The sequence below is a fragment of the Hevea brasiliensis genome, unplaced genomic scaffold (genome assembly GCF_030052815.1).
Source record: "Hevea brasiliensis isolate MT/VB/25A 57/8 unplaced genomic scaffold, ASM3005281v1 Scaf431, whole genome shotgun sequence".
NCBI lineage: Eukaryota > Viridiplantae > Streptophyta > Magnoliopsida > Malpighiales > Euphorbiaceae > Hevea > Hevea brasiliensis.
The window spans coordinates 2,881-74,969 of NW_026614953.1; the positions used below are offsets into that span (position 1 = coordinate 2,881).

A 72,089-nucleotide genomic window follows, 5' to 3' on the forward strand; every position below is an offset into this window, starting at 1 on the left:
CGCAAAATCCAGTAGAAAGAGGGAAAAAAAATACACCCTAATGAACAGTAATTGTATGTCGCTATAGATCATTGTTTGGTCATCTTACCCTAATGAACAGTAGTAGTATGTCGCTATAGATCATTGTTTGGTCATCTTTGTGGATGATACATGTGAAGGGCAAAAAAGAAAATTTTCTTTTTTCTTAACATGAAATAGCTTACACTTGCTCTAATGTTGATACAGGCATGGCCTACCAATCCATTATTAATATCATAATCTCTCTGTAGAGCCATTTTAGAATAGAAAACGCAATTTGGTGACCCCACTCCACCTTTGCTCTGATAATGAGTTTTAGGGATGTTATTTAGTGCTCGAGTATGCCTTTTTAAAGATGGCCCATGTTTTCAGAGATGAGCCTATCTTATTAACTTTCATCAGCTTCTTTGAATTTTGAACAAGCAGCTTGCTTTTCCTCTTTGGAGAAATTTAGCCACTGGTAATTATCGCTCTTGTCTGCAACCTTTAATAAGTTAGCTGAGCAATTTTATCTGAAGTAATTCATATAATTTGTGGTTTCCACTTTTGGTGTTGGCAATATTGATATACTTTTACAAGCACTAACCATCTGACACCATCAATATCTGCTGTATACTGTATGGTGATGCCAAAATACACCTTGTTCCAGAAACTTGAGAAAAAAAAAAAGAAAAAGGGAAATCTAGCCAATATACTTGTTTGCCTTATTTTTGTGATATTAGAATACATAGGCTTGGTCTCCTTTTGAAGAGGATCTCTACATGCGGATGTTTTGCTCTGATGGTTTATGGCTGTTTATTAATGGAGAAGGGACCATTCAATCATCAGTAGTGCTGAGTTATTCATGGCTGCTAATTGGGCAAATATTCCCTAAACTACCAAGACAGGCTTGAATTTTTAGTCAAGGAATTTGGCATGTTTACTTTGTGGTTGGTGAAACTGTTGAGAATGTTATCCCACATTGAAGAAAAAATATAAGATTGAAAGGGTGACTATAAGTGGTTAGATTGCAATATTAAATGATTTATATAAATAAAAAAACTAAAATGTAAACATAAACATTATAATTTGATATGATCTGTGCAAAAGGTTGAGACTTTTAACCAGGAATTGCACCTACCTCCTCCAATCTCATTGCAACACACGCAAAAAAGAAAACAAAAGAAAAGAAAATGGCCCCAGTGAGAGAGAGAGAGAGAGAGAGAGAGATCACTAAACCAATAGTTTTGAAATGCAAGAGTTCTGTAGGAGAATATGTAAAATCTCTGTTCTTCAAGTCAATAGCAATCGACATTTTATGTGCTTATATTTGTGCAAATTATCCAACATGAACACCATGATGTCTCTTGGGTTCTTGGGTTTATCTGAAGAAGAAAGAATTTCTTAAAATTTTTCATTAGAAATAAAAAAATTCCTCATTGCTGATGTGCTCTCAGCTACTTTTCCCGTGATGTTTTCAAGCTACGAGAAATGCTTCTCAGCTCATCCTTTCTTCTTCTTCATTTTGTCTGAAGTGAATATTGCTCATATTTGATACTGATATGGGTGATAGGATTATGATACTGTTAATTTTGCGATCCACTTTCATTTCTGGTTGTAAGACTGATTAACTTCTTAGGCACAGTACAATTTTCCCCAGAATATATATATATATATATATATATATATATATATATATATATATATATTGTCATGAGCTGGTAATGACCAATGAATAGTCCATTGGGAAGCTGTTTTGAGTAGAGCAGTATTTATTGAGAAGTAACAATATTGTAATTTGATCCAGTTTACCAATCAGATCTAAGTTCTCGAGCCTATGTTTTTTACGGTGATTATCCTGCTTCGTGTATTGCAAGACAAAGGAAGCAATGCGGTTTTTGTTACCTGTAAGGTATGTTCAGAGACCTCAAATCATTATGGATTCCTTCAAAATAAATTATAAAAAGAAAAAGAATTCAATTGAATTTTTATATAATTATATTTATTTTTTTGTTTAAATTAAAAAAAAAATTATATTATTTTAATATAAAAATTAATTTAAAAAAACCATTAAATTGAATTTTCACAAGATTTTAATTTCTAAATATGGGTATGTGCACGCAGAGGAAGACATCACGGTGCTTACGGTGTCGAGTATGAAGTTGCTGAGTCGTAATGAAGATTATTATGCTTAGCAAATCGTGTTTGTGTTGGTGGTGATACTCATCATCTGCAGTTACTACAGTCAAGTAATGGAGTCCCTTTAGCAGCGTGCGTTGGGGCTGGGGCTTGTGGGTGTCACAGGATTTTGATATGTCAGCTAAGTTTGGATCTGAAGAAGCCCGTCAAGCGTATGGACTGTAATTGACTTCTTAAATGAAATAAGGCTATGTTTGGAATCCAACAAATAAAGAACTCAATTTCATTTTCAAATGAAAGGATTGGATGGAGTCCATTGGAACATGGATTGGGCTTGTGTAGCTGAGCATGAGAATGGTATTGTAATTTTCCCAAGTTTAGCCCAGTCAGTGTAGTCCCTTTGGAATAGTGATGATGTGGTGCTCTAAAATTACTTTTATAACCTTTTGTAACATTAATTTCATTTTTAAAGCATGGAGCTTTGGATAATTAAGTCCTTGTAATGTACATTTATTTTAATAATATTTGTTATTAATATTCTTTTTAAATTTCTGATTTAAAAATAATAAAAAAATCTAAAATTTTCTAAATTTATAGATTGCAATATAATGCGCAGATATTATGAATAATTTATATAAACTAAAGGAGAATCATCAGCAAATCTCGAGCACATGATGCGAATGAATACCTTTATCATTGAAAATATCACATGATGTAATTAATCTCTTGTTTAATGGTGGTGCCTTCCACTGACACCTCATCTTTCATAATCTCCTCAGTTGATTAGTTTTCTTAGGCACCAATGATACGCATATGGATGGATGAAAGAATAAAATCCATCGCAGTAATTAATTGATTAATCGTCCTCTTAACTTAATCAACTAATTAATATGAATAAATTATGTGATCACTTGTGTGGTTGTACACTATCCACCAAAACTGATCAGCTTTATCTAGAATACCGTAGCAGTTTGTTGCACCTGCCTAATTTTTGTTCTTCAATCTAGGGCACAATGGCCTAACTCCAGCCATGCTTACTCCAGCACAGATAAAGATCCTTTTTCTTTTTTTTTTAATTTTCTTTTTCTAATACACTTTAAATAGTTATATAACTTTTAATCTCTTTTTAAAGATCAAAAGTTATAGTTAGCTCAAATTAAAATTTAAAAGTAAAAAAGAAACCACACAAATAAGATGTAAAATGGTAATTAATGCAGTCGACAGGTTATCATAGAGAAGAATGGCAGTGCAAATACCCACGGGGAAAAGGGAATCCCAGGACAAATAGTCTCGAAAGCCAAAACTTGATTAGGTGAGTGGCTGGGTGCACAATACATAACCACTACAAATAATATAATTGTTATATTCAGTAGTCTACACTCAAACCTTCCCAAGGCTGGTTTCCATCTTTGTTTTGGCTCAAAATCGTGAAAGGCTGATCTGATTTTAGTTTTAAAGAATTTCGATTAGAAATGATTTCGGTTCAAAACATTTTAGCATGGTTTCAGTTGCTTTATATAGTATTAAACTATAATAAATTTTTAGATATTATTTATAAATTAAATAATTTAATTTTTAATTAAAAAATAAATAAAAAGACTCGAATATAAACCCAATACAAATTTTAGGAAAAAAAAAAAAAACAGTTTTCAAACATAGCAGGTTCAATTCAAAACGATAAACTTAAATCGATTAACTTCATGCTCAGTTCAAGAGGGTAGATCCTTGATCAGCTTCCCTAATTCTGATTTAGGATCAGTTCAATGCTCTAAACCATTGACAAGGGCTAATTTCAAATTTAATCCGGATCAATCTCTGTCTGGTTTAAAAGCTGAACTGACCCTTGGCCGGTTCTATTTATTTTACACAGTTGATTCAATAAGCAAGACGGCAGGAACTACCAAAAAAACACAAAAAAGCAAGACGACAGGGAAAAGGCATAATGAAAATCTTATAAAATTGGCTTAAATCACAAGAACTAGTAACAAGATCAAAAAAGGAATCATTCCATATCTCCAGAATATCTTTCTTTTCATACTGTTCGATATGTGTCTGCCTCTTTTCTTCTTCTTTTCCTGATTGCTGGATAGCCTGGACTGGTGCATACAACGCAGAAGATGCATCATTTGGGTCCAATAAAATACTCATTTTTACTGTGGAAGCTCGAGGTCGTACGGCTATGGTCTCAATTATTAAATTCACAAATTTTTTTTTTCAATTGATTGGCAATTACATTAGGGTTGGACTATGAGTTGTGAAATATTTCCAGTCTTAAGTGCAAATTGAATGCCAAAATCAATGACAAGTAGGCGAATATGATTGATGAAATTTTTACAATCTTAAGTGCAACTTCAGATATTTGCAATAATAATAATTTCGATGATGCTGATGAAAAAGGGGAAAGAAGAGTTGGGTTACCATCATGCATTTATGTCGTGTTGATGTCGACAAGTGTACACGTTTATTCTCACCCGGAGGTATTCTAAGTCAAAAATTTCCCTCTAGCAAAGAAAAAAACAAAGTCAAACCAATAATGTAGCCCTTCTGAATACATGCTTGACACGTCACGGCCAACCATAATTTGCTCTCAAATTGATGCAATAATGGAAAAAAAATGAGACCAAAATAAAATAAAATAAAATAAAAATAAATGATTGTTTATGGAGAATTGACCACCAAATGTGAAAGCAAATAGTGGATTTAACTTTTGTACGAAGCTACAGTGCTCACAACCAAGCTTTTAATAAATGGCTGGTTAGGTCATCTTGTTCAATTATAAAAAAAATTAAAATGAAAATTGAGGGAATCTTGGCATCTCTGGGCCATAGAAGATCACATACCCTAACAAACGTATCTGCTTCTTTAATCTCCACCTTACCCCTTCAAGCTTGCAACTATGTTTCCTTTACACCAAGGCAATGAGCTGTGCTTCCAGATTTCTTCTAATGCTCCCCACAAAATCCCACAAGATATAATTCTCCCTCACCCTGTACTCTATGGCAGTCCTGATTTAACAGATGACTTGGGAAAAAGTAGGCGGCGAAAATCCATTTCTATGGACAATGATGAGACTGCTAGGGATAACGGTAATAATAAGAAGAAGTTATTGCACAGGGATATTGAACGCCAAAGGAGGCAGGAAATGGCCACCCTTTATGCATCCCTTCGATCTTTACTCCCTCTTGAATATATCAAGGTCAGAACTTGCCTATTCTTAATTGTTTCCACTATATTAATTGATTATACTTGTAAAATATTTCATGGGTTACGTTTCATTTTTACAATTTTGTTCACAAATGGGTTTACTTTATATGGCTCCTGCCTCTTAATTTCTCAAAGAAAACTGCTTTTCCCCTCCCTTTTCTGTGTGCGTTTGTGTGAGTTTTGGGGTTAAAGATTATTACAATTCTATTGAGAATTATGACGCCACAACTCACAAGGGTTCAGGGAAAGCGTTCAATATCTGATCACATGAACGAGGCTGTGAATTATATAAAGCACCTGCAGAAGAGGATCAAAGAACTAGATGCCAAGAGGAATGAGTTAAAGCAGAAGACTAATTTTAGAGATATTCCCCTACAAAGTAGCGGAAGTTCAAGCAACTGTTCCCCAAGTACGGGAGTCATAATCCGGCCTAATTTGGGTGGCATTGAGATTGTGTTCAGCAGTGGCTTTAGGGAGCAAGATTTGACACTATCAGGAGCACTGCAACTACTCCTTGAATCTGAGCTTTCTGTAGTTAACTGTGTTTCCACCAAAGTGAATGAAAGGGTATTTCACACCGTCCAGGCTGAGGTATATATAATCACTTATTCTCAATTGCTAGGTTTAGGGTTTTAAGCATACATGTTTTGAAGTTGCTATCAAATTGTAATTAATCAAGTTTAGGAGCAGCTTAACTTCACTTGTGATGTTTACTTCACAGGTGAAAGATTCAGCTTGCTTAAATATGTCCGAGCTGCAGCAGAAATTAAACCCGCTTGTCCCTTGATCTTAGTGATGTTCTTTATTCAAATAACTAAGTTGGTGATTTGAGGACCCCATTTCTGCACTGTACATTTCTAACTTTTGATCCGAACACTTGACTTGGTAGTAATTGCTTGATTAGATGATTTTCCTTATAATAAGATGAATGCGAGGATGCTCTACCCTTATGTTTTTGAGAAATGTGTCTTTTTGTTAGTATAGTTATATGATAAAATATTTGAGGTCAGTTAGTTCAGAAATTTTCTTTAAGCCTTATGTGCGGCATAACGTGCATAAGCTTATAGAAGGCGATCTCCCTCTTTTCATTTGTAATTTGGATGATTTAGCTTTTTAAAGGATTTTAGATACTGCCTATATTAATCATTCATTGCTGAATTATTATTTGAGGGAAATTTTTTTTCGCAAAACTCTTTTTTTTTTTCCTTTGGTTTGTGTGTGTGTTGGGGGATGCCGTGGTGTGTTTCCAGACGTGTGTTGGTGTAAAAGGCTTGAGTGTGTGATCGGTCTATCAAGGTACTCTTATAATTTACCTATCGAAAAAAGAGAAAATTATCAGATTATGTCCTCCTACTGTGTAGATTTATTCCCCTCTCTCATATGCATATCCTTGGTTAAGAAACAACTTACAGTATTTTTAGCTGAACTGTATCTGGGCTGATCAATTATTTAAGAGAATATGCTATAGTGTAATTTACATTATGGTTTAGTTAAAACAACAGCTAGAGATAATTAAATTAGACATGTGATAGCTCAAGGATTATATATTTTTGAAAACTTTATATAGAAAGGAAAAACCACTACTATTTCCAAATCTTTTAGAAGTCTCAGTCCTGAGCTTCTTTATATGGAATTATGATCTGTGCCTTCAATTCCTCCTGTTTTTGGGTCATGATATATATTTTCGTTCCTATCAACTTCGACATCTCCTTCATGTGCACATATTTTTGATTTATTGTTAGGTAAATGATGTTGAACTTGCATCTTGACTTTTTTTTTTTATACTTAATTTTGCTGCTCTTTATAGCATTCAAGTACATATATGGTGGTTTGGCATATGCAAGAGAATGATCTCTCAAATGGAAATACATAATTTTTGTGGGTTAGTTTCCTAAAAAATTTGGTGCGCCACCAGCCGGCAGAATGAGGTATATTGTCCAAGATAATTCGTTGTACCGAACCCAATTCATATATATATATATATATATGCCCAACTCCCAAAGATCCCTATCCATTATCCAGTAGGATTTGATGCCATCTTGTGAACATATACACCTGTTAAAATATCTGTGTATTTTATGTTTACAATATTCTCTATACCTTTAAAGACATTGGCACTGATGAGATGATGGTTTCACGTGCTTGCTGCATGCAAACCCCAGCCGTACAATCTGCATTATTGAGATATCTTCGTCTTTGTTATGCTCCACATGCACAGAGATAACGAGCATTTTCTGTTCCTCATCTTAGAAATTATTCTAATACCTTTAGGATGACATTTTTGGAATAATTAAGCTGGTTGCTACATTTTCTCTGTCGTGTGGTTGTTTATTAGTCATTACAAGGTGTGAGCAGAGAAAAGATCTCATCTCTCGTAAGATATGGAGCCTTAGTGCATAGAGAACACCCCTCTTTTCTATTTCTCTCTCTTGATATATATTGACATAGAAACTGTACTTTAGAAGATGCCTCATGACGTTGTTCTTCTGCTGGGAGTATGGACACATACGAGATTAGCATATAAGTCCTTAAACTGGATAGAAGAATATACTTCTACTCATAATTCATCATTTTACATTTTGGGATATAAGCTTTAGGTGCAGCTACATTTCGTAATGCCTGGTAAAACCTTTAAGCTTGAAGGTAAAATTAAGTATTGTTTTTTTTTTTTTTTTTCCTTAATAATATTCTCTAATTTACATACGCCTATATTAACCATTTGGTATATCTGTTATGTGCAATTCACAGTTAATTTCCATAAGTTAGAAAGAAATAGAACTGGAAGGTAAGCATTCCAATTTTAGATGATGACAAATCTGGTATATGGAAGTTCTTGAAACTCATCTTTTCACTACTGTTGAAGCACAGAATTCACTCGATAGTTTTACGAAACACCTGGGATCTCTTCTGTTTCTGTTATCGATGTTAATGAAGATATATGTGGCATCACACTACTCAATCATTTTCTGGCGCTGGATTTTTTCAGGCAGAGATTATAATTTGCTTTTGAGATTTTTTTTTTTTTTTTATCTAAGTTTGAGAAGTTGTTATAGGCAAGGACGAATCTTCATATGATATATCTAAATAAATTTATTTTTATCACATAAATTAATTTACAGGAAAAATAAAGAAAAGATATTATTTGTATGTAATATCGCTAAAATAAAATTCAAACAAAAAATTCATTATGCGAAATTTCATTTTATTTTCTTATGTGACAACTGGAAAGGTGTTGTCCTTTCCCTTTCCCATTCTGTCTTGCAGTGAGTGCCAGTTGTTAGAATATGACTTATATGAATTTACTAATTTAATTGTGGTATCAAAATTAATTGAGTATGTAATTATGAACGTATTTTTATATTTTCAATGACAGAGAAGAGGGAACGTACGCTCATCTTTCTTCGTTGACCGATCGCATGAATATGAATAAACAACCAACAAATTAACCTATTTCACGAAAATAAATTATTAAAATAATTAAACTATTCTACGATGTCTCATATAAATTCTGGGTTTTACAAAATATAATCTATAATTTCATAAAAATAAAATAAAATTTTCTCGTTTAAATATGGGAGCTTACACATTGCATGTCACATCTACTCACGTGTTGGCTTTAGAACTAGAAGGAACCAAAAGTAAAGGGTCATAGTCGACTATGGCCTTAACGAAACTGTTATTATTTGTTATTAACAATTTTTATTATTTAAAAAAATTATAATCTAATTAATTATTTTTTTATTTTATTTTTAAAAATTATAATTATAAAAAATATTTAAAATATATAATAATTTAAATGTAAAATAAACAATTATTTAAATATAAAATTTAAGTATAAATATTATTTAATTAATAAAATAAAATTTAAAAATTAAATTATTTCAAATAAAAAATAAATTAACAAAATTAATAGAGTTAATTAATCTGTTAAGAATCAAACTTTAAAGATTAAATTATTAGAAATTAAAAAAAGTATCAACTGATTAAACTGTGTGTTTATTTTTTATGTTACAAGTTGTGGAGAGCCGGGTTCAGCTGCAAGCTCAACTCAGGGAATTGGATTAACCTAAGAAAACTGACTTGGCGTCTCTTGTTGAAAGCCATACGGTATCCCTCCCCTCTGCTCATATATTATCATTTCTGTTAAAGATTCTAAGAACTACTATCTTCGCATATATATATATTATTCTTTCAGTTGAGAAATGTCCTGTAATTCATATGAATTAGAAATATTATCTTTTGCTTTTCAAATATTGTTGTTGATAGAATCCAAAATTAGCCATTTTCAAAAATTATTCCAGGTCTAGCCCAACTACTATGCTTGTGTTTCATGCCAGAGTCCCTCCAGATGGCTGGTGAGTTTGGCTTCAGTTAATGGTACTGGGCCTTTTTCTGTTTGGCTTAAACATAAGCAAAACTCAATCTTACTGATATAATTTAATGTGAAATGAGAATTTGTTAATTGATTAGCTGAAGTAATAAGTGCAATTTCCTGCAAGGCAAAAATTTCTTGTTGTCCTTCTAAATCTGCTTGTAGTTGAAGTCTTGAAGAAACCAAAATGTTCCTTCTTTGGTGTTATCTGACGCTTTTTTGTTGAATGGTATTTTTACACCTTTTTTGAGCTTGCTGCACAAATATGTTTGATGGGTACCTCTAATTTCTGTAGTTTTTGGTCTTTGCATGCATTAACAACGCCCGCGATTTCTCTATCTGTGCAAATCATCATTCTCTATTTTTTTTTTTAATGGAAGTTGTTTTTCTTGCTTGTACAGTATTGCTCTGTAGGTGTTTGTGTTTTTGCTTGAATGAGATTCATTTAAATTTATAAACAATTTTAGTATAATTCCAAATTCGTGGACGTTTTGCCATCCAAGTGGAAATTCGTGAGTCCAAATCCTAAACAGGAGCCTTTGTTTCTTTGCATTTTATCCAACCTAATTTTTGGCTTCTCTTAATTATCAGATATCAATAGCATCAAGAATGTTTGTTTGCACAAGACTATACGGAGGGGTTGATACCCTTTGTTTAAAGAATAGGAAAAGGAGAAAAGGAAGGGTTGGTAGTTGTATTTTTCTTTTCTTTTCTTCAGCAAATTTTTCACATGTCTTATTATAATTAGATAATTATATTCAAATTATTATTATTATTATTATTATTATTATTATTATTATTATTATTATTATTATTTTGTGTACTCACACTGTGGGTAAGATAAAATTGTATTTAAATATTATAAAATATATAAATTAAGAAACGTGATAAAATTTTTAAAAAATTTAGGACTATACATAATAAATTAAATTGAATAAGTTTAAGAGTATAAATATAGATTTGATAATTACATTTATATAAATCACTTAGCAGTCTGCACACGTAGCTTATCATATGGCCTCATTTTTGCAATTAATTAAATAAATAGAATAGAAACCCACCAAATCCCATATAGCCACAATCAAATTAAATGGAATAATTAGGCCAAAACTTATTAAAAGTTGAGAATTGATAATCTTTGTTACGGTTGAAGCGACTGATGTATTTAAATTATTAATATATATATATATAAATTTCATTAATTAATATACATATATTATATTAATCAGCAAAATAAATTTTTTAATTGCATCAATCACTACTGAAAGCTGATGTTAGAATCTTCATCTGACGTTTTCCTTTTTTTTTTTTTTTTATATGTTGCGTTCACAAACTGCAATAAATGGTGCTGGTCCAACATCTTTGGTCCATAAATAATATTATATATGTTCCTTTATCTGTTGAATATCTTCACATGATATTGTTGATACATGCCACTTCTAATGCTAATACCTAATTAATTATTGGTGCATTCATATTTATTTTCGGACTGCTGGTTTCCACTTCCTCTCTATAATTATATACTTACACATTAGTTTATATGCGTAAGTTTAGAAATTAAAAAATAAATTAGAACTGAGCTTGCCCTCATCAACTTGCAATAATTAAAATACAACTTGAGAGATCATGTGCTACATGCTAACTATGACTAGTTTGTTAGTTCAACGATATCGTTGTCGACTGAAGACATTGATGATCATTTTTCAAAATCCAATTACGTGTGAGGTAAAGTCTCTTTTTCTTCCACATTCAATTCTCTTAATTGGTCATGCGGGATCCACATCAGTTGTGGATATTGTGTGTAGACAGTTTATAATAATATACCTTGATAAAATTGTCATAATTTTATTAAGGGTGTGTCATATCACTGAATTCTCAATGTGTATTTATAATTTTGAGTAAAAAAAATCAAAGAGCTTGAGAGGATGAGGTCGATGTGTGCGTGGGCTTAACTCTCAACACATGAGTCGCGTACACATGGTCCACCACAAGAAAGGCTGATCTTTCGAAATCTCACATCGATTATGGATAACATGTGCAGGTGATTTATATGAGTTAAAATTGACATAATTTTAAAAAGTGTATTCTGTCTCTAAATCGTTTGTGTGTGTATGCCTTTGGGTAAAAAAAAATTCCCCCAATTATGATGGTACAGAGAAGCTAGGCTTAATCAAAGCAAGGAAATTGATTTGGCTTGCCTTCTAGGTGTTGGACGCTTGGAAATTATGGTTGGAGAGATGGTGACATTTTAGCAGGAATTGCTGAATTCCCTGTACTCTGTTTCCAAAAACGTGATTCTGGCCTATTCCCCTCCTCCTATCCCTCTCCCCCCCCCCCCCGCCCCTTTTTTTTTTTTTTAATTCTCAATTAGATAAAAAAAAAAAGTAAATTTATGATCGATTCTATATTAAATTTCACAAATAAAATTAATTTAACACAATGTGAGACGTGCATAATAGAGAAGGAGTGATAACACCATTCAATGATAAAATATTATATTTTAATCTTTAATATTGTAGAAAAATAATTGATAAATTAGATAAATTTGTCATAAATTTAAAATATGAGACACTGTTTAAATTTAAAATTTAAAAATTTTACGCTGTTTAAATATTACAATCTGAAATTTATAAAAGCTATAATTTCATCATTCACTTTATGCTTTTTATATCTCAATTTGTTCTCCTTATTTCATCTATCTTTATGCTTTTCCTATAATAAAAAATTTTAATTAAATTTAAAATAAAAGACTGTAAATTTATTTTTTTTAATCTTGTCTTAAAATTAAAATAATTAAATTTAAAATAAAAGACTGTAAATTTATTTTTTTTAATCTTGTCTTAAAATTAAAAATAATAAATATGAATTAATAAGCTCATATTTTTTTAGTTTTATTTTTATTTAGAAATTTTAATTATCAAAATTTATATTTAATTAATAAAATTTTCTATTTACTAATTATTAAAACACTTTTTAAATCAAGTAAAAAAAATTAGTTAATTAATTTCAATTAAAAACCTCATAACATTATAAACTGTTTCAAAGATTCGTAAATAATAAAACCTCCTTTTTAATATTTTATTTGAGAGCAGGTAGAGTAAAGTAAGATAGTCCTTCGGAATCCCACATTGCTTGTGGACAGCGTGCGTGTGGTTTATATGGGAATAATGATCTTGTTAAAATTGTCATGGTTTTAACAAGCGTCCATTTTCGTCACTAATCCATATGTGTGTGTCTATCTCTCAACCAAAAAATGGTGTGATCTTGAGTGAAAATAAAAAGTGAGATAGAGTATTTTGGTGTGGCTTGATTAAAGTTCACGAGTAGGTCGGGCATGCCCAGGAAGTAGTCTTTCGAGATCTCACATCGATTGTGGATAGCGTGCGTATGTTACTTATATGAGAACAAAAAACTTATTAAAATTATCATAGTTTTAACAAGAGTCCATTTCCGTAAACCGTATAAGATTTTTTTTTTTAAAAAAAAGTTTTTTTGAAAAAACTTTTATCTAAAAATGAAGGCTTAATTGTCAAATGTAAATTAGGTGGTGAGTGTGGATCCGATAAGCCTCGGGAGCTCCTTTTAAAATGATGAAAAATCATATCAATTCTTATCCATCTTAGACGGTCAGACAATGGAATCTTGGCCTTGTTGGCCTCCATCCTTTATCTCAAACCCTAACAAACGCATCCATTCTTTGTCCCAACCCAATTTACTCTCTTGTATGGGGGCAGAAAAAGAAACGACCAAATAATTGCATACACCTCTTCAGTGCCGCCATGTTTCCCTCACACCAAAACAACGAACTGTCCTTCGAGATTTCTTCTACTCCGTACCAGGAAAACACAATTCCACAAGATCTGATCCTCATTCTGCAGGGTCATTCTACAGTGGATGGCATTGACCCAAGCAAGAAGAATAAAAATGGAAAAGACCAGCAGCGAAACCCATGTTTTAGTCACAAGAAAGATGAGAACTCTGCTGAAAGTAGTACCAAGAGGACCATGCATAGAGAGATTGAGAGACGAAGAAGGCAAGATATGGCCACCCTTTACACTTCTCTTAGAAATCTGCTACCTCTTGAATATATCAAGGTGATGAATTGTTGTCTTCGTTTTAATTTCTTTATATATGCTTGATAATTGTTCAATTATGTCCAAGAATTTCTCTCTCTCCCCCTCTCAGCAAAGATTTTGTGGGTTTCATTAGGGTATTCATTTTCCCTTTATGGAGTTGCAGGGAAAGCGTGCAATATCAGATCACATCCACCAAACAGTGAAATATATAAAAGACCTGCAAAAGAAGATTAAAGAACTTAGTGTCCACCGAGATGAGATGAAAAACCTATCCAGTTTGAGGGTTCTTGGCCATGAGGCTGAGGTTGAGAGGTTAAATAGCTTTGCACCAACTTCTGTAGTGGTACGCTCATCTTTTGTTGGGGTTGAGGTCGTGATCAATAGTGGCTTTGGGAAGCAAGTTTTGCATATTTCAAGAGTACTGCAATTGCTACTTGAAGAAGGGCTATCTGTCGTTAGTTGTATTTCCACCAAAGTAAATCAAAGAGTTATCCATACCATTCAATCTGAGGTGCCATCCATAACCAAATTAATGATCACTAGCAACGTTTAGGGTCAATGTTATGTCTATTTATTTATTCTATAGTTCTTGTCTAAGTGCAACATTCCTTTGTTTTCGCAGGTGAGCTACATGACATGCATTGATATATCTGAGCTGCAAAATAAACTAATTGAAGCAATTCCTTCAACAAGTACTGAAAATTCCAATTAATAAACAATATATCCATACATGTTCATTAGGAATTAAATCCTCCAGCACAAAGGGCATCATCTGATTAATTTTCATTTCATGAAAGCTTGAGGTTGGTTCTGTTCATTTTTGTATGAATATAAAAATATTGCACCCAATCTGTTTGTGAGATACTGATTAGCTGGACTGCGACAATATTTAGTATAACATCTTCAGACAGAAGATATAGAAATAGTGCCATCTATTGCACGACCGCAGGAGATGGTGATCCTTAAGGGCATGGTTTCCATGTTCCCACACCTGCTTCTGATATATGGATTAATTAATCGAGTATAAACTCATCCAACTTTGCATTTTCTTAGATAGATGAGAAACTAACCATCAATGCACGAATATATATGAACCAAAATAATCATTTGTTGTTTACATGATTGCATAATTTAACTATCAGCTACATCAATTCATCGATCGTTGTAGAAATGGCAAGGAAGACTGTAGGATAAAATTCTGTAGAAGCCACTGCAGGTTAATTAATGCTGCCCAATAGGCTGTCCCATCACCCATGGATTATCTTCATTATGCAGAAATAATTTTCCTGAAGTAATAGTGCATACATTGTCAAGTTCAATTTCAAAATATTGAATCAACCATTTGAATTAGTTTTTTTTTCTTCTCTTGGGGTGCATTGATTTTCAATTAATTTAATTTAAGGCTATAGCATATGAACTTTACCATTTTATGATGCCTTTAATAAGTTCGTTCATTTGCTGTTAGAAATAAATTACAAGGCATTATTTCATCATATTGGCAGGCAGTATTAAAATATTGTAAGGATTCATGATGTAGATCGAGAATGCACGTATAATCATTTAGAAATCACTGATGGAGTTTTGTTTTTATTCTGCAGTAAATTTTGTTTCCATGAAAGCCCTTCTTTGGTTAATTAGCCACTAATGATTAGTTTGTCTCTTGGTAATAAGCTTCACCATAATTTGAGCACATATGGTTGATATTTTTTTTTTGCTTTTCTTCTAGTGAAGAGTTCAAAAATGAATGTGATTATTGTAGGCGTGGGCTTCTATATAGCATTCTTCGACTACATACATGTATTGATTATTGGCGAAAGCTATTCTCATGTAGAGAAGGTATATGTAAACTTATAAAGAGTGTCTCTAATTAATACATGAGACTCTCAAAGAGACGCATATAATTAGACAAATCTTTAATTTATATAATAAATATATATCTAAATTTTAAGTCACTGATGTTTTTGTTAACCTCTGAAAATTAGTCTAAATGCAAAGTAAATCTGTAAACAGAAAGAAATAATGTCGGTAGCCTATTGACTAACCACTCCCATACTCAAGTTAGTGATGCGCATTGAAAGTAGGTAGATTGAACAAGGGAAATTTCTATAAAAAATTTGGCAGAGTAAGCATACCTGATTAATGATTGTTTCTCATATTTATATATCATAGGGCTAAATAGCCATTGAAACTATCTGCATGAATTGTATGAATCTTGAATATTGGGTTAATATTGCAATTTTTTTTTTCTGAAGATCTGACCTTATTATTAACTAGCACCGTTGATGCTCTGCTCACTGGAAGAGTATTGTCTCGGCTTTTCTTTCTTAGCCAATCCAGGTCTTATTAGAGCACCCACTGCTCGGTCTGGCTACCTAAACATTCTTCTACTCAATCTGACTATTACACCATTAGACTGAGCACTGATATTTTGACTGCCATGTTGGATATTTTATCCTGTCACGTTGGATGCTTCACTCGGTTTTGAACTAATAATATCAGTCACAATAAATTTTTGTTTATATAGATAAGAGATGAAGAGCAATCAATATATAGGTTCATCATCTCATCACATACCAATAATTATTTAGAAATATGCATTCGTGAGTTTTCTTATCTTTCTTAATATGGAATTCTTTTTAATAGTAGGATTGCAATACAATATATGTAAATTCCTCAAGTTTTATTATAATGAAATTAAGCTATTTTTATTAATATTTGCAATTAAGAATCATATGCACATTGAAATATTCTATTATTCTTTACATGATATTCTTTTTATATGTGAACATTTTTGTATGTGTTTTATATAAATAAATAAATAAAGACATTTTATTTAAAAGAAAATGGATGTTCATCTTGTGTTTGAGAGAATATATACCACCGACCAACTCATTTTTGCATATGGTCAAATTCTAATTGATATGATATTTGAGAGTTATCTTCTTAAATATGCATTTCTTTTATTTATGTTAAAAAGATACCAAGTTTTGTATAAAAATAATTTTAATCACAATAAGGTTTTGATCTAAATACTCTAATATCGTAAGTTTAATTGATTTCGCTTTGATTCGATTTAAGTCAATTAAATAGTTGATTTTTTTTAAAATATTAGTTTGAATTTAATAGAAATAATTTAGTCTGATTTAAAATGAGGAAAATAATTTTAATCCAAGTCAAATCCATGAAACTCTAATTCAGTTTCAATCTTATTTTGAGCCTGAAACGAACCAGAAAGGCACAAAAAAAAGAAAAGAAAGAAGAGATAGAATTCTGAAAGAAAGAAAAAGATAGAGAACTAATTCCTCAGGTTTGGGTGAGATTATATGCAGAAAAAGATCGAGAACTAATTCCTCAGGTTTGGGTGAGATTATATGCATTTACAACTCGAGACCTTCATGATTTAGGTAATAGTCCAAGGAGAAAATTAAAGTTGGGAGATAAAAGAAGCATATCAATAGAGAGTGAGACATTAAATAATAGTCCTTTGCATTTTATTAAAGACTTGAAGACCAATGAGTTGATAATCACATAATAGGTATACCAAACTTTGAGCAGAAATTTCATTATGTTTGCTTCTCCCAAAAAAACATAAGAACTTGGCCAAGAGGAATGTAGCTCTTGAGCCCACCATTTTCACTTCATTGGCTATTTAATAAAGGATGGAAAGATGGGTGTGAGATTGGTACCTATATAATTATTTCCTAACCACTACTTGTAATAAAGTAAAGATACGAAACAGCTAACCTAATCCTTATCTTTAATTATATTTCTTCTATGTAACTGTTCATATTCTCCGACTACCCCTAAAATTTAACAAGGCATATTAATCTCCAAATCTTCTTGTTGATACTATAAACGGATCTCCACCCATATATATTGGTGTCATTTAATTATTTTTTGGTGAATTAATTAACTTGGATCCCATGGTGTGCCGCACTTACATATAATTATAATTTATGCATGGATCTAATATGGGACAATTTTATTATACAAAATAATGTTATAACATTGTTACTGATCTGAATTTTCAAGGGGGAAGGACCCATATCTTCTTTATTCCTTAATTAGAAAAGGTAAAAGTACTTGAAAAAAACATTAAAAGAGACCACAAAACTGTAGAATTATTTTTGAAAAATAACTTATCATCAGTCATTTTCATTTTTAAATTTTAATGCATTTTCACAACATCCATTATTTTATATGAATTTTATTTCGAAGGTATTAAAAAATTATTTTTAAATTATGAGAATTGAATTTTAAATTTCAATTAAAAATAAATGAAGAAAAATGATATGATTGAGCTAAAAAAATGCAAAACCGACATGGCGGTCCACCAAATGTGAAAATGATTGAGTTGCAATTTCTTCAGTGGTAAAGTGAGAGTGTCTCACACACACCGCTTCAGGCCACGTTTTTCTCGTCTTGACTACAAAGAATCAATGATTTCAGTATTTTAAAGTAGTTTTTTTTTTGGTCCATATTTAATTTATTATATATTTAATATATAAGATAAATAAAAAATTTCATCTATTAAATATATATATCTATATTTATATTTTGAATTAAATTTATATATTATACAGGAATTCATATACTCAAGGCATATATATTATTTTTTATTAGTTGAATGTTCATAAATCTTAGTGTAAATAACAAATTTTCTTAATATATACTTTATTTTATGATGAATTTAAATTTGAAATATATATATATTATGTTTAAATTAAATTCAAATTTTATAGATTGAATTTTTATTGCTAAATTCATTTATATAAATAAATAATTGAATATAATTTATATATTATTTATAATAAAATTTTTAAATTTTTATCTATTATATTTAGAGAACAAAAATTTAAATATTTTGTAAAATTATTAAAATTTTAAAATATAAATTATTAATAAAAATATATTTTACATAAATTATTAATTTAAATTCATAAATTATTAATTTAAATAAATAAAATTAAATATGTAATAATTAAATTTAAAATGAATTTAAATAATTTATAATAAATTTTAACGAAGTTTAAGATAAATTAAAATATTAAAAATATTAATTAAATTTAAATTTACATGATTTTCACATTTACTCTCATTGCTATAAAGAAAGATATTGCATTGCAGAGAATCTTTTGATATTTTTAGGCCAATTAGAGTACATAGAGACCACCGTCAACAACCGTATATCCAATTCTTTTAAGAGTGCTGCTAAATAGCTCAATTTGAGCTGGCTCAAATGGTATTAATGTATGTAGTTTTACTATTATACCCTTAAAAGAAAGAGAGGAAACAATTTAAAAATGGCTTCAAAGCTTGGAGCTGGTAAGATAGCTCATTTCATGGCTCATGCAAAGGAAAGCGTGCATGCAACAAGCTATTATTGCTTGCAGCCATGCACACCATTCAATAACTGATGATTCGATAAGTGTGTCTATTAATGCATACACATATGAGCTAACACATGCAGCAGTGATGAGCATTCCTTGTTTTTGCCTTCCTTAAAATATTTTCATTCTTTGTTTTTGCCTTCCTTAAAATATTTTCATTCTTTGTTTTTTCTTTTAAAGTTGATTCATTCTCTCAGTTTTTTCAATTTTTTTATGGCGGGGTTAAGTCAGGGAAGGTCATATCGTAGGCAATTGTTTGATGAGATATTTGATTTTAGTGAAGATGATAGTTTGTTCACTGAAGATGTGGAGGAAGATGAATCAGCTGGTGATCAAGATATGAACGAAGGAGGCATTAGAGCAGTAGCAAACACTAATGCTATTGAAGAAGGTCCTCTAACAGGGATGTTATTTCCTTGTATCAGCACTATGTTCAACTTCTATAAAGAACATGCTAGATTGAAAGGTTTTAGTGTTTTCAAAAGATCAGCAGTTAATGTACGGGGTGGATCTCGCAAATATCAAACAATTAGTTGCGATAAAGGAAGGAAAGCAATTGGTGCGAAATCATCAAAAAGGATAAATTGTCCTGCAAAGATTAATGCAATCCTAAGAGAAAATGGAATGTGGCGATTTCAAAAGTTATTTCAAGTCACAATCACGAATTGGAACCTTCTATGTCTAGATTGATGGTTGCTCAGTGTCACCGAATATGGATATGAAGAGGAGATTGGAGGCAAACGATATAGCCGCATAAGACCCGCAAAAAGCATTAGGTTGCTTGAAGTTCAAGCAGGTGGACCAGAAAATTTAAGCTGTTTGTCAAAGGATTGTCGAAACTTCATTGAGCGAAAGAGGAGGCTACGACTTGGTGATGGTGATGCTGAGGCTATACGTAAGTTGTTTGTGAGAATGCAACGAAACGATCCTGAGTTTTTCTATTCATTTGATCTTGATGATGATTCCAGGCTTTCAAATGTTCTATGGGTTCATCCTCGTAGTCGAGCTGCTTACGAGGAATTCAATGATGTTGTTAGTTTTGACACTACTTACCTTGTTAATCGATACAAGTTGCCATTTGCCACCATTGTTGGAGTAAATCATCATGGGCAATCTATTTTATTAGGATGCGCCTTGATCTCACATGAAGATGTAAACACTTTTAAGTGGTTGTTCATGACGTGGCTTGAAGCAATGGAAGATGTTCATCCTAATTCTATTCTTACAGATCAATGCGAGAGCATGAGGAAAGCCATTAGGGAGGTAATGCCTAATACTAGACACAGATTTTGCTTGTGGCATATATTATGCAAGGTACCTGAGAAGTTTAAGGGTGTTACTGATTATGATAGTGCATGCCTTGAGTTTAAAGCTGTAATATATGATAGCTTAACCATCGAGATGTTTGAGAGAAATTGGAATGAGTTTGTGGTGAAGCATGGGTTGGAAAGAAATGAATGGCTTTCCAAACTATATGTTGATAGGGAGTATTGGGTTCCAATTTATCTCAATCACACATTTTAATGGAATGGTTTCGACTCAAAGGAGTGAGAGCATGCATGCCTATTTTGATGGGTATGTTAACTCAATGAGCACACTAAAGCAATTTGTGGAGCAGTATGAGATTGCTATGTGTGACAAGAATGAAAAGGAGTTCTATGCTGATTTCAAATCAAAAAACACAGTTGTAAATTGCATATCTGTTTTTAAATGGGAACAACAGTTTCAAAAGGCATTTACTAATTCAATATTCAAGCTCGTTCAAGAGGAGATTTAACGAATGTGGTATTGCCATGTCATTCAGCCAACTGAAAAGGGAAGGCGTGAAGCAGATAATGAGCCAGGAATTGAGAGACATAAAATTATGGAGAAATCCATAATCAACAACTGGTTTCATAGGGAGTTTGTTTATGATGTAGAGTAAAGGGAAAATGGCCAATATTTCAGCTGCAATTGCAAGAAATTCGAATCAAAAGGAATACTGTGCTGCCATTTCATGAGGTTGATGTCACTCAAAGACATAAAGTTCATCAACGAACGATATTTGTTTAGGCGATGGAGAAAAGATGTTAACCGTGTCCATAGTAAAAAGTTTTTTCACAGAGGGTACCCACATATGACAGAGTAGTTTGAGAAATACAGGGAGATGGAGAGGTTATTTCAAAAAGCATCCGATTTGGCTTACGATGACAATAAGATCAAATTTGTGAAACAACGGTTGGCTAAATTGAAGCGAATTTATTGAGCTAGAATGATGGAATGATTGCTCCTATCAGAAATGCATAGGCTACTATTGACACTAACATGAAAACGAAGAAAATGAAAGAGTTATTCTTAATCCACATGTGACTCGCAGTCGTGGACAGCCACGGATAAACAGGCATAGATCAGTAAGGGAGATCACTCAATGAGCAAATTCTGGTAGGAATAGAAACAGTGGAAGGGGCAGGCGTAGAGGTCGACCAAGAAACAATATTAACTCGAATATTGCCGAAAGCGGTATATATATATTTTTTAAATCAAGACTAATGTTATTTATTTCATTTTTTTAGATATTTCATGTAACTTGTGTCCTTTTACATGTAAAGGTTGGGCATAATAGCCAAACACCGTGCAGCCAAACACAAGGAAATGTTGCGATGTCAGAATTAATCCGATTGTCAGTGGAACTATACCAAGCCATCATAGTATTAGGCATTAAGGAACCCATTATACTACTAAGCGTTACAATGGAACTGGTTAAGAAATTAGAATAGTATCATCAATGTAATAGCAATTTTTTTAAATTTTATTACAACTTATCTTATGAAATAGTCAGAGTTGCGTTTATAACTTATCAAAATTAGTTAGCTAATTTTAGTCTGCTTCTGCTCCTTATGTAAGCAAGACGTAGCATATTATATAATTTATTATAACTCGTGTAAGATCATTTTTCTTGTTAAGTTGAGATTACATTTCTGGATTATAATCATAGCCATGGTCGGACAAAGGCTAAATGGCACAAATGTTGTGGCACAAATAGCACAAATGCTTATAAAATGACATAACTATCCTTATTAAAATTTTGAATGGAAGAGATGTCAAGAGATAGAGTATAATTTGAATTTTCATTATCTCTCTTCTATTTAACAACTACTTGAGTAAATAGGATGAAAGTTCCCATGCTTTCCTTGAGCTACCCACCATAATTAATATTATGTGAGTTCCAATTAATATTTTAATAATTAAGTGTTTATTATTTATGATAACACATAATAATAATTAAATATTATTTCTCATTAATTTAAAATAAAATATTTATATTATATATAAGATTTTGAAAAAATTTTATCATCTTAAGTTAACTTTTAAGATATAATTAGATTTAATTTATTTTCTTAAATATGATATCAGATTGAATTACTTATAAATGTGTTTGTCTATAAATTTTATCTTCAGATATTCATATTCTAAATATGTTCTCCTTGAGACTTTTAGAGTGAATTAAACTCAATTTATTTTTTTAATTTTAAATTTTTAAGAACCTCTTTTAACAAAATTTCTGAATTAAAAATGATATAGGGAGATTTATTTCAATAGAGAAGACTAGTAAAGACATGCACCCCATCTACATATAAAAATGTAATGTAATCATTCAAGTCATGTTCACTTTTTCTTTGTTTGAAATAATTTTCTTGGTTTCTTTCCTCGGCACATGCGATGACTTTGGCTCTAATAGCTGTGTCTCTTGCTTCGGAAACCATGCTGTATGGACAAATTACCGCACATGCACGCCCCCTAATTAATTTATTTTCTTTCCATTTCTTTATTTTTTAATCTAAGAAAGGAAAATAAATCCAAAAAGACAAATTGACTAAGAGGACACACTATAAAGCCATTAAAAAAAAGGACAGTGCTAAATGGCACAAATGTTGTGGCACAAATAGCACAAATGCTTATAAAATGACATAACTATCCTTATTAAAATTTTGAATGGAAGAGATGTCAAGAGATAGAGTATAATTTGAATTTTCATTATCTCTCTTCTATCTAACAACTACTTGAGTAAATAGGATGAGAGTTCCCATGCTTTCCTTGAGCTACCCACCATAATTAATATTATGTGAGTTCCAATTACCTTTTTGAAAAAGTTTAAAGAAGTATACTATTGTTTTATTGAACAAACCCTTATTTGTATCTATCTTCATCTTCTTTCTAAGAAACTCTTTATTGTAAAGCATTGTATCTATCTTTATCACCTTAGTAGATGGGACGGTAAAACAATAAATAAGCCTCAAGCTACAAAATGTCGAGAGGGGGGTGCTAGAGATCAAGCTGGAGTGCTTTCCTCTTACTCAATAGTTAATGCATATACACCAATTCTGTCAATTAGAAGATGCATAATTGGAACAAATGTTTAGCCTGCTGTTATTTATATATAACATCCTATGTATTCTTATAAGGACTTAATTTTCACAAATGAGGAAAAGCATTCCATCAGAATTTTAATATATTGCAGATATGCAATAACTTGAGTTTGAAAAGCAAAGGCTTGGTAACATGCGCAATTCATATACAATAGCAGTCCCCAAGCCAATGAAAATAGTACTGCAAAAAAAAAAATCCAGCTTCCAAACTTGGTAAGGATAAAAATTATGGCAAAACATTCGACACACATAGAGGATAGCATAGCATATTGTCTCATGAAACATAAACTTAGCATACTATATACATAAGACAACACCAAAAAGGACCCTATCCAAACTGTAGCTACGCTCAAATTTCTTGTAATTTCGGTTTGAAACTCAATCCTATAGTCATCACCATCACAAAGTGAATTCCACCTCATCATCCTTTCCCAATTGGTTTTCCCGCACAAATGCACGCCATCCTTTTTCAAACCTTGCTTTCTTGAAGACTCCTCTTGACTAAACCGAGTCACATCGAACTTGAAATTGTTTACGCACACCAGGTACTTGTATGTGAACCAACCTCCCATTCAAGCCAAGAAACGTCTTCGCAAATTCAATTAGAATATTCTAGTAAATAACACAAGATACATTTTATACATGTCAATAACTATTTGAAAAATAATTTACATAATCAATAAAGTTTTCAACATAATTCAGAATGGCTAGTTTACCACTTTGTATTTCCAATCACGGTGTTCATCATGCGGATACAAAGTTTGACTGAGTAGGAAGGGGTTCGCATCGATTATCATTGTGCTCTATAAAAACATGAAATTTAATAATAATAAAGAGAAAAACAAAGCAAGTTCTTATTATTTTATTGGTTGCATGAAAGAAATAAAAAAAAAACTCATAATGCGAAAGTCAAGACATTCACCTATTACATCATCATCATCCAAGATATTTGAATTACTTCCTAAATGGTGGAAATCCATAATCAATCTCAACTCCTTTTTATCGAACATTAACATCTCAACTCATTTGGTAATCGATGATGTAAAATATGATACGTAACTTCTGCTTCAACTTGTAGTATTTGATAAGTTCATCAACACCATCTCAGAAATATAAATTCCCATCTTTCTCATCCACTACAACCGCAACCTGCCATGAGTGACCTTCCAAACCTTTGACAAAAAGTGTTATGGTATCAAAATTTAAATCGCCACAGATGAGTAACATGATTTGGAATCCTCAGATATGTCGAAAAAATGGATGAGAAACAAATATCATATCAAAGATCAGAAATTATCACTTATTTCTATTTTATATTGACTAAAGAAAAAAATTAGATAAAAGGATATAAAGAGCTTACGATCCTCGCTAGTGTTGCGCTCAACAATGAAATAGAACCTATCCTTTTCTCCCATGGTGCTCTTAAGAGAGGATTCTTTCTTTCGCTTAAAAATGAACGAGGACGTCGACCGCTTATTAATGTTTGAAAGGAAAGATCTCACCATTTTCGATTCTCTCTCAATCTCTACGTTAGGTAGATCTTTGAACGCTTATTATTGTTTGAAGGGAACTTAATGGCAGTCAACAAACCCTCTCAACACTCATCCGATATTAATTGCCCATTTAATAAACGGAAATGTAGTGGGAATAGTGATATTAAAAGGAAAAAATATGACACAGGAGGGTTCGAACCCTTGACCATGCCGGGAAGCATGCACTGCCAATCGGGCTATTAGCCCTCATCCAATAATTTCTTCAATGGAAATGACTTTATCTTGTTAAGGTGTGTTTTAAAGGGAAAAAGAATCTGACCTCGAGGGTTCGAACCCTTAACCATGCTGGGAAGCATGCGCCAGTCGGGCTATTAGCCCTCATCCGATAATCTTTTGTATGAAAATATATATATACACACAAGAGTTATTAAAAATAAACACATATATTGATTTATATATTTCTATATCTCTCTCTCCACATGTTTATCTCTCTCTCCTTTATTTATCTTTATATATGTGATAATCTTAATATCTCTGCTATAACTCTTTTTATTTCTATCATTCTCTAAATATCTTTGACTATCTCACTCTATATTTATCTTGTTAAGGTGTGTTCTAAAAAAAAAAAGAATCTGACCTGGAGGGTTCGAACCCTTAACCATGCTGGGAAGCATGCGCTATGCACGGGCTATTAGCCCTCATCCGATAATTTTTTGTATGAAAAATATATATACACACACAAGAGTTATTAAAAAATAAACACATATATTGATTTATATATTTCTATATCTCTCTCCACATGTTTATCTCTCTCTCCTTTATTTATCTTTATATATGTGATAATCTTAATATCTCTGCCTATAACTCTTTTTATTTCTATCATTCTCTAAATATCTTTGACTATCTCACTCTATATTTATCTTGTTAAGGTGTGTTTTAAAGGAAAAAAGAATCGACATCGGGAGGGTTCAACCCTTAACCATGCAGGAAGCATGCGCTGCCACGGGCTATTAGCCCTCATCCGATAATCTTTTGTATGAAAAATATATATACACACACAAGAGTTATTAAAAAATAAACACATATATTGATTTATATATTTCTATATCTCTCTCTCCACATGTTTATCTCTCTCCCTTTATTTATTTTTATATATGTGATAATCTTAATATCTCTCGCTATAACTCTTTTTATTTCTATCATTCTCTAAATATCTTTGACTATCTCCCTCTATATTTAAATTAAAAACAATGATTTAATGATGATAATGGTGACAATATTGTACACATGGTGATTATAGCAGTGGTGTTGATTTAATTATTGATGGTCGACATTGGATTATTCTAATAGTAGTGAAGTGGTGTAAATAAAATAATTAAATCATTTTTTATGACTAATTAGCATTAGATTTTCATCCCCTATCACAAAAGATACAAAAAAATTTCAGGCACTTCAAACATGATTTTTTACAACACTAATACCTTGCAATATCGTAGCGCTTGGTAAAACAATGGCGCCAAGATTTGTTTACCATTTTCCTCCCAATATTCCTCCATTCATGTGGAGGGTGAGTTAGACAATTTACATCCATTTGTGCCATTTGTGACATTTTTTTGCGCTAAAAACATTTCCTTTTAATTAATAGAGAGCTTCCATATCAACAAAATTAATAAGGATATTTCATTGTTTTTAACAAAATAACACGCTTAAACTGCTCAATAATAATCCGAAAGAAAAAAACCATTGGCACTGGATATCAATGCAAGTTTAAAACAATATCCATCAAATGAACCATTAAAATTTGAAATAGTAACAATTTCAATATAATGACCCATGCGGATGATGTAAATGAAGAAGCTTGATTTTTCCATAATCGATTGGATGAAGGTGCACTCATTGCCTTTCTCTAGTCCATAGAATCTAACAAACCGAACCCATCCCTTTGCAATTCTTGCTTTCGCTTTGGCTTCTTTCCACGCCCGATGTCTCCTCTGCATAAACATACCCAAGTTTAAATGGCATGGGATGATCTAATCTTCCCGTGTTTAGGCAACTTCCACACAGTGATTGTGGTTCTGTCTTGTCTAATAAATTGCACAGCTTCAAGTGTAGGGATAGCCTTTCAAAATATAGTTGACACCATTAGAAGTAATAAAAAAAAAATCCAGTTGAAATTGTGTGTACAAAAAATTAATGTACTACAAATGATAATAAAGCATCCCACTTTATATTTCCAATCGTAATTCTTGTAAACAAATTTAAATGACCATTGAGAAGGATTGACATGGTTCTGTGACACCAAATGATCTACACGGTAGTATAAATCATTTAAGCAATTGCGTATCAATTCATTCTCATGAACATCTACATGGCAGGACAAATAATTAAACAATTGCGTAACAATTTATTCTTATGAATAGCATATAATTTGGTAAGAAAAAAATTGAAATTTCTCACCTGTATTTAGATTTGCATGCATTGTATTTTGATAAACATTGGTTAGCCCTATGTTATGCTCTTGCGTCCTCTTAGGGTAGTAAATCTCTCTACCACCAGAATTGATTATGACCACTTTAAATTCATATGGAGGATTGAAAGTGAAGATCAATTTGTAGTTCAGTTCTACTTTGTGGTAATCCATGAATTCTGATAATCCCTTGTCAATTATAGATACTCCTAGTCCTCGCTTGACTAGCACTTCCTGTGTTTCATTTGATGGTGTGCGCAAATGAAATGTCGCTTGAAATTGTTCCATTCTCTCTTACAAACCTTGACGTGATTAACTTGGAAGAACACAAACACAAAACAGATGATAGATGATAGATGAAAGAGGTACGTGAATCATACATAACAGATGATAGATGAAGGTTTCACTTACCATGGATTGGAATTTGATTACATCCTCAGTTATACGAACCTCAAATGTGTCTGACATTATTGCTTCGATTGATAGGATAAAGATTTGAGAGAGGAGGGTATGATACTCGTTTGTCAGCTAACAACTACGGATAGATATGTGAATCAGATGTGTTTTTGGGTGGTAGATATGTTTTAGGGTGATACTTGAATAATGAGCATGGGAAAGGGATGAGCATGCCATTGAAAATTGGAGATGGCAATTACTTTTGACTCAAAGATCTTTATTGGTCAAACAGATATGTCCAACATTGTCATTGGAAATATGCAATGGAATTAATAACCCCTTCTTGTTGAATATGAATGGCTCACACTAAGTAAATGTTGGCGTTAAGGGCAATTTTTTTTTGAATCAATATGGGTCGGTTTGGTTTCTGAAGAAAAAAAAAAACTTGTGTTCAATTCAGATCGAACCAATACACATAAATTCGAATGCTCCGCCCAATTATGCATTTAATTATGTCATTTTTTAATTAAATGTTAATATTATGTTTGTAACAAAATTACTTTTATATAAATTTGAAATTTAAAAGTTAAGTAATTACCATATTAAATTTTATATTAATTTTTATAATAATAACTCTATATATTAAAGTATAGTAGTGGTGGTGGTGATGGTGTGATGGTGGTAGTGGTGGTGGTGGTGTTAGAGTTATATGCTATAAGTTATATAATATGCTATGTTATACTATTTTAAGTAAAGTTATATTATATAAAATTAAAATATAAATTTAAGTAAAATAAATAGAATATTAAAATTGATAGCAGTGGTGTAATGGTGGTGGTGGTAGGGGTGGTGGTGGTGCTGGTGGAGTGGTGATGTTGGAGTGGTGGTGGTGGTGGTGGTGGTGTAATAGCGGTGGCAGTGGTGGTGGAGTGGTGGGGGTGGTGGTGGTGATGGAGTAGTAGGGGTGGTGATAGGGTGTTGGTGGTGGTGGTATTGGTGGAGGTGGTAGTGATAGGGTGATGGTGGTGGTGGAGTGGTGGGGGTAGTGGTGGTGCTGGTGGAGTGGTGGGGGTTGTGGTGGTGGTGCTGGTGGTAGTGGAGTGATAGTGGAAGTGGTGGTGGTGTTGGAGTTATATGCTATAAGTTATATAATATGCTATGTTATACTATTTTAAGTAAAGTTATATTATATAAAATTGAAATATAAATTTAACTAAAATAAATAGAATATTAAAATTGATATTAAAATTGATTGCAGTGGTGTAATGGTGGTGGTGGTCGTGGAGTGGTGATGTTGGAGTCGTGGTGGTGGTGTAATAGTGGTGGCGTGGTGGTGGAGTGGTGGGGTGGGTTGTGGCGTTGGAGTAGTAGAGGTGGTGATCGGGTATTGGTGGTGGTGGTATTGGTGGAGGTGGTAGTGATAGGGTGATGGTGGTGGTGGAGTGGTGGGGGTAGTGGTGGCGATGGAGTAGTAGGGGTGGTGATAGGGTATTGGTGGTGGTGGTATTGGTGGAGGTGGTAGTGATAGGGTAATGGTGGTGGTGGAGTGGTGGGGGTAGTGGTGGCGATGGAGTAGTAGGGGTGGTGATAGGGTATTGGTGGTGGTGGTATTGGTGGAGGTGGTAGTGATAGGGTACTGGTGGTGGTGGCCCCACCACCACAACCCCCACCACCACCACCACCACTATCACTCCACTACCGCCACCACCACCACCACCACCACCACCACTTTACCACTACGACCACCACAATCACACTACAACTACCACCACCACGACTACTATCACTCGACCCCCACTCCCACACCACCACCACCACCACCACCTCCTGCTCCCACCACTATCACAAGCACCACCACCACCACCACCCCCCACCACCACTATCACTCCACCACTGCCACCACCACCACTATCACTCTACCACCACCACCACCACCACCACCACCACCACCACTCTAACACTACTACCACCACTATCACTCTACTACTACCACCACCATCACTCTACTACTACCACCACCACTACTACTATCACTCTACCACCACTCCATCACCACCACCACCACCACCACCTCTGTTCCCACCACTATCACACTACCACCACCACCACCACCCACCACCACCACTATCACTCCACCACTGCCACCACCACCACTATCACTCTACCACCACCACCACCACCACCACACTACCACTACTACCACCACTATCACTCTACTACTACCACCACCATCACTCTACTACTACCACCACCACTACTACTATCACTCTACCACCACTCCATCACCACCACCACCACCACCACCTCTGTTCCCACCACTATCACACTACCACCACCACCACCACCCACCACCACCACTATCACTCCACCACTGCCACCACCACCACTATCACTCTACCACCACCACCACCACTCTACCACTACTACCACCACTATCACTCTACTACTACCACCACCATCACTCTACTACTACCACCACCACTACTACTATCACTCTACCACCACTCCATCACCACCACCACCACCACCACCTCTGTTGCCACCACTATCACACTAACACCACCACCACCACCACCACCACTCCATCACCACCACCATTATCATTATACCACCACTATCACTCCACCACCACTACCACTCTACCACCACCACTATCACTCCACCATCGCCACCGCCACTATCGCTCTACCACCACCATCACCACCACTACCACCATCACTTCACCACTACCACCACCACCACCACCACCACCACTATCACACCACAACTATCACTGCACCATTACTACCACTCTATCACCACCACCACCACCAATACCCTATCACCACCACCACCACCACCACCTCCGTTGCTGCCACTATCACACTACCACCACTACTTCAACAACACCACTCCACCACCGCCGCTATCACTCCTCCACCACTATTAAATAATTTAATATATATTCTTAAATTGATATATATAATTTATATATTGAAATTTATATCATATTTCAATATTTTATATATTGAAAAAATATAAATATAACTAGTTTAACCGTCACCCTACCCACACTAATCTAGCACCTCCATCATTATCACTCCACCACCACTATTAAATTTCAAACCAATTTTAATATGATAATTACTTTAATATCAATATTTATTGTTATAATATTTAATTTCATTTTTTAAATGCTATTTACTTCACTCAAATTAATATATATTAAATTTATATCATATTTCAAGTTAAAAAAAAATAAATATAACTTATAGTATAACTTAACATTAAAAATCAATATCTCTTATCTTATAACAAACATATTATATGTCATAACTTATAGTGTATAATATCTCTATATTTGCATATTTCCCATAGCATTAAATCAAAGATATTAATCGGATTGAATAACGCAATTCCCTTGCTTTTGGAGATAGAACCACCATAACTCATCTCTTATCTCTACTCTCTCCCTATTATCATTCTACGGTCCCTATTATCATTCTACGGTTTCTCAATTCCAACAGAGCAGATAGTATTAATTATTATATCTTTATTTATTAAAATAATATTTTTAATTTATTTAAAATATAAAATAAAATAATTAAAAATTTAAAGAAAATTTGGACGCTACTATAAGTAGCGTCCAACTTTTCTTAAATATTTTTAATTATTTTTTTTAATTTTAATTTTTTATTTTATTAAATTTTAATTTAATTTTAAATTAAAAAATAATATTTATAATAAAAATATTATAATATATAATATTATATATTATAATTTTATTTATTAAAATAATATTTATATTTTATTTAAAATATAAAATAAAATAATTAAAATTAAAAGGTTGACGCTACTATATGTAGCGTCAACCTTTAATTTTTTTAATTTATTTTTTATTATTTAAAGGAAAGCTAGCGCCCACTTTCCTTTAAAAATTTTGATGCTGAAGCTATTATAAATAGCGTCCGAACCTTAAAAACGCTATTATAATTAGCTTCCCGCACTCATCTCGTCCAGCTCAGCGTAACTCCCCCCTTTTTGGTAATTATTTTCGAACGCACCTTTTTTTGGTATTATTTTGTTTTCGATTACACATTTTTTGTCAAAAGCCCCTTATTTCGCCTTGTGTGTTTTCTTTGTTTGGCTAAGGGACAATAGGGTTATTTTAGTTGGATGTGATGGGTTTTAAACTATCTTTCATAAGACAATATGCTCTGCTTTCCTTTGTTTTTAATGTCAATGTCAAACATTATAAATAACCATTGTTGTCACTTTTAATGTTCTTCCTTTTCTTTTATAACCAGATAATCCTTGCTTATGTTAGTAAAGCATAATAATTGAAAAACTATAATTTTTCTACTTGTTTGCTATAAAGCACTAAGAGCACCATCTGCTTATCTGCATTTTATCAGATTTCTTTATCTAATTTGAAAGTGGTGTTAAATATCTCTTGAAGCAAAGATTGTAGAAGAATATTGAACTAAAGCCTAGCATAAAAGGCACATAAAACAACAACCATAACCAGTAAACCACCATAATTTTAAAACAACCCAATAAAGCACACCAAATGCAACCAATAATAACAGAGACTCGACCAAATTTGAAGAAGCAAGTACACACCAACAAGTCGGATGTGATGAGAAAAGCAAACAAGTGGATGACAAACAACCTAAGGACACTGGACAAAAATAGATAAAACAATCTCATAACCATAGAATGAATAAGCCAACACAATCAACAAAATAATTTTTCGTGATCTGCTTTCTCATAAGCATAATCATTAAAATAGAATCAAGATATCCACCACAATGAATGTCCATTGCATGTCTATCATGCATGCACGTTAAACTAAGCTAAGAACCCTATATGAGAGCTACTTTACTCCAGCCACCAACATGTCTTATTAAGTCTCACGTTAAACAATGAAACATTCATTCCCAATGTAAAAGTCTCCACGCTCAACATATATATATGGAGATTAATCGAGTTTAGTGGTATCAATCTAATTACATTCATTAGCTCAATTCTTTCCCATGGATACAACACCAGTAGAAGGATTAGGAGGTCCATTAACTTGCTCGCATCCCCGGCAACGCTGGAAACAATGTACAATAGCACTAAGCAACAGCTTGGAAGAGCTAAAACCGAAGTGAATCACCATCAAAAGATTGGTTCTTGATATGGGTAAGGAATACATCATCGCTACCTTATTGGATGAGCCACCACTCTTGAAGTCTTATGATATCTTCCTTCGCTTGCCTCAAACAAATGGAAATTCAACAAACAATGACAACAATGTTATTATCATCTCCGATACCTCAAAGATTCGCTCAATCATTACCCTGTTGAGTCATTACCTCATGCTGAATGAAGAATGTGTCAAGTTGGCGTCTTGTGTGAAGCTATGGAAAGGATTTGTTTTCTAATTCTATGTTTCGTGGATATGTTTTGTTATCTATGGTTATGTTTCAAAAATTAGCTTGTTATCTTGTTTATCTTATTCCCTTGTCATGTTTCTCTATTATCATATTTCATTTGTGTTGTTTTTGTGTTAACTTTTTTGTTAATGAAGAGCTATGTTCCATGTTGTGTTAAATAATGTCTTATTTTGCTCAAACACGAAAAATGATTATGTTTTATAAAGATAAAGATTTGAAACTTTAAATGTTATATGTAAATATAAAACTAAGACCTTAAAATCTAAAAGCTATAGCCCTCCATGATTCAACAAGAAAGATTAGTACGGTGATCCTTCAAACGTGGCTATCATATTTTTTTTTTACAATTGTTTTCCTTGTAACTTGCTTCATTTTATGCAAGCAATTTTGAATTGTCTTATAATCTCCTATGCTTCTTTGGCATTGTAATTCAAATCATTTTGATTGTAAAAAAAAATAAAGAAACACAATTTGCAAAATTTTTGCAGATATTTTAAATTTAAGGAAGTCATACCACAATTAAATATTTCTAGAAAATGAGAAAAATATCATGACAAAATCTTTAATCCACCAAAACAATTTCATAATTTAAATCTACTAATATATACATTAGGCTTTAAGATAACACATCAAAAGGGTAATCACTTCATTTTTTCCTACTATAAACTACATCAAGTAACATCCGAATAAAACCCCAAAATGATCCCAAAGAACAAATCCAGAGAAAAAGCACTATAATCCAATTTTTGGACTCCATATTTCTTAATCACAGATTACTTATTGAAGGAGATTCTTCACGTGGGTCTTCCTTTCCAAACATTAAGGATTTCTTTGACTCCATATTGATTGTCGAAAGATATTGTTGACATGGCTCTTCATTACCCAAAGTTGTTGAGATTCCAGATGAAGCAACAAGAGACATTCCATCACCACCACGATATGAATTCATAGGCGATTGTTAGCATGATTGAATGCATGCAAGGCCTCCTCCATTGTGTCATATGATTTGTACAAGCTCCTGCTACACCAATAACATGTGGGGCGATTCTTGCCATGAGGTGTAAATCCCAAAGTTGAAGACCATGTAAGACAACATAAAATTTTACTTGTCTTCTATTGATAGTGACCCTCATATTTTGAGAGTACAGTAGGATATGAACGTTAGATGAATGGAAGAAGGAAGGTTATTCATCTCCATAAGTCATGAAGTAGGTATAGTCATAAAGAGTTTTCATGGAAGCTTTCAATTTTTAGAGTTCCAACAGCTGCAAATGTATTAATTTCACATTGAAAAATGTTGTAGTTAAGTGGCTTATAAATGTTGTAGGTAAGTAGATATTAAATGAACAGACTTTATAGTTAAGTGGCTTATAAATGCGCTAAATGGCTTATAAATGAGCTAAATGGCTCACAGTCACCCTAAATGGCTTATATCTTAAAAGGGTAAAACGGTAATAAATTTCAATGTAATTACCAATATGCCATTTTGAGCTGGCTCAATTTGAGTCGTGTAGCATTTTTGTTCTTTTAACTCCATTATTGCTGCACTTCAGCTTGATTAGCCTCCATTCAATGTTTCCCTTCCAACAAAATAATGAATTTTCGTCCCAAATCTCCTCGAATCCCCACCAAGATATTGCTGAAGACAATCCGATCTTGGGTGGAACTTCCAACCTTTCCAACTTTATGGTGGATGGCCAGCCTCCTTTAATATTAGCAAATTCAAACACTAATAATGAAGTTAATTATACTTGCGATGAGAAGAAGATCATTCGCAAGGAGATCGAACGGCAAAGAAGGCAACAAATGTCTACTCTTCATGCATCGCTTCGATCCCTCCTTCCTCTTGAATCACTCAAGGTCAATAATAAAGAACCTCTCTCTCTACTTTCTATTCATATTGACAATAATCTGTGGTAATTCATTTATTAGTTAATTATTTCAGGCCAAAAAGAAGAAGAAATATATTTTTATCCATGTTTCTATTGCTGCTTCCACTGTTGCTTTGTGGGTTGGTCTTCTTGATTTACATAATTATGCTTTTAGGTTTTCGTTGATGGGGTTGCAGGGAAAACGTTCAATGTCTGATCACTTAAATGCGGCTGCGAAATATATAAAAAACCTTCAGAATAACGTCCAAGAACTGAGTGTTAAGAGAGATATGCTCAAGAATTTGTCCGATTCTTCTACTTCTCTTGATGACCAAGGGACGGAAATTAGTTCACAAAATAATTTCATGAACACTATTGTTACTGTCCGCTCTCATGTGGGTGGAGTAGAGATTGGCGTAAGTTGTGGATCCGGAGAGAACAGTTTTACTCTATCAAGAGTGCTAGAAGCTGTTGTAGAAGAGGGATTTGACGTTGTTAGCTGCATTTCCACCAAAAGAGATGGAAGGTTATATAGTACAATTCAGTGCCAGGTATTGCTCTGCAACAATTCATTCGCACTTCTAAATAGGTGTATTTGGAAAGTTAATTCAGTTCAGTTGATTTTTATTTAACCATTTTTGAAATTTTAAAAAATTTAATTCATTTATTTTTTTTTCCAGGAATTCATTTAATTGTCTCTGCTATTAAAATCCCAAATAATCTTACTTAAATTATATTTATTTCTTTATTGATAAGGACAAAATAAGAATATAACAACATTTATTTTACATTTTAATTGTTCTAAATATAATAAAATTCTATGAATTATCTCATTTTAATTAAATTTATTTCAAACACGTAAAAATTTTATAACAAAATTATTTGAATTGAATTTTAGCCTAAAAATCATTTCAATCAGAGGACACTTCTAGATATTAAGATTTTGAGCGTGTGAGATTTGCTAATAAGTTGTTTTGGCCTTCACTTTTTGGCATTTGTCTTGCAGGCTAGCCATCTAACCTGCATTGATGTAGCTGAGCTGCAACAGAAACTGAATGATGTAATCTTGTCATAGAGCTTCACTTTGAAGTGACTTTATAATTCATAATATTCAAATATGCACTGCCTTAAGATCACCTATATGAATCCTAAACTTGGTTATGTTTATATATATATTAACATGCATTTGCAAACTGTTTGATGATGTCTATTTGCAAGTTTCTTTTGGTAGAATTGTGAAATAAAAAGAATCCATCTGATGTGAATTCCTATCTGAACTCCTCGCAAACTATTTATCTATTTGACCTGATATCTAGGGGATCGATGGGGGGAAAAAGGATCATTTGAAGTAAAGCGTTGATACATTGCATGCATAAACATCAAAAATTGGCCTCAACAATATATGCACTGGCATTGCACATCAATTTATACTTCAAGGGTGCATGGGATTAAACAAGATAGACCCATTCAACGCTGATCGACTAATTAAATGCCAGAAAAGGAAGGAGGCTACCCAGGTAAGTTCACTAATAACTACTGCAATGCTGATACTGAAAATCATAAACTTTTTCTTCTGAACCCTCTAACACAAATTTGTTTTCAAATTCTATTTGCAATAATTTTCAAAATGGAGTTTGGCAATGTGTTTGCCCTTGGTTGCCCAAACTCCCAAACAATAGAAGTAACTTTTCCCATGAATTCTAGATATAAGTTCATGAAATGAGCTACATTTTGTGGTTTTGGAATATAGACCTAAAAGCTTGCTGTATATAGTTAAACTGGCTTTTTAGTAAAGTGCTTTTTCAAACCGAATTTGACTTGCCTATATATCAAGTGTATGCATCAATCCAATAGATGAATGGCATATGAAATAAAAATCTATACATTGATCTTACTTAAAATCATGGTAGATCCTATTTATTATTATTATTTTTTTCAAATGATGGTTCTTATTTGATCAGTGCATGAATGGGGCATATACATAGTATATGCAAGAATTTTCCATCAAAAACATTGTTTCAACCTATATGTGAAACAGGCATGCAGTAATCTGATGTTGGATGCATGACGGCACATGATGAGGAATGGTGGTTGTGGGAATTGAAACATAATGATGGGCGGTATGGTAGCAGTTATTAAGTTGGGGGCAGTGTAGTAGACTGGCAGTTGAGAGATAGCAAATAATAGTAGTAAGATATATAATGGAGGTATATGTGATGAAGAAAAATTTTGGTTATAAGGGCAACGATATAGAGGATAAGGTTTTGGCAGTATAATTTTGATATAAAACCTATGCAATAAGAGGATGGGGGGGTGGTACAGTTTTCCTATTGTAGGAATGATAAGATGACTCAGACTCTTAAAATTTAGAAGGAAGGGTTTCATGTATCTCCATCAATGGTGAGTAAAGAGACAAATTATGATTGCATGGATGTAAAACCTATATAGTGATCAAAGAGAAAGGCAGAGCAGGAATGCAATTTGATCTTAGTAGGAGTTAATTAATTAATTGGCAATATATATACTATATTTTGTTTATATATATTAATCTGTTGCTGCAGTTGAAGCACACTTCAAAGAGGGATCACACATAATTATCAGATGCATTTCCTGGAGAGGGACATTAATTCAATAGACGTCTAAATTAGTGCACACAAACGTTCATTGCTCTTGACTGGCCGTAACTTTCTTTGGAAATTACTTTAATAAGACTACCATAATTAATTTTATGTTTGCTGAAATTGCATGATCAATTTAGGCACATATATGTTTTGTTTCTTTGACAAGATCGTTCCGGTAGTGAAACAGAAATTGTCAATTCTTGTATTGTTTATACAGAAATTGTTTAATGTTATATATATATTGTTTACTGTTATATATATATATATATATATATATATATATATATATATATATATGCTGGGTATCATTTTCATTTTAAATCTCACAAGTAGCGGTGGATTATTCAAACTTTTTTATTGCTTGTCTGCAAATATGTGTTGGTAATCCGTGGCAAATTATATCCAGAAAATAGTAAACATACTAAGAGAATAGAGACAGAAGATGGGGAAAAGATGGTTGTCGGATTTGGGTAATTCAACCTGATTCATTTAAAAAAAAAAAAAAAAGATAAACACCAATAACCTACGATCCAAAATATCCAATCCATTTATCACTTCACTGGCCTCTACTAAATTTACAGCTCCAACTCAGGATTATTGATGTTATCCAGTGCTGTTTTCTAGATTTTATAACTAGATGATCTATCATTATTTCATAAGACTTCAGTCAAGAAGTGGAGGGAGAAAAATCTTTATAAGGCTTTAATGAAAATCCTATTTTTCAAGAAAAAAAAAATATGAGAGGGAGAAATAAATACTAACATTTTAGATAACGACTTTTATTAGACTGTGACTTATTATGAACTTTTAGAAATTAAACAATGAAGCAATACCCTTATAGAATTTCATAAATTCCTTTTAATTATTACTATGGAATTCTTTTTTTTTTCATAGAAAAAGCAACATAATTAAATATGATTTTAGTAAAATGTGCATATAAATCTCGAGTTTTTTTTTTAAAAAAAAAAAGATTTTTTTTAATATTAAATGAGGTTCTTAAATTGATTAAATTTTAACGTCTTGCTGTTTTTGGCTTTAAAAGGGACCAAAATTATTGATTTTTAAAACTCAATACTAAAATTTTTAATTTAAATAAAATGAAATTAAAGCGTATATTAAATCACATTAGTCTCTGCAATAAAGGGGTGGCCCATCCTTGAGAGTTGGTAATCGGATAGGCTTCAGGCCGTGAGTTTAGTTAGAGAATAGAATAGATCTTGGAGCCCAGAAGATACTGCTTGACGGAAGACAAGCGCCTACAAACGGCTATTAAAACAAAGGAATTTAGTTAATCTTAAAAAATATATATATATATTCTGAGCACCAAGTTTTAATTCTCTACGTCTACACAGGTTTGTCAACTTCTCATCAAGTTTATTTGATAGCATCAATAAATTACAATTTAAAATCTTATTTTCTTTTCCTCCATTAGATCATGAAAGAGGGTGAACAAATTTAATAAGAAAAAAAATATATAATTGAAGACGGCTAATATGACCTTTATTTAAACAATTCAAACCTCAAATTTTAAATTGCCAATGTTAAGATCCTCTACAGGCATTGAACCTGAACAAAATGAAGGTTAATTAATTGAATGGTCAAGATTGATGAGTAGGTGAACACAAGCATTCTAACTTTCCAATGGGAAAGCAGGTTAGCACATAGTAACAAGCATTAAAATACAATCAGATAGATTAATGGATTTTAGGTAAGTAGTATTAGAGTTGCCTCTAAAATGAAAATAAAAAATCAGATGAATAAAAATAATTCAATCGGATTCTGAACTTGATAAAGAGGCTCCATCTTGTATTTTTCATTTTAAAACATTTTTCACACCACCAAGCTCTTCTTGACTTCCTAGGCTGGATTTTGTCTTCGCCATAAGACTTCTTCCCTTGTGATTTGCTTTTCCTTCTGTTTTTCCCAGCCTTGATCACTCTTTCGATTCTCACCTTGCCATTTAATTTGTGTTCATCTTGAAAATTTTCTTGCACAAGAAATGAATTGGAAATGTTTGTGCTGCGGATTTCCCAGGGAAACTCAACCCTTGATGATCAGGCATATGCCATAATTAATATCATTAACAAATTCATCAATTAATCGTTCAAAGCTGTAAGTTACCCTTCAAATTTCTTTTTTCCAGCGCAAGTAACGACAGGGATTATCCCTGGAAAAGATATACTCTCAAGGAGCTTTTGCACGCAACAAACACCTTCCATAATGACAAAAAGATTGGAGAAGGTGCATTTGGAAGCGTGTACTGGGGTCGAACAAGTAAAGGCGTTGGGGTAATCATGCATGTTCATCTTTTTTTTCTCTCTCATTGTTTTTCTGCTTTTGTTAATTGAAGTTGCTCTTGCAGATAGCAGTGAAACGACTGAAGGCAATGAGTGCGAAGGCAGAAATGGAATTTGCAGTAGAAGTGGAGATACTTGGGAGAGTGAGGCATAAGAATTTGTTAGGTTTAAGAGGATTTTATGCGGGCGGGGATGAAAGGCTTATAGTCTATGATTATATGCCTAATCATAGCTTGATCACTCATTTGCATGGCCAACTCGCTTCAGATTGTTTGCTGGATTGGACCCGGAGAATGAACACAGCTATTGGATCAGCTGAAGGATTGGCTAAGTATAATTCATTAGTTCATATTTTAGAACAATTTTTGCCAACTAAACAGATTCTTTCATGAAACTATTTCTATATTAATTTCTTCGAAACTTAACTAGCTATTTGCACCATAAGGCCAATCTTCATATAATACATAGAGATATAAATGTTGAAGCAGTGGATATAGAATAGGCTTTGAGGCGTGATGAATTATTATTTTTAAATTATTAATTACCCTCTCTAGATTGCTGCAAGGTTATGGCAATATACTTCCAGGATACAACAAAGCTTAAAATCTGCAGACAGCAACTCCTGAAAATTTCTCTTAAGAACTCTTTATATGAACCGAATTTAGAGATATTAGAAGAGAAGAATAAGAAGAAATAGAAATCATATATTTCTGAACTGAAAACTCATCCATATTTATAGATGATAAAAAGTCATGTCACCTATTCTAAACAAACATATCTGTCTATTTTAACAGATTTGACTATTTATTTAAATCGATATATCATCTAATAAATGTGATTATATTCGTTTATTAAAAGACATATCTTCTAATAGTTATAACTGTTTGTGTATAATAGACACGTCTATTTATTAATAGACACATTTACTTATTAACAAACACATATATTTGTAATTTATTTACGAGAATTAAAATAAGATAATTATTTTATTTCACACACATACATGCCAAGTGCCATAACAAAATAATATATATATATATATATATATTAACTTCTTCCTTTTCATATATTTCAATGATGTGGGAATTATTTCTCTCTCTATTATCTAACATGTAAGCTATTTATAGTAATACCCCACTTAGCTTGTATTATTAGATCCCATTGTTTCATGCATAATGAAAAAGTATATTTCGATTTAAACTTTTCCTTAGTATAAGTATTTCAAAATTTTAAAGAAATCATAGTGACCTTAGATTAAACCTATATTTCTATTAAATAGAATCGGAAATACTACACACATGAACCAATTAGCTCGAATTAAAAGTTCACCAAAATTTTAGTACGAATATAGCCTTGTGCTACCTCCTGTTTTCATGAACATTTACAAAAATTATTCTTGCTTTTTGTTGAAGCGGCACCACTTCCTATATTCATATAGGTGAAGTTTCATTTTTAATAATATTAAATTTCATTAAGAGTGTAAATACTCATCTCCATTCCATTAACTTAGTACATTAAGTACTTAATTATAATATTTACTAATGATTTGTTTTTACTCTTTAAACTTTATTTAGTAATAATACTATAAAGTAGGGTTTTTATCACTAGTAAATTTAATAGAATATTCTAAATCCTAATCCAACACATATATTTATGATCATAACTCTCGAAAGCCCTTTTATTAAAGAATTTGTTATATTATTACAGGATTCTATATAAACATGGTAATAACACCATCAGAGACTAATTGTCTCATATATTCATGTTTATCATAATGTAAAGAAATAGATGGCATCGGTTGTGGCCACAACTTAATATCCGATAACAAATTTCTCAGCTATTCTATTTCTTTACATGCAGCTGTCATAACTATAAGCTCGAATTTCATTGTAAAATGAGTTATGCAAGTTTGTTTCTTTAATGCCCAAGTGCTTACACCTTAACCCAAGGTGAATACTCAGCCGAAGGTTGACTTACTATCTTTAGTACTAGTTATACAACTAGCATCTATATAATCCTAGAATTTCTACCATATTTATTTTACTAGTCTACCATAAATAATTGACAATCTATATATGTACCTTATTTGTGATAGAAATAAAGCAAAGTATATGCAGTAAAGGAGATTAAGTTATTTTATTCAGTAGCAAATGACTTGCTTAAATAGCCAATTTACAACGGTAATAAACAAAGAAATAGGAACTAACTATAAGACTAAAAATCTGCTAAAAATCGTGACTATCCCAAAGACCAGAACAAACAATAGACATGGTCAAATAGGACGTGAATAACAAATTTATTTAACATTCCCTCTCTTAAACTGATATCAGTTTAACAAGATGCACCCTCTCTTAAACTGGACAAACTCCAAGTAACCTTCTGAACTTCTCAAACATGGGTAATTTGAGAGCTTTTGTGAAAATATCAGCTAACTGGTCTTCACTTCTGCAGTAGATGAGATCAATCACTTTTTCATTTGTGAGTTCACGCAGATAATGATATTTGACATCTATGTGTTTACTGCGACCGTGCAAAACTGGATTTTGAGAGAGTTTTATAGCAGAACTGTTATCACAGTAAATCTCAATTGCTTCTTCCTGTATGAATCGCAATTCGGTGAGAATTTTCTTCAGCCAAATAGATTGACATGCACAGGAGGTTGCTGCAACAAATTCCGCCTCTGTCGTCGATAAAGTAACAATTGGTTGCTTTTTTGATGACCAAGATACAGCTGCCGAACCCAACATAAATACATGACCAGAAGTACTCTTCCTATCATCTTGATCACCTGCAAAGTCGCTATCGATGAAACCGATTAAATTAGACATGACACCCTTCTTATAAAACAACCCAAAATCTCTAGTTCCCTGCAAATAACGGAGGATCCGCTTGGCAGCTAATAAATGATTCTCTGTTGGATTCTCCATGTATCGACTAATTAGACTGACAGAGAACATAATATCAGGCCTTGTGGTAGTTAAATACATTAAGCTACCAACAATCTGCTTGTAGAGTGTACTGTTAACTTTCTTCCCTTCGTTATCCTTGCTTAACTTTACTCCAAATTCCGTTGGTGTAGTCACAGGATTGCATTCTTTCATTAAGAACCTGTCCAAAATTCCCAGCAAATACTTCTTTTGAGAAATTGAAATTCCAGCAGGAGATTGAACCACTTCAATGCCAAGGAAATAATGCATCATGCCTAAATCTGTCATCTCAAAATCTTCCATCATAGACTTCTTAAAATTTTTAAACATGAGAGCATCATTTCCAGTAAATATGAGGTCATCAACGTATAGACAAGCAATAGTAATCTTCTCTTTTTCAGTTTTCACAAACAGAGTATATTCATATGGGCATTTGTGAAAACCATCTCTCAAAAAATGTGCTTCAATTTTACTGTACCAAGCACGTGGGGCTTGTTTCAACCCATACAAAGCCTTTTTTAATTTATAAACTTTGTGCTCACTTCCTTTCTTAATATAACCAAGTGGTTGATCAACAAATACCTGCTCCTTTAAATCACCATGTAAGAAAGCTGACTTTACATCCAGTTGAAAGATTGGCCATGATTTTTGGGCTGCAATCAATAAACGAATTGTGTCATGGCGAAGCCATCGTGCAAACACTTCAGTGTAGTCGACCCCAAACTCCTGCTTGTAGCCTTTCGCTACTAAGCGTGCTTTAAACTTGTCTACTTCACCGTTCTCATTAAGTTTTGTTTTATACACCCACTTTACTCCAATTGTTTTAACACCATCGGGAAGCTCAGTTAGCTCCCAAGTTTGATTTCTTTCAATCGCAGCGATCTCGTCATCCATGGCTTGGCGCCATTTAGACTCCTTGACAGCATTTTCAAATGTAGTAGGATCACAATCTGACAAAAAAGCAAAGTGAGTGTCAGTTTGATCAATTCCAGTTACCTCATAGTCTGACATCCATGCTGGTCTGCGTCTAACACGATGAGAATGTGAACTTGCTGGTTCACTAGATTGTTCTTCAGATGCTGTCAATGGTGGTAAAATTTCAGGAGTTGCAGGAACTTCATGTTGAGCATCTTCAGAAGAGTTTGATGAAACAGTTTGCTGGGGAAGATTTTCAGTAATCTTTTCTTCAAAATCTAACATGGCAGAAACTTCATTTGTAGCAGCTTTTCCATTCCACTCCCAAAAAACTTCTTCATCAAAAACAACGTCACGGCTGCTTAGAATTTTCTTAGTGTTAGGATTATACAGCTTATAAGCTTTAGATTGTTCACTAACACCAAGAAAAATGGATTTTTCTCCTTATCATCCAATTTTTCCTTTTCGCATCGTGAATATGGGCATAAGCAACACACCCAAATATCCGAAATGATCTACACATGGTTTTCTTCCACTCCATGCTTCCTCGTGTCATATTTTGAATGCAGCAGAGTTGGACTTCTATTCAAAATATGTATGCTCCATGCAACCGCTTCAGGCCAAACATTCTTTGGAACATTACTCCTTGTTAAAATGCTTCGCACCATGTTAAGAATTGTACGATTCTTCCGTTCGCTAACACCATTCTGTTGAGGCGTATAAGCTGCAGTTAATTGCCTCGATCCCATTTTCTTCACAAAAACTTGTGAACTCATGAGAAGTGTATTCTCCTCCACGGTCAGTACGAATAGCAGTTAAGAAGTTACCGCTTACTCTTTCAACAAGCACTTTAAAGCGGTTAAAAGCATCAAATGCTTCTGATTTTTCCTGCAAAAATACACCCATATTCTACTAAAGTCATCAATGAAGGTTATAAAGTATCGTTTACCACCATTGGAGTTTGGTTTTATTGGACCACAAAGATCTGAATGAACTAACTCCAGCACTTGTTCTGCTCTCCGTGAGTTTCCTGTTGGGAATGAACTGCGTGATTGTTTGCTAACAACACAGCTTTCACAAATTTCTGCAGGAGCTGCAATTTTAGGAAGCCCAGTCACCATGCTCTTTTGATACAAAGTTTTCAATCCATTAAAATTTAGATGACCATATCGAAAGTGCCACAACCATGCTTCATCTTTTAACTTTGCAGTAAAACATGTCTGCTCAGTTTTATAAAGATAGAGAGGAAACAACCTGTTTTTAGTCATCTTGACTTCAATAATCAAATGTTGTTTGTCATCAAAAATTTTGCAAACTCCGCCTTTGATGGAGATTTCATAATCCTCTTCTTGTAACTGACCAACACTAAGAAGATTAGTCTTTAACTCTGGAACAAAAAGAATATTAGCTAAAGTGGGAGTAAAATCTCCATTGATTTGAATTGAAATTTGTCCTTTCCCCATGACTGCAACTCTGGAGTTATTTCCCAACTTCACAGTATCTCTAAAGGATTCGTCAAGAGTAGAGAAAACTGACTTATCTCCACTCATGTGATTGCTACACCCGGTGTCAAGAAACCACAGATTTTTATTAGTTTCTTCTTTTGTTTGACAAACCATAAGCAAAGTGATTTCTTCTTCTTCTTCTTCTTGTTCAATAAAGTTTGATTCCTCTCCTTGTCTTTTTGACAAATCAGTTTGACATTCATATGCAAAATGACCAAACTTGTGGCATCGATAACATTCAATTTTGGATTTGTCAAAGGACCTCGAGTCATAGCTACTTGTTCCTGCTCCATGGCCGTTGTTGCCTCGGCCTCTGCCTCTACCACGACCCCTGTTACTGCCTCTACCTCTTCCTCGACCAGCTACATGAAAATCAGTTGAGACTTTCAAAGCTACTTCTTCTTTATCCTGCTGGGTAATTTTCAGTTCATGAATCAATAAAGAGCTTTGTAATTCGTCAATTGAAAGCTCATCAACGTCATGAGATTCTTCAATAGAACAAACTACAAAGTTAAACTTTGCCGTCAATGTACGAAGAATTTTTCAACAATAGTAACCTCCGATATCTTATAAACATTGATTTTCATCTTATTGATGATTGCCATCACCCGAGAGAAATAATCATGATCGTCTCCGCATTTCATTCGAGTGTTTCAAACTCGAACGAAGTATTTGAAGTCACGCCTCTTTGCCCTTGTTGTTCCTTGATATTTCTTTTTCATGGAATCCCATATTTGCTTAGAAGTATCCTTAGACAGAATTGTTTCTAAGATTGAACGATCAATTGCTTGAAAAAGATAATTCTTTGCCTTGAGATCCTTCAGTTTCGCTACATCTATCTCTGTTTTCTGTGCTTCAGACACTGCTGTGCCTGGGGCTAGTTCTGAAATGCCTTCAGAAACCACTTGCCAATACTCTTTTGATCTTAGGAAATTTTCCATCAACATGCTCCAATGATCATAATGACCATCAAAGCGAGGAATTGCAGGTTGCACAAAATTTTCGCAGCCATTTTTGCTACAGCAAACACTCAAACTCTCTCCCTTACGTGTTTCGCTCAAACCTCTCGTGTTGAACTCTCCTAACCCTGCTCTGATACCACTGATAGAAATAAAGCAAAGTATATGCAGTAAAGGAGATTAAGTTATTTTATTCAGTAGCAAATGACTTGCTTAAATAGCCAATTTACAACGGTAATAAACAAAGAAATAGGAACTAACTATAAGACTAAAAATCTGCTAAAAATCAGCAGCTATCCCAAAGACCAGAACAAACAATAGACATGGTCAAATAGGACGTGAATAACAAATTTATTTAACAATTTGTAGAAATAAATTACTCTACAACTTATTTAAAATGAGAACCTCCAAAAATTAAAAAACAGGCCAAACTTGTATATACACAAATACACACTCATTTGTCCTTTTGTCACTCCTTACAAATGATTTGTAAGGCTCCTATATTTACTACTAAAATTGTACCAACATCTTGACTAACAAATTCATCCCTTCATGTATATAACTACTAAGAATAATTGCATTTCTACATTCAATTATATCTTCTAAACAATGGACAACTCTTTATATGGTTTTAACACAATTTGAAGTTTATTACAAAACAATCCATAGTTTAGTTCTTTTTAAATATCCAAAAAACCTTTGAAATTTCTTCCAAGGTTTAATACTATGGTTGCTAATATATCTTATGTGGTATATATGGGGGGTCATGTGCCATTAGGTGAAAGATTATCTATTAGAATCGCATAAAGTGCACCAAGCAATGCCCAAAAAAGACGATGGAATCACATCGGTCTCACTTAAGTATCCCTTCCTTATACAACATTTCCTAGAAATGCAATTTATACAATCTTAATAGAATCAAGTCTACTGGTAAGTACCGTCTTCCCATATCACTACCATGCTACTAAGGATTTATACTACAAAGGTATAAATAGACAAGAGTCGCTACCTGAATAATAATTGAACATATTCATTATTTATTTGGAGGGAGATCTAATTGAGGCATCAATTTCTGATAGGTTGTGGATGGCAACTTAATTCTTGTAGAGGTTCTACAACCGTCATCACCATAGACCAATGTTTATGTTCGAGATAGTTTAGGCAGATCCCTTCAGGATAACGGCCAAAACAGAATTCTAGACAATAAATTTTGGAATTATCCTAAGAATAAATTAAAGAATAATAATATTGATTATAAGTAGAAATGAAGAGAATATAAGAGATACAAGAGAAAAGTTAATAGATTTATATTCCAAATTGCTTTTTATAAAGCATTTGCACCTCTTCGATCATATAGAACAACTCATTTTATCTATTAGAATAAATATATATATATTTACTTATACCTTTTAGAACAGAAATAATTGTTCACTTTGTATTTCTTAGAATAATTACATCTATTCATTTATACCTCTTAGAACAAATACAACCGTTCACTTTGTATCTCTTAGAACAATTATATTTGTTCAGCCTTTTAATGAACAAACATAACTCTTTCAATTATGCTATAACTTTTCTTATCACTAACTATTTCTAACAATATCCTCCACTTTGTTAGTGATAACACAATCAACACGAATTAATTTTAATGCATACAAAATGTGTCTTTCAACTTATGCACATAAATCTTATTAACTTCTTTAACACATTCATCGTGAGCTTTAGCATTGTATTATAGCATTATATTTCTTCTAATTATAAGCATGTCATCAATATAAGAGAATTTATCATATTAAAAACTTTTTCAATGTGCAAGTGTTTCTGAATCTGTTTAAGAAAAAAGTCTTATCTACCGTATGCAAAAATTTCTTCCTATAAACATTCAAACTAGGAATAAGTTTTGCTATTATTCCTCCTATTTGCAATGACTTAGGAACCACTACTTTCAAATTCTTAAGTTTTGAAACAAGAAAATGTAACTCATAGAAGGATATGTTACTTATCGATAATAGACACATTATTAACTATTTGGAATTCAAAAATCTTTTATGATAAAAAATTTATTCACACTTTATTTTTTCTATGTTGTATTTGAACTCTAGCGAATTTCAAATTTCCTTTGGAGACTTGACAGAGGTAAATAGATTATACAGCTTATCTGACAAGTAGTTGAGAATATGACCTCTTCACAGCAATTCATCTTTTTCATTTTTTTTATATGCTTTCACCTTTTCAGCGAATATAATTTGTTTCTTCAAAATGATCTAGTTTTATAAACTATTGATTCATCATAGAAATAACCTTCGAATCCATTGCGATTAATACCTTAAAATTGTTGAGGCAGTGGGTGTAAAATAGGTTTTGAAACTTAATGAATCACTATCTTTAAGGTATTAATTGCCCCCATTAGATTACTGTAAGGTTATGGTAATATACTTCCAAGATACAACAAAGCTTGAAATCTGCAGACAGCAACTACTGAAGATTTCCCTTAAGAACTCTTTCTACGAACCGAATTTAGAGAGATTAGAAGAGAAGAAGAAGAAGAAATAGAAGTAGTATATTTTTGAATTAAAAACTCATCCATATTTATAAATGATAAAAAGTCATGGCACCTATTCTAAACAAACATATCTATCTATTTTCAACAAATATGACTGTTTATTTAAATTGATATATCTTCTAACATATGTGATTATATTCGTTTATTAAAAGACACATCTTTTAACAGTTATAACTGTTTGTGTATAATAGACATGTCTATTTATTAATAGACACATCTACTTATTAACAAACATATCTGTTCGTAATTTATTTACGAGAATTAAAATAAGATAATTATTTTATTTCACACACATACGTGCCAAGTGCCATATCAAAATAATATATATTATAGGAATGACCCACTTTTCTGTGAGAGAGAGAATACTATTTTTTAGTGCTCCCCGTGTATCTAATAATTAGCCATAGGATTGCTGGTTATGAGCGTTGTAAATGATGATAAATGCATAATTGGTCACTATCGATTGCTCCCTATTTGTAAAAGTAAACTATAAACCAAACCCTTGGCCATATATCCATATGTGAGCAAGTTTTGCGAGCAAATCCATCCCACTTTTTCAAACCTTAATCATATCATCGACGACAAATATAAATGGTCACTGCTGCTTTTGTTTTTGTGACCATCCAGGTTTAGCCAAAATGAGGATGTCCAAGACTTGATCATATTCCTATTGTAGGATAAAAGATACGTATCCACCAAGTGGCACTTCTATTTCCCCAGGTTTGGGTCATTTCCAATGTGTGGAAGGCAAATTAAATAGTATCATTTACTCCTGTGGAAATATCTATAGCTCAAATTTTATGCCATAATGCGATTCTAAAGTAAAATAATAGTAATTTGGATTGTTAGTAGATGTTTTAATTACTATTTTTTTGCAAGTTAATTTAAGTTGGAGACTAGATATGATGAATTTTTTTTTAGGAATAACTTTTTTTATTAATAATAACTATACAAGATCTACTTAAAAACTCTACCATCAACCCCACTTAATAACAGTATATAATTGAGCAATTTATAATTTAATTAATGTAGGGAAAGAAATCATATCAATTAATGTGAAATAAATGTTTATTTAAGGCAGTTTGCAAGAAAATGCTAATATCTTAAGAAATTATTTTAGCACATGTTACTCTCATATATATGTGAGATTCATGCTCCATATTTTAAACTATATTTTAAAAAATAATTAAAATTTTGAGAATGTATAGCACTATATCCTATATATATTAATCCAGAAAACAACCATTGTTCATAATGTGATTGCGTATTCCGCAAGTATACGAGTCGTTCAAATAGTAAAGAAAAGATATCGTCCCACAGAGATTTGTTATTTGAGTACTAAACTATAAAAGTTATGATTATTTGGGTTATCAATAATTTGTGCCAAAAATAGAGTAAGAGATGCAGCAAACTAAATTGGGAAAAATAAAAAAATTATAATAAATTAAGCAATTAAAATTCTACGCACTATACTAATTTACTAAAATTTCAGCAAGTAACAAAAGATTTAATTAATTAATGGTAAAAATTGATTTCAGAGTTGAGGTTCATGAAGTAAATTTCATTGGGATTTGGATAGGCAAAGCCAAAATTAAGGGAAATACAAGTTTGAAGAAAGTTGATTCTGATTTCTTTTAATTTATCTTTCAAGCAAACTAAAGAGTGTTTTAAAGGAAACTAAACCTCATTCTCATGCAATGTTTAATTACCCAAAACCCTTTAAGCATTTAATCAACTTGAAATTCCTCTTAACCCATTAGTTTATTTCTAACACTAGGTGATTAAGTTCATTATCTTGATTATCTATCATAGATTTTCACCTCTCGGTCTTTCAATCTAAGATTAAGAACAAAACCCAAAAGGTACCAACAATGGGTATGTAAATAAGCATATAAGATAAGAATCAAAGCTTATATGTATTAAAATCTGATTAAAACCCGTCCAAATCCGCAAATAAAACTTAAATTATTACACCCAACTCTGAAATCTTAAGTATCTACTCACTCATACTTGTATTTACAAGTAGAAAATATGAAATAGAGCAAGAAAACATGAAAATAAAACTAAAAATAAAAGAACTCAAAAGAAGAAAATCTAAATCTCTGAAAGTAGAAGCTGTAAAATGTCACTCTGCATGTGTTCTTCCTTAAAAAATGGTGTGATTCCCTCTTTCCTTTTTCTTTTGATTTTTCCCTCTCTTTCTCCTTTTGGTAAAAATGAGAATATAATGCTTATATATCCCCTCAATGTTTGCCCTAAAATTAGTCTCTAAAGGGATAAAGACAAAAGGTGTGAAAAGAAAAATTTTTTCCATGTCAGCAAATCTGCCAGCGCCATCCCACATGCCTCATGTTGATTTAAGTTGTTTTCCACATGCCTCATGTTGATTCGAAGGAGGAGCCTTTAGATTCTGCATGACCAGCTACACGGGGCACGCGGGAGTTCCTGAAACTTTCGGCATGTTTTGCTCCAAAATCTCTATTTACACGACTCGCCACACTGGGCATGTTAAAGCCCATGAAACTTTCGGCGTGTTTTGTTCTGAAATCTCTATTTACATGACCCAGTGTGAATTCACATGCCTCATGTGGATTCCTATTGGCTAACTCTTATCTTCACATGACCCTCAACACGAGGAATGTTAAGGCCCTTGAAAGTCTCAGCCAATCTTATTCTTTAAGCGAATTTTCTTAATTTTTCACACCACTTTAGGCTTCCAAATCACTTTGAATTTCTTTTATATGGACATTTTTGTCTTTAAACCTTATTAAAACCTATAAAAAATATTAAAATTTCGAAAATCAAATACAATGAAACTAAAATTAACAAATTAACTAAAATAAACATTAAATGCATAAAATTACTAAGCTAAAAAGTGTAAAATGAATACAAAACTAACCTAAAATATCTATATAAAATAACTAAAATAAACATTAAATGCATAAAATTACTAAGCTAAAAAGGGTAAAATGAATACAAAACTAACCTAAAATATCTATATAAAATGAGTTTATCACGATGCATGCTCGCATGATACTGGTGCCGGCAACCAGTGGAATTAGCTAGCTATTTATTGGGCTAATCTTCAAATGCATTCAAGTTTCTGAAAATTTATCATTATTATTATTGTTCTCAACTTAAAAAGGGATCACAAAATAATGGCAAATACTATTTTCTTTGAGATACTACATCGGAGAGCAGTATTCATAAGAAAGAAAGGTTGCATAGCCAGAGTGACACCGGCAAGGCAACAGCCTTTACCTTCTCAAATCCCAAAGTGCATGTTTTTAACGTCAAAAAAGAGAGCAAACCTAAGTTATCCTAGGTGTGTAATTAGCTTTAGTTATTAGGACTCCTACGGATTGGGAGACTTCTTTTGGTTGGTAGGTGGAAGGACTTGTGTAGGACAAACGTGAGTATATATATATACACACATACAAAATCTCTGATCATTTCATTCACAGCAAAAATAAATAAATTAATAAATGAAAACAGTGCAATTATCTGTTCAAGCTAAATGATAATGGTAGTGGAGTGTAAGGCATTTGCGTTTTGATTTTTATAAAAAGCGATGAGAGAATAGACTTAGCTGGACCCGGGCACATGCTACCTAGCTGAAAAGGAATTCAGCCGGCCTATACTGTGTAGGGTTTTCGAGTTGAGTCCCCCCATAGAGTCCATGCCATTTATTTGTCATTCTGTGTTTGAATGGCTAACGGTTTGTGAAATTAAAGGCATCTGTGAAATGGGTCTCTTTTCTTTTAAAAAAGAGTTATTAAATAGAGAAGAAATAGAGTGCTTAATTGGATGAAGAAATTTATAGGCATGATGGTCCAGCTTGATAATTGCAGCCTTATAGCTCAGATGCACAAAGGAAAGGAGTGAGTGAACGGATGCCATGAATAGCAATCACGAGAAGCAATGCATAGAGGATCAAAAGTTCAAAACCCAAAATTCTTGTTCATCCAGTAACTCTCTTAGCACTGCTCTCTGTGCTACTGAAAATGATGTTATTTATCACTTACGAGGGATTATTATATATAAGGAAACTAACGTACTCAGAATCAAGGTATTTAACATCAATATCATTATATATGCCTAGGTTTATAAAATATTTATGGAAATATAAAAATATTAATGGAAATGTGGCTTAATTTCATTTACCGTCCCTTAACTTTTATATTATTTCGTCACTGTCCATCAACTTTAATTCATATCACAAAAACATTTAAATTTTAATTTAATACCATCCAAAATTCATCTGGTCATATTCTGTTGGGTATTCCAATTAAAAATTGATCCGAACGTGTTTAAATGGATACTTCTTAGAGACGTTATTGGTATCATTCGTTTGGGTATCCAGTCTCTCAACAGCCGGAGGTGCAAAATAGCTCTGCCTGCTCCTGGTGTGTTCCCCCTGACTTCAGATCTGCCTCCTCTGGGGTATTTTTGTGTTTGGAATCACTGTGAGTTGTTTAAATTAATTCCATCGAGCTGTTTCATGATGCCTATTGCTTTTCTACAGTGGCTTTGCGATGGGAGTTAGTTGGTGGGCATCGACTTTGTCTTAGGTGAAATCAAAATCTAGGATTTGATTTTTTTGGATCTCCAACTTTCTTTCGTTTGGTTTTAATTTTGGGACAACTTTAGAACCATTTTAGTATTTCAGACCTTGGTTAATCTAGCTTGAGCTTGGGCTATGTAATCAATATGTTGGATTTAGTTAGATTGAGTTTGGATCTGCCCCAAATGTAATCTGATTATGCGTCGCTGTAGTGGTGTTAAGCCTTTTCTACTCATGCAATGAAATTTTACCTTGAAAAAAAAAAAATCAATTAATTTAGATTATTTTAAATGTCTTTTATGTTTTGCAGTTTTCTAATTTGGATTGAGAAATTATTATTTAATAAAACCATTTGTATATATAAGTGTCTAAATTTATTCATTGCATTTTAAAATTTCACTTAATTGGAGTGGCAGCTCTTTGTCCCTTGCCGGGTCTACTTTCCGTCCTCGGTCTTTGTGGGCTTGTAGAATAGACTCAGAGAGAAGCAGCACCTGCACATAGACATTCTCAATTATCAAGATTCACGATATTTTTAACATATCAGGATTTTTAAACTAAAAAATATCAAAGATATCTTTGATCTTTGTAATTTATCATGCGATAATTTGTTGAAGAGAAACAACAGCTGAAAATCATATCGAGGTCTCCTGATATGCGATCAATCGACCGATATTTCGTTAGAAATGACGAAATCATCAGGACTTTTTTTATTATTGTTATTATTTTTATAAAAACTTTTTAGAGTGTATATATCCATTAAATAAAAAAAAATTAATATATTATTAAAATAATAATAAATTTTACTATAATATAGTAAATTTTACTATAAAATATACTATATTTTTTTTTAAATTCTGATTGGTTGGATATATAAAATAGTTCATTCACTTTATTATAGCTAAGTATTTTCCATTTTTTCTGCTTATAGTAGGGGGCTCTTACCCTAAAAAATGAAAATCCTTGCAACATTAATATTTTGATGGTAGTGCTTAATGGTATGTGGGTGAACTCTAAAATTATGAGATTTTGAATTCAAGTTCTGATCAAACTCAATCATATAAAAAAATATATATATTTCAATGATCTTTTTTTTTTTTAAATAGCTATCGGTAAGAATTTTTAGTTTTCATTGATAATAATTTTCTTATTATTTTTCTAATAATTTTAAAATATATATTTATTTTAAATAAATTTTGGACATATCTCTCTTAATTTATTATTACATATAAATTTTAAATAAATAAATTTTTATGCTTATTTTTGTTAAAAAATTTTAAAATTTTAATATTTTTTGTCTCATTTAATGAAATTATTATATATTTTTATTATTAAAATATATACATATTTTTAGAAAAGTATTACGTAAGATGTAAAACTTTGATTCAATAAAATATTTAAATTTAAAGATTATCTAATAGAACTAATAAAAAGTCAATAAAGTGAAAAAATGAAATATACAATTCATCAATTTATATATTTTATCAACATCATCATCATCGGCTATTTTAAATTTTTTATATTATTCTCTTTTATTTGTACTCTATTTAATACAATATTTTTTTTAATTTTAATATATATATATATATATATATATAAATTAAAAATAACTAAAATGATATTTTTCAAATAAAATCTTAATATCAAATTAATATATCATTTAAATAAAAAGTAGTCATGGAGAATGATAGAATTACCTTTATTATCTGTATGAATTTATATAAATATATATATATATATATCATTTTATAACTAATTTTGATAATTAATTGAAATTATTATTATATTAATAATTGATTTATAATTTTTATTTTTTTAATAAAATGATTAATTTTAAAAATTAAATAATCTTAAATATATGATTAATAATTAATTTCTTTAACATAAAATAAAAATTTTTTATAGATATATTTTTTTATTAATAAATTATTTATAGTATTAATTTTTTATAATAATATATATGATAATTTTTTTAGCAATTTGTCTTATAAATACCTTTTTATATATAATTTTTTGTTAATATTTTTTATTAATTGTTATTATTAGTAATTTTTTAATAATATGCTCATATTAATTTTTTAATATTAATTTTTATTAATAATTTATTATTTTAATAATTTTTAAAATAAATTATTTATTTATTATTGAAAATTTTATTTTTTTTTATTTTTTTTAAATTAACAACTAATTTTTCTTTATTATTAAATTGATTGTAAATAGTAATTAATTTACAAAATATTTATAAAATTACAAAATTAAATACATCAAATTTTTTTACAATCAATTATATTTCGATTGCTATTAACAATCAATTTCATTGCTAAATCAATCGATAATTTTTTATTAAAAGTTTTATTTTTTTAAATTTAATTAATTTAATAATTAATTCGATTGTGTGTTTGCTTTTATATATATATATGCTAAAATGTTACTGAGGGGAACTATGGCTGGAAATCAACCAAAGAAAAGGTACAAGACTAAAGTCAAAATAGGAAACCAAGTCTCGCTGTAGATAACTGAAAAAAGAAAAAAGCTTAGTTCTAGAAAACAAGCAAATGATATAGCAAATTCATGAAGGAGCTCCTTAAAACTTAGAAAGAACACCTAGCAATCTGATTAATTGTATACGCCTTCATGGTTTCATTTCAAAAGGAAAAAGAGAAGACCCAAAGAACAGATCAATTGAGCCGTTGTAAGCTGCCCGTTCTTCGTTGATCTGCTTAACAAAATTTGGATCACTTCTTCATTAGGCACAGATTAAGGAAAGTCTAATACCTTGCCGATTTCTAATGTTTTTCAAGCTTCAGTTCCTGCATTGAAAGGGGATGTTTCGTTTGAGCCCCGGGGGTGCGAATTCATGCAACATATATCACTATCAGTTGGCTTGTTGATTTTGGATCCGACCATAGTTGAAGATTTCATGTACTCTCTCTTTGATGCTTTTTCTTCTTATCGACACAGAGAATTTAATTAAAATATTTATTATCTCATAGAGAAATTTATTTTTCATTTTTTAAGCAATTGCTTACTTTAAAATATTATAGAAAAAACTTAAGACGTATATAAAGATAAAATTTTTTTAATTGGCTCAAAAAAATTATTAATTGTTATTTGTAAATAATTTCATTGTATTCTACATTAATAACCAATTCAATTGATTGCTCAACTGAATTTTTTTTTTGGTGCAATATAAAATCACCTATTCACAATACAATTTTTTTTTTTGGTGCAATATAAAATCACCTATTCACAATACAATTTTCCATACACCAATTGCAAGAAGAAAAGGCTTAAATTATAGAAACAAAAAAGGAAGATAAAAATACCAAATATCGCACAACAAAGTACTGAAAAGAAAGAAGCAAAGTTGGGGCAACAAATTGAAGAAAGCATATGAAGAAATGGTGGAGAACAGTGAAAGTGAATGAATATGCAGAGACAAGAAGGACGAGGGAGAAGGGGGTTAGGGGGGGATCTACGGGCGAAAAGTTTACTGGGGAAGCAGAAGCAGGGGCTTCTGGTCTTTTTAGCAGACGATGGGTTATCGGGCTTGGTAGTCAGTAATCGAAGAAATTCTACTCGCTGCTACTGCTGCGTCTGTGAGCCGCCCTGCATTGCATGATCTTTGATTGCCTCGTCTCTTTTTTAGCTTTTACGGACATAAAACTCCATACACAGTAAATGAAGTTCTCTCTTTATTGCTTACTCCTTCATTCTATGCAACTTTCAACTTACAAATTTCACGTCTCATTAATAATACCAATGGCATCGTGGTCTCTGTTCCGTGTTTATATAAATTTCCTTTTTTTTTTTAATTTTTAGTTATTTTTTTTTCTATTTAGTTATAAGTTATTCAATGACCTTGATCTGTGAAATTTATCATTAAAAAATAAAATTTTCCTCTCTCATTGTATGAATAAATTATTATTATTATTATTATTATTATTATTGAACTAGTTGAATTTTTTATTAAATTAAAAAAGTATTTATTTAATGATAAAATTAGCAAAAATTAAGAGATTTTAAATTTAAATCTCATTAATATTAATTTGATGTGAGCTACTATTACATTTATTCAGAATTAACTTATTTTTACAAAAAGTTTTTATTTATCAATTTAGTTTTAACCCAAAAAGGGGCGAGAAGACGCAAATGAAAGCAACAAAATAGGCCAATGACAAGGCACAAAGGCAGAGAGCCATCGATTCGATGAGTCCACATCCTACAGCCTGCGACCAAATTACGCTGCGGAAGCTGCTCTCTTTCACCCGCACACTCAGAGTCTCCGCTCCCTCCCTCACTCGTCGCGGGGACTTTTCTTTCCTTTTCTCTCTTCCCAAACAACCAACCCATTAAATGCCTTAAAAAAAGAAAATCTTAGTAATTTCTTTTAGAGCCGCGCCTCTCAGTCAAGTACAATCATGTCCTTTTCTAATCATGTATATATACTAGTTGTACCCCTTTTTTTGCTCTTTCTCTGTCTCCATTACTTGTCAAAATCACACATCAAATTAACAATGTCTGGTTGCATTAACTGGTCAATAATCAACTGAAGGGTCTGATTCAAGGCAGTTTTACAATCTCGTCTCTTTTCTCTTCTTTCTTTCTCTTTGAGCTTGCTATGATATCCCACTCTTATTTCTGACTTTTTCCTCTTCAAGATTGAGGTAACGATCCCAGCCCAGAAGCCACCCCAGACAGATTTAGCAATAAAACAAACTAACTTGGGACTGAGTTAGTTCTACAATTTTCAACTTAGTTCTATAAGAATGGTGCTTGTTCCTCTTGTTCTGGTTTCGGCCTAAAGCCCTTTGCTTCTCTCTAGCGAAATTCTTTTTCTTCGGGACCATTTTCAAATGGGTGACAACAAAGGGGAAACGGCCAAGAAGCAAACCCAACAATCGCAACAGCAGCAACTTTCACCTTCCCCAAAAGACCCACTTGAGGAATCACCAGAAACGAGACCACACCATCACCAACAGCCACCGTCTGTTGTTGTTACCGGAGCTCCTTTCATCTCTACTCCTCTGTATGTCCCAATCGGTGCTACTTCTTCTCCTTTTGACCAACAATTTGACACTGTGACTGTAACCCCCAAGAGACCCAGATATGCTACTGCCCAATGGAAAATATTGCCTTCACCAAGCCAACAACAACAAACACAGACTCCGATTGTCACCAGCGAATCAAGCCCATCAGGGCCATCACCATCAACAAATCCCACCCCCATCGTCGCCTCCACCACCACCACCAACCCACAAACCCAACAACTTCACGCTACAGCCGCTTCCTCCTCGGACACGGCCTCATCTCCTCCACACTCCCCTATCCCTTCTCTCCTGGCAGCTTCTGGTCACGAGACAAGCAAAACAGAAGGACAGCAACTTCACCACCAGCTTAGAAAGGGCAAGTATGTGAGCCCAGTTTGGAAACCAAATGAGATGTTATGGTTAGCGAGGGCTTGGAGGGTCCAATACCAAGGTGGGTATGATGCCTCTGGTACATCTTCGAGGACTGAGCACCTAGAGACCGGTCAAATCACCGGCGAAGTCACAGTACAATCAACAAGAGGGAAAACGAGAGCTGATAAAGATGCAGAAGTGGCAGAGTTCTTGCAAAGGCATGGGGTAAATAGAGATGCAAAAACTGCTGGTACCAAATGGGATAACATGTTGGGTGAGTTTAGGAAGGTTTATGAATGGGAGAGAGGCAGTGAGGGAGATCAAATGAGGAAGAGTTATTTTAGAATTTCTCCTTATGAAAGGAAGCAACGTAAGTTGCCTACTTCTTTTGACGAGGAAGTGTTTGAAGAGTTGTCTCAGTTTATGGGTTCTCGCATGAGAACTTCGAGCAGAGGACCACCTGCAATTGCTTCTGATGATGATGGTAGTAGGACTGCTCTTACTGGTGCAAGAGCTCTCCCTCCACCCCCTCCTTTCAAAGAAGATGACTATTCTGTCCCAGGTAGGCACTCTACTATTAGTAATCAATAGCAATGTTCCATTATTTTCCGCTTCTTCCACTTGTTTTCTCTAAAGAATGCAACTTTATTTTTTTGGGCAGCAAGGACAAAGCAAGTCATGACCAGTGGAGCTGAAGCTTACTTTCACGGTAGTAGAGGGAGTATGTTAGGGTTTGAAACTTCGATGGACGTCGTTGCTGGTACTTCTTCGTCATCAAAGGAGCGTCGTAGAATTGGTAAAATAAGAATGACATGGGAAGAATCAGTGAGTTTGTGGGCTGAAGAAGGGGAAAATAGAGGGAGAGTGAGGGTTCAAGGATCAAGCTTTTTGAATGCCGATGAGCTCACTTTCTTCGACGATTCCATGGTAGCTTGCACCATGGAAGCCTTCGAAGATGGACCCCTAAAAGGTTTCTCGGTTGATAGATTCGTTTCTGGACAACAAGTCAAAGTCTTCGGAAGAAGAAAGTCTTGCCCATCAGCTTCCGCTTCTTCTGGTACAAATACCTTTGTCTTAACATGAGCATTTTAAAACTGGAGTCTAGGAATTCACATCTCACAGCTTTCTATTTATACCAGGTTTCGTTGAAAGAGCTCAGCTTCCATCAATAGAACCCTCAATAAGATGTGAGTCTAGTGATTTATTGTTCTAACGAACGCAACTGTGTGAGCTTATGGTTTACGATGAAATCCCTACCAGTTTTCTTTTCACGTGTCTTTTACTGTTAAATGTTGTTTTTAGTTGGGAAATTTGAAACGTAAGGCATTTTCCATAATATGTATATGCATGTTAATATTATGCTTATATGAACAGCAATCCCACCAGGAGAATTTCAAGATCCAACTGAGTATTACGTGGGTTGTCTTCGAGTGCCACCAACAGCACTTCCAAACTTGTTTGAACTCTCATGGTATTTACAAGAGCCGCCACCTGAAGAACTACGCTTCCCACTTAGGAGAGATGTTTACAGAGACTTGCCTCCAGGCAAAGAACGCTTCTTCGCTACTACTTCTGAACTTTTAGATTGCAGAGGTATCGCATTTGATATCTTGAGCTCAGTTATCCGAACTAACCCTTGCATCAGTGGTGGCAATGCCTCGAGTAGAGACTCTTTTATTGGCATTTGGGATGATTGTATTAATAGGGTTGTGTCCAAATTCTGCTCTGTTGAAGTGGTTATTGTTAGAAAAGACTCTTCATCATCAGTGGATACATTGCAGGATCAGTGGCCAAATGTGACCGGATTTGTTAGAAACTTTTGTTTGTGGAGAGGAGAGGAAACCGACCAATTGAGGGAAGGTCTGATTGATCCCTCTTCTTCTATAGTAGAGAAGCTTTTATGGACTTATATGGATATCCCTTATATTCTAGGCTACTATGCAGTTGGCTACTTGGTAACATTTTGTGCATTGTATCGATCCCAAGATCGCATAATCCGTACCGATCTCTGTACTTTAGACCTATCTTCACCGGTGGAGAGACTAAAAGCCCTGGTGCCATGTTACAGAATAGCTGGGTTATTGCCATTGCTAGCTGAACGCTGCTTCAGCAACGTAAATAATGGAGGAACTTTAAAGCAATTAACCTTCAGTGATTTTGAAAGAGTGGATGCGGGCGATGGAGGCATCATCGAAATGACACCCAACACAGTGACAAGATTCTTCCCCAACCGAAGAAAATGGGCAGCGGTCAAGGAAATATACGATTTTCTTGATCAGAGAATCCCACACGCAGAATTCATATACCTTTCACGGGAGAAAGATTTGGCATTGGTGTTCAAACCAAGAGGGGTGAAATTTAAGCCTACGAACTGTGAGCAACTGGTAGAGGCTCTTAAATACGTGACTAAAGCCTTGGTAGCACTGCATGACCTATCTTTCATGCACAGGGACCTGAGTTGGGACAAGGTAATGAGAAGAGGCGACGGAGAAAATGAGTGGTTCGTATGTGGGTTCGATGAGGCGGTGGTCGCCCTCAGTTGAACCCACATGAAACAGTGGAGGCGCGTGGAAGGTACGCTCCGGAAATGGGAAGAGGATTGCATGGGGTGAAAGTGGACGTGTGGGGTGTAGGTCACTTGGTGAAGACGTGTGGATTGTGTCCAAGTGGTGTGCCGAAGATGCTTAAAGAGTTGCAAAATAGGTGCTTAGATCAGAACCCAGAGCAGAGACCCACCGCCGCCGATTGCTATCACCACCTTTTGCAAGTGCAGTCATCTCTGCGATCATCCTCCTCCGGAGGGACCTATTGAATTGACTGATGGGGTAGCTTTTGGGTATTGTTTTGGGGTTTTATTATTTATATATATTGTGGGTTTTTAGGGTGGCTACTGATATTGTTATGGGCTGAATTTGATACCTTAAAAAATTGGTTTCAAGAGAAAAATGGCGGCTGCTTCCACTGCAGTGCTGCGGCTTCTGTCTTGGGGTTGCAACAGCTGGTCCCTTTCTATCAAATCATATCTGAAATTTTAATTTCATTTAATTTTGTAACAGTATTTTTTGGTTTTTCAATTATTATTATCCTCGAGATAGTGACGAGCTGCGACACTACCCATTTCTTTGTGCTTGCATGCGATAGCTATGAGCTGAAGGTAGGGACGGCATCGGCGGAGGTTTTTTTTTTTTTTTTAGTTTAGGATGAATTCAGTTTCAAAAATAATGTGACAGAGATCAAATTTAGATTTTATATTTGTTATTTATTGTTTAATAGTTTATATAAATATTTAATTAAATGTAAAATATATTTTTAAAATAATATTTATAAATGTTTATATATTTTATAAATTATTGAATTTTTGAAATATAAATTAGTAATAAAAAATAATTTATATAGAATATTAATTAAAATATCTAGGCTCAGGATGTGAGGAGGATGTTAGTCATAGGATTAAAGCCGGATGGTTGAAGTGGAGACGTGCCACGGGAGTTTTATGTGATCGTAAGATTCCCAATAAATTAAAAGGAAAATTTTATCGTACAGTCATACGACCGGCTATGCTATATGGTAGTGAGTGTTGGGCACTGAAAGAGTCGTATGCATCTAAGATAAGAGTTGAGTTGCAGAGATGAGAATGTTAAGGTGGATGAGTGGTCATATTAGACTAAATAAAGTCCGTAATGAAAGTATTAGAGAAAAGGTAGGAGTGGTGCCAATTGAAGATAAGTTGAGAGAAGGGAGATTGAGGTGGTTTGGTCATGTGAAGCGTAGACATACGGAGGCTCCAGTTAGACAAGTAGAGCACATTAGGCTAGAGGATAGAAAAAAAAAGGAGTAGACCTAAATTGACTTGGAGGAGAGTAGTACAGCATGACTTAGAAGCATTACACATTTCTGAGGATTTAACCCAAAATCGTTCAGAGTGGAAAAAGCGAATCTATATAGCTGACCCCAAATTTTTGGGATAAAGGCTTAGTTGAGTTGAGTTGAGTATTAATTAAAATATATAAAATGAAATAAATTTAGATAAAATGAAATAAAGTTGAACAGTGAGGTCTAAGACAGTAACTCTCTGTTGTGAAAGGTATTTTTTATTTTTAATTAGTAAAATAAAAAATAAAAAAAATCCTGGGTTGCCTACATGTTCCCATAAATTCATGTTAGAAACAGGAGGTGATAAGTTGGATTAATGAGCTTTATAGATCATCAAATTTTCTGATTCATTAAGAGAATTGCTTTCACTCTCAACGAGGAAAATATTTGCAAAATATTAAATAAGAACTTTTTAAAACTTAAGTGAACAGACCTAATTTCATTCTAAAAACATTTTATGTAGCAAAATTATTTAATTTAACTCATTTAAAGATTACTTTCCTATTATTTAATTGAAAGGGTAAAAAGTAAATGAATCCATCAAAATAAGAATTACAGCAAATTTACTCAAATTTGAACTGATTATTATTAAAAGGTTAGAATTAATTTAATTGACTCTTTTACCTTTATAAACCTGTTTTAACTTGAGATTCTTTTAATATATTGTGCTTCATGTTAAGTCGTTTACTTCCTCAGCAAGTGACGCAGTGGACTTTGCAAGAACAAGTTGCATTTTTTTAAGAAATAATAAAATTCTGCCAACTGCGCTACCAAATAGATTGACCATAAAATATTGTATTTGAAATTTGTAAGAAAAGGGGAACATAAAATCCCACAGATTAATATTTGCTATTCGTAGTCGGAAACCCATTGCAATAAACAGAGTACTCCAATGTCAGGTCAAAATTCAGCATCCATTTGCAGAGTGAACCCCTACCAATATCTCCAGATTGTGGTCAATCCTGATGGCACAATTACAAGAGACCCCAATAGATACTCAAATTCTTCACCCTCAGTCGATTCCACTCCTGTTCTTTCCCAAGACATATCCATCAACCAATCCAAAAATACATGGATTCGTGTCTTTTTACCTGATTCTTCCTTTACTTGCAGCAAACTTCCTCTCATAGTTTACTTTCATGGCGGAGGATTCATCAATTGCAGTGCAGCCTCAACAATTTTTCATGATTTTTGCTCAAACATGGCCGTTGACATTCCCGCTATTGTTGTCTCTTCCAACTACCGCCTGGCGCCTGAGAATCGTCTACCTGCGGCCTATGATGATGCTGAAGAGGTATTCCAGTGGATCAAGAACAGCCAACTCGACTGGCTGAGAGAGCATGCTGATTATAATAGATGTTTCATAATGGGTAGTAGTGCAGGGGCTAACATAGCTTACCATGCGGGCTTTCGTGTGGGCGGAGAAGTTGGTAGTCTTGAGCCGTTGAAGATCAAAGGGCTGATACTGCATCATCCATTCATCGGTGGAACCCAAAGGACGGAGTCAGAGCTGAGGCTTGTGAACGACCTTCATTTGCCACTAAGTGTGAGTGATCTCATGTGGGACTTGTCCTTGCCAATTGGGGTTGACCGTGATCATGAATATTGCAATCCAACGGCCAATGGTGGGTCGAAACTCTGGGAGAACATGAGGTTGCTGGGATGGAGAGTGTTGGTGACTGGATGCGATGGTGACCCAACGATTGATCGTCAGATGGAGCTTGTGGAGATGTTGAGGGCCACAAATGTAGGAATTGCAAGCCATTTTAGCGAGGGAGGTTATCATGTTGTGGAGCTTAAGGAGCCCTCCAAGTTCAAGACTCTGGTGTTGGTGTTGAAAGAATTCATGTTTTCTTCAGCAGATGATTAGAAAATGTGTCAGGCCCAATGGACTTTTTGGTAATGATGGCCATGATTAATAATGAAATATTATCTTTGTCAGTCCGAAAATAATTTTTTTTTTTTAATTTGTAGATCTACTCTAAGCTTTCCTCTCTATATTTTTCCTTGTACACAAGGAATATTGCGACACTGAATTAATATCTTCTTGTGTTGTGAAATCCAGATTTTTAAATGCGCAAAAGTTTCCATATTAATCAGAAAAGGTCAAAATTACGTATAAATTGATCTGATTTCCCTTATTTAGCTTAAGATTTTGTGCATATAACATCTAAATATTTTTTTTTTTAAAGATACAAATGATAAGTTAGCTAATAATATATAAATTTCTATCCACTCCCTAACGTAATGGAGGAGTTTTCTTTCAATTAAAAAAATTGCCCATAATGGGCCTAGGCACTTAAGGCTATAAGCTTTTGTCCTTGGGTTTGGACTCTAAGCCCATACATGGTTGCCCCAGATGCTTCACATATAATGATCCGATTAAACACTACAAATAAAGGTATTCAATATTTGAATGTGTCCTACTCACCAATGATGATGAAAGTTTTATTTAATTTAAACATTTTTTAATGATGATAACAATTTAAAAAATATTATCGCCTTGCTCAGTTTCTCTGTGCTGCTTGAGGCTATAAAATATTTCGTGGATCCAAATGATGGGCTGTGATTGGGATTTTCTCATCTTTGTTCAGTTTTTCTGGATTTTTTTTTGGTTAATGGCCAATTCATGTCGTGTTTATCGTAAAAACACTAAAATCAATTTCCTGGACTGCCTTAGGCTGTACTGTTTTTGGCCACAATGGGATTGGTGTAGGATACCATACACTCAAAAAATAACCAACATGAAAGAGTGAGGTGTGAAGTAGTTGACTTCTCTCTGGGAAATAAAGAGAGAAAATTTCTTTTTTTTTTTTTTTTTTCTTCACTTCCTCTTCGGTTAGTTGATCATCCTTATTTTATTAGAGGTCTTTTTTGCCCTTTTTAGATAAGGAAGATCCTTTCCCAGCTCAGAAAGGTGGGTTAATCCTCCCTCTTTTTTGGGCTGAGTTCTATTTATATTTTGTTGATTTGCTTTTGGTAGCAGATTTGTTGGGATATTTCTATCTACTTGCATGGTTGGGTTGTTGCTTTTATGCAGATGGTGACTCGGGGTTTTAAGAAAGGTGGCTCGAGTCCTGTAGAGGTAGGATATCATCTCTTACTTTTAGTGGGTTGGTTGCAGTGTTCCTGCTTTTTATGGGTTTTCAGTGGGAGGATAGTAATCTCATAGGCCTTTGCATGTGTGGCTAGCTCCTATGACTACAAGGGATTAAGAAGCCACAGAGCTCTATCATGCTCTCCTCCCAAAATTGCTGCTAGTTTGCTCTATTACGGGCTTTTCAGGACTTGGTGATGCGTCCCAACCGCAAGTGCACGGGTCGTACAAGTAGTATAGAAAAATATCGATCCCACGAGGAGTTGTGTTAATGATTGAATTTTCGATATAAAAGTTGACTAAATTGAAGTATTTATGAGATTAAAATGATGAATTAATGGGTAATGGAGTGTGAAATCTAATTGTGCAAAATTAATATTCTATTCAACAATGTATTAATTAAACTAAAATTGCATCAAATAGAAATAAGCAAGTTCAAATATGGCAATATTTAAATTGGCGAATGATTAAATTCGATTAGAAATTAACAATGGTAAAAAGGCGATTCCGGAGTTCGGGATTTCATATTCGAGCTATTTTGGGATTTTAAATTGGTTATCCAATCTTGTGAAACTAATGGGTTTTAAGGAGATTAATTCTTAAATCCTTTGAATTCCCTTTCGAGTGAGACAAAGAGTGCCTTAATCAAACTAATCCTACTTTCGTGGAGTTAGAATTAATTAAGACCAATTAAGTTCTTTAATTAATCTATGAATCCTCTTAATCCTTAGCCTATTTCTAGGTCTAAGTTAATTAAGTCCAATTTCCGATTATCTATCACAAGGCCTTCTCCTTTCTGCTTCAACCATGGATTAAGAACATTACTCAATGGGATCCTACATTAAGCATGTCATTAAGCATACAAGAAATGAATAAAACTCATTAAGACCACAAAATATAGATTACCCAATCAAAATCCACAAAATATCCCAAATATTACAACCCTTACTCCGAATCAAAAGTAAACTACTCACTATCCATAATGCTTACAAGATATGATGAGTTTAAATGGAAATAAAGCTTTAATCTAGGCTAAGAAGTAAGTAATTAAACACTAGAAGTGTAGAAAAGTGTAAAGAAAGAAAGAAATCGCAAATCTTAGTTGAAAATGGTGTGGAAGGTGAAATGACTCCTCAAATTCGCTTAGCCTCCTCCTTTCTTCCTTTGCTCCTTGCCTCCTCTTTCTAAAATGAGAAAATGGGACTATTTATATCATTTTTCGACATGGAGCCCTAAAATAGTATGTTCTAGGAGGAATACATTAAGGAATCTTCCGCCACTCATTAATGAGCTCTTTGGGATCGCATAAGTGGATCGCATAAGTTATGCAAATTCCCTTATGCACATTTCTACGATTCTGGGTTACTTATGCGCGGTCGCATGACTTGGTGCATAGGTTATGCACAATTTCGTGAATCTGCATAAGGGAGGTGAGAATGTGCATAAGTCGTGCGCCTCCTTATGCACATTTCTACCGGTTCTGAATGTTGTTCTTCCTCCTTATGCAGAATCGCATAGCTTATGCGCAAGTTATGCACGATTTCACAATGCATATTTCAAATTGAAAACTTGTTTTTGGCATCTTTTTGCTGTAGAAGACACTCCTCAATGGCAAAATTCTCTTTAGTCCTTCAAAAACACCATTTTTTCCTACAATACAAAGCAAAAATTACAAATTAATCCAAAGTTGACAATTATGGAAAACTAACTAAATAACTAATGAAATTAGCTAAAAATGACTAATAACCAAATAAAATGATTGTGAAATTAGACCTAAATGACTATGCAAAATATGTGCATCAAATACACCCAAACTAAAGCTTTTGCTTGTCCTCAAGCAAACTTTAAAATGTGATGCAAAGTTTTTAGGGGTGCCTTATCCAAAGAGTTATGAAAATCACTCATTAAGGTAACTTAACACACCTTTAGCCATACCAACAATCCATATACCCATCCTTCAAAATGCAAAGAATTTAATGCTTATCCAAGCTTTCACCGCTTAGCCATCAAGTCAATTATCATTCAAATCCCCAAACCAACTAGTCAAAAGAGAGAGTCATGCTCAAAAGGAATTCTAGGACAATTGATAACCAAAGTATCTCAACATGGAATGATAGAATTGAATGAATAGATGAATAGTTTTCCAATCCCATAGGCAAATTCCCTACTCCTATCTCCACTAATGTAGCAAGTACTATCAAGAGATCAAAGGTCTTTTAGGGATGTAGTGGGGCCATGGGGTTCAAAATGAGACTAAGAAGAAAGATAGGTAAAAAGGATTCAAAGCATGAGAATATTTTCAATTTTGAAACATAAGGTACACTTTATTATATATATATATATTTTTTATATGGGAGAGAAGAATACACAATGAGGACTGTCAAGTGCTAGCATAGTTTACAAAACACATAAAATGGAGGGACATTTTGATACTTTAACTTGTATTTTGTATTTTCTTTTGATGATTGTCCCTAAAATTGCCACCCCCAAACTCATTTCTTTTGATACTTTGGGTGGATTTCTTTCATTTTGAATGGCAATAGTGAAAAGCACATATACTAGCACTTTTACAAGGTGACAAGTATTTCTTCTCCCTTTTATTGTATTTTTTTTCTTTTCTTTTCTTTTTCTCTCTTTTTTTTTATTTTTTTTTTTTATTTTTTTTATTTTTTATTTTTTTTTTTTTTTATGTACCTAATATTGTAAATAATTATTCTCATGAAAAGGGTTGGAGTGTTTGGTTCATTGGCTAGGTAACAATAAGGATTTCAAGAAAAATTAGAGGTAAAAAGGCTCAAAGGGGTTTGCAAGGGTCAATTTTAATTAGGAAAAGGGCCAAAGGTTTAAAATGAGAAGGTTTAAATCAATGAATGCCTAATCATCTCTCTTTTCAAGTACAAGCTGGTATTTCATTTGAAAGGTTTAGAAAATTTGTTCTAGGATTGGTGAGACATCATTTGACTACCTTATATCCAATAATTCCCTCTAAACACTTCCATCTCCAAATGACTAATTGGGTGGCTTTTTGGCTAAGAAGATATAGGCAAGAGATAGACACTTCAAAACTTTGCACCTCTTAGGAAACTTTCAATCCACAAACCCAACTAAAGGTAAGTCAAATCACTCTCATAGGCAACTTTTCAATACTCAAGGGATTTGGCAAAAGATTTTAATGCATGATGCATGATTCCTAAAATGAGTAATGCATGAACTAAATGGAGGAAGTCTATTTGTATGCAATTTGTATAATTTCTAAGTGATGTATAATGTGTGTGTAGATGTGTTATGTATATATATGTATGGATGTATATGTAAAATATTTACAATATATGTAAATGAAATGGGATGAGATGTTCCTATACTCAAAATGTAAAAAAATGAAGCAAAAATCAAAATGAATGTGCACCCCCAAACTCAAAATTGGACATTGTCCTCAATGTCTCAAGTAGTGCATTATCAAAATTCAAAGTAAAGAGAAATTACCAGGAATTGTGAAATTTAAGAGCAAAAGGAAAGAGTTACCTGGTATAGAGCATTCAAGGTAAAGGGATGCATAAGAAGTCGCATGTGTTATGCGGAGTTAAGTCTGCAACATGTGCATAGGTAAGGAGCATAAGCCATGCAGAGCTGCATAAGAGGCAATAGATGTGGAATAGGCTATGCAGATGCTTGCATAAGGGAAATACAACCTGCAGCTCTGAAGTAGCAGAAGGGTTGCACAAAGCTATGCAAAGGTTATGCATGAGGAAATTCATACCGTGCAGTATACAAAAAGCTATGCATGGGAATTGGCAAGGGGAAATGTACAAGCAGCAGAAAAGTATGGGAATATAGACAGTATGGGCAAATATGTACAAAAGGCAATAAGTGCAATAAAAATCAAAGAAGACGAATGTAATAGCTATTCAATAAAACTTCAAAGGAAACAGAATTTAAAAGAAACTAATTCAGAGCAAATCAACAAAATCCAAAACAAAGTATAAATGTTTGAACATATTTACAAAGAAAAGGTCCTACAAGATTGAACAAAAGTAAACTAAACACTAATCTATGTCTATTATTTTTCCTTTGTCCAATGATGTTGCTATAATGGTAACTGCAGACTGTCGAAATGATGGTGCAGGAGGACGTGATGGAGGTGGGGTGGCTTCGTTTGTGTGGGAGGTTTGGATGGGGTTTGTATCTAAGACATTGTCGGGACTTCAAGTGGTGAGGGGGGGCGGGAATGGGGCGGGGAATCCATGGTCGATTGGAGAAGAGATGGAAATGTAGGGGGATTTAGGGTTTTTGTGATTAGAGCGCTGGAGAAGATGGGAGAGACGGCGAGAATGCCGGAAAGAAATGGAGGATGAAGGGCGGTCGTGGGGTTCAAGAGTCGGGAAGTGGAGGTGGTGGGAATGGCTTTTGCTGAAAATGAATTTGAATCGGGTTGTAGGAGATTGCATAAGGAGAAAATGATTTATGCATAACTTGTGCGTGTTTCAAAAAGGATTTATATTTCAGAAAAGTGCTTATGCACAAGTGCATAGGTTATGCATCGCCCTTATGCATGTTTCTGACTGAAATGGTGAGGAGCGAAGTCATGCGGGAGTGCATAAGTTATGCACTCCTTATGCATCTCGGCAATAATTGTTTTTCGAAACTTGGGTCATGCGGATGTGCATAAGCTATGCACTCGCTTATGCACTCGCGCAATTTTTGGGATTCAGAATTTTGGTTATGCAGTATGCATAGGCTATGCACATTCCTTATGCAGTCTCGCAACTTTTGGGATTTTCTGTTTTCTGGTTATGCAGGAGTGCATAGGCTATGCACTCTGCTTATGCACTCTTCTGCTGAATTGATTTTTTTGGAGATCTTGGTTATGCAGAGGTGCATAGGCTATGCACCTTCCTTATGCACCCCTCAAGGATGATTTTTCTGGTTTTTGGTCATGCGTATGCATAGGTTATGCACTCGCTTATGCAACCTTCACTGAATTGAGTCAGGATTTTGGTTATGCGTATGCATAGCTTATGCACCTTCCTTATGCAAACTTCTACAGAGAGAAAATGAAGGATTTGAAGTTATGCAATTGTGCATAGGTCATGCACTCACCTTATGCAAGTTTTGACAGATATGAATTTTGACAAAATGAGGTTATGCAGTGTTGCATAAGCTATGCACTCTCCTTATGCACTTGCAATAAAGGTGAAAAATGGCAAGAATTTTGGTCATGCAGGATTGCATAAGCTATGCATTTGCTTATTAACAAGTTTAAAAAGATAAAGAATGCAATAGAACATGGATTGCAAGTGTGAAAGATACCCTGGAATGATGAAATATAATTCTATGAAGCACAAACCATGAGAAATTTTCACCAAAAACACATCAATATATTCAAAATTCATCAAAAGTGCATCACATAAGCATGTAAAATGGATCCTACATAAAAGACCTTTGAGAGCTATGCCATTTTGACTCAAATTCTGCAAATCAACATTTAGCACATAAAACTCCATAAAAATCAGATAAAGTTGCATCAAACCACAAATGAGAAATGAAATCTCCAAGATTTGCCAAGAAAATTCAACATTTCTACTTTGAATCCTACAACCCAAAGAAGCTCAAAGCAAAAATGACTCACTAACCACCATAATATCATTATAAGCACAAATATTAGAAAATTACCCACCCAACCTCACCAAAAACACATGTAATCTGCTGCAGATTCTATTGTTCTGTTCTGCATAAACCAGATAGCAATTTCAGCAGTTCACCAACCTTTCTCCATTGATATACATCCAACCTCATCAAAAATACAAGTCATTGGCTGCAGACACCCTTTTGCTGCAGATTTTATTTTTCCTCCGCATGAACTAGATTGCAGCTCTCGCACAGATTATGCAAAGAAAAGCTTATCATTCTTTTGAAGGACTAAATTTGTCAAGTTAAGAATTACTTCCCCAATAGTTCACTAAACCCTTCTTCATTGAATTACATCTACAAGAGACAAAATTTAACAATGTCAAAAATTGAATTTGGGGAGATTTAAGATAAAAACAAAATTAATGAAAATGAAAGTAAATCAACAAAAGCAAAATAAAAGGACTTGGGATGCCTCCCAAGAGGGCTAATTTATAGTCCTTAGCTGGA

General features: G+C 33.2%; 6 protein-coding genes and 1 pseudogene across 8 annotated transcripts; all 7 read left to right on the forward strand.

Moving 5' to 3' along the window:
- The first annotated feature begins 4,899 nt into the window (after positions 1-4,899).
- On the forward strand, positions 4,900-6,483 carry LOC110670151 (transcription factor bHLH126). The gene is made up of 3 exons (XM_021832106.2): positions 4,900-5,332; positions 5,584-5,931; positions 6,062-6,483. The coding sequence occupies exons 1-3, from the start codon at positions 5,033-5,035 to the stop codon at positions 6,125-6,127; spliced, it is 714 nt and encodes a 237-aa protein (XP_021687798.2). The 5' UTR covers positions 4,900-5,032; the 3' UTR covers positions 6,128-6,483.
- A 6,859-nt stretch (positions 6,484-13,342) lies between these two features.
- Positions 13,343-14,820, forward strand: LOC110670160 (transcription factor bHLH36). The gene is made up of 3 exons (XM_021832116.2): positions 13,343-13,806; positions 13,952-14,299; positions 14,411-14,820. The coding sequence occupies exons 1-3, from the start codon at positions 13,492-13,494 to the stop codon at positions 14,498-14,500; spliced, it is 753 nt and encodes a 250-aa protein (XP_021687808.2). The 5' UTR covers positions 13,343-13,491; the 3' UTR covers positions 14,501-14,820.
- A 4,571-nt stretch (positions 14,821-19,391) lies between these two features.
- LOC131177380 (protein FAR-RED IMPAIRED RESPONSE 1-like) lies at positions 19,392-21,102 on the forward strand. Its single transcript, XM_058142343.1, has 4 exons — positions 19,392-19,819; positions 19,880-20,672; positions 20,797-20,865; positions 20,983-21,102. Exons 1-4 carry the CDS (start codon positions 19,392-19,394, stop codon positions 21,100-21,102), a joined length of 1,410 nt encoding a protein of 469 aa, XP_057998326.1.
- Positions 21,103-34,918: 13,816 nt separating this feature from the next.
- Positions 34,919-38,106, forward strand: LOC110670143 (transcription factor bHLH120). 3 transcript variants are annotated; one of them, XR_002497830.2, is made up of 5 exons: positions 34,919-35,220; positions 35,429-35,782; positions 36,238-36,291; positions 36,548-36,748; positions 37,793-38,106. XR_002497830.2 is itself a non-coding variant. In XM_058142346.1 (3 exons), exons 1-3 carry the CDS (start codon positions 34,933-34,935, stop codon positions 36,304-36,306), a joined length of 711 nt encoding a protein of 236 aa, XP_057998329.1. In that variant the 5' UTR covers positions 34,919-34,932; the 3' UTR covers positions 36,307-36,504. The 3 variants fall into 3 exon arrangements, 1 of the variants encoding a protein (XP_057998329.1); XR_002497832.2 differs by lacking the exon at positions 36,238-36,291; XM_058142346.1 differs by lacking the exons at positions 36,548-36,748; positions 37,793-38,106 and having other exon boundaries at positions 36,238-36,504.
- On the forward strand, positions 37,296-40,651 carry LOC131177381 (PTI1-like tyrosine-protein kinase At3g15890). Its single transcript, XM_058142344.1, has 4 exons — positions 37,296-37,351; positions 39,996-40,140; positions 40,215-40,480; positions 40,579-40,651. Exons 1-4 carry the CDS (start codon positions 37,296-37,298, stop codon positions 40,649-40,651), a joined length of 540 nt encoding a protein of 179 aa, XP_057998327.1.
- Positions 40,652-57,890: 17,239 nt separating this feature from the next.
- Positions 57,891-62,078, forward strand: LOC131177383 (uncharacterized; annotated as a pseudogene).
- Positions 62,079-63,668: 1,590 nt separating this feature from the next.
- Positions 63,669-64,798, forward strand: LOC131177382 (carboxylesterase 1-like). Its single transcript, XM_058142347.1, has one exon. It carries the CDS (start codon positions 63,750-63,752, stop codon positions 64,725-64,727), a length of 978 nt encoding a protein of 325 aa, XP_057998330.1. The 5' UTR covers positions 63,669-63,749; the 3' UTR covers positions 64,728-64,798.
- Positions 64,799-72,089: the final 7,291 nt, after the last annotated feature.

Bases quoted from the DNA above. Each gene is read 5' to 3' on its own strand.
- LOC110670151 (XM_021832106.2), top strand. From the start codon at position 5,033: ATGTTTCCTTTACACCAAGGCAATGAGCTGTGCTTCCAGATTTCTTCT. The intron at 5,333-5,583 runs GTCAGAACTTGC...ACAAGGGTTCAG, and splicing joins TCCCTCTTGAATATATCAAG to GGAAAGCGTTCAATATCTGA. The intron at 5,932-6,061 runs GTATATATAATC...TTTACTTCACAG, and splicing joins TTCACACCGTCCAGGCTGAG to GTGAAAGATTCAGCTTGCTT.
- LOC131177381 (XM_058142344.1), top strand. From the start codon at position 37,296: ATGACGGCACATGATGAGGAATGGTGGTTGTGGGAATTGAAACATAAT. The intron at 37,352-39,995 runs GTATGGTAGCAG...TCTTTTTTCCAG, and splicing joins TTGAAACATAATGATGGGCG to CGCAAGTAACGACAGGGATT. The intron at 40,141-40,214 runs GTAATCATGCAT...TTGCTCTTGCAG, and splicing joins GAACAAGTAAAGGCGTTGGG to ATAGCAGTGAAACGACTGAA.
- LOC131177380 (XM_058142343.1), top strand. From the start codon at position 19,392: ATGGCGGGGTTAAGTCAGGGAAGGTCATATCGTAGGCAATTGTTTGAT. The intron at 19,820-19,879 runs GTTATTTCAAGT...ATGGTTGCTCAG, and splicing joins GGAATGTGGCGATTTCAAAA to TGTCACCGAATATGGATATG. The intron at 20,866-20,982 runs GTAAATTGCATA...CATGTCATTCAG, and splicing joins TCAAATCAAAAAACACAGTT to CCAACTGAAAAGGGAAGGCG.
- LOC110670143 (XM_058142346.1), top strand. From the start codon at position 34,933: ATGTTTCCCTTCCAACAAAATAATGAATTTTCGTCCCAAATCTCCTCG. The intron at 35,221-35,428 runs GTCAATAATAAA...ATGGGGTTGCAG, and splicing joins TTCCTCTTGAATCACTCAAG to GGAAAACGTTCAATGTCTGA. The intron at 35,783-36,237 runs GTATTGCTCTGC...TTTGTCTTGCAG, and splicing joins ATAGTACAATTCAGTGCCAG to GCTAGCCATCTAACCTGCAT.
- LOC131177382 (XM_058142347.1), top strand. From the start codon at position 63,750: ATGTCAGGTCAAAATTCAGCATCCATTTGCAGAGTGAACCCCTACCAA.
- LOC110670160 (XM_021832116.2), top strand. From the start codon at position 13,492: ATGTTTCCCTCACACCAAAACAACGAACTGTCCTTCGAGATTTCTTCT. The intron at 13,807-13,951 runs GTGATGAATTGT...ATGGAGTTGCAG, and splicing joins TACCTCTTGAATATATCAAG to GGAAAGCGTGCAATATCAGA. The intron at 14,300-14,410 runs GTGCCATCCATA...TTGTTTTCGCAG, and splicing joins TCCATACCATTCAATCTGAG to GTGAGCTACATGACATGCAT.